The sequence below is a fragment of the Apodemus sylvaticus genome, chromosome 5 (assembly GCF_947179515.1).
Source record: "Apodemus sylvaticus chromosome 5, mApoSyl1.1, whole genome shotgun sequence".
Taxonomy (NCBI): domain Eukaryota; kingdom Metazoa; phylum Chordata; class Mammalia; order Rodentia; family Muridae; genus Apodemus; species Apodemus sylvaticus.
The window spans coordinates 54,982,759-55,050,929 of record NC_067476.1 but is presented as its reverse complement, the minus strand read 5'-3'; the positions used below and the strand labels follow the sequence as shown (position 1 = coordinate 55,050,929).

At 49.7% G+C, this 68,171-nt stretch overlaps 7 protein-coding genes across 8 annotated transcripts; 1 reads left to right on the top strand and 6 right to left on the bottom strand.

The window, feature by feature from the left end:
- Positions 1–13,274: 13,274 nt before the first annotated feature.
- Hoxd8 (homeobox D8) lies at positions 13,275–16,296 on the bottom strand. 2 transcript variants are annotated; one of them, XM_052182737.1, is made up of 2 exons: positions 15,077–16,296; positions 13,275–14,691 (listed from the first exon to the last, which is right to left on the bottom strand). In XM_052182737.1, the coding sequence occupies exons 1-2, from the start codon at positions 15,657–15,659 to the stop codon at positions 14,396–14,398; spliced, it is 879 nt and encodes a 292-aa protein (XP_052038697.1). In that variant the 5' UTR covers positions 15,660–16,296; the 3' UTR covers positions 13,275–14,395. The 2 variants fall into 2 exon arrangements, with proteins under 2 accessions (XP_052038697.1, XP_052038698.1); XM_052182738.1 differs by having other exon boundaries at positions 13,275–14,688.
- Positions 16,297–21,501: 5,205 nt separating this feature from the next.
- Positions 21,502–23,449, bottom strand: Hoxd9 (homeobox D9). The gene is made up of 2 exons (XM_052182731.1): positions 22,223–23,449; positions 21,502–21,878 (listed from the first exon to the last, which is right to left on the bottom strand). Exons 1-2 carry the CDS (start codon positions 23,010–23,012, stop codon positions 21,637–21,639), a joined length of 1,032 nt encoding a protein of 343 aa, XP_052038691.1. The 5' UTR covers positions 23,013–23,449; the 3' UTR covers positions 21,502–21,636.
- A 3,048-nt stretch (positions 23,450–26,497) lies between these two features.
- Positions 26,498–29,124, bottom strand: Hoxd10 (homeobox D10). The gene is made up of 2 exons (XM_052182733.1): positions 28,348–29,124; positions 26,498–26,966 (listed from the first exon to the last, which is right to left on the bottom strand). Exons 1-2 carry the CDS (start codon positions 29,090–29,092, stop codon positions 26,689–26,691), a joined length of 1,023 nt encoding a protein of 340 aa, XP_052038693.1. The 5' UTR covers positions 29,093–29,124; the 3' UTR covers positions 26,498–26,688.
- A 7,883-nt stretch (positions 29,125–37,007) lies between these two features.
- Positions 37,008–38,781, bottom strand: Hoxd11 (homeobox D11). The gene is made up of 2 exons (XM_052182735.1): positions 38,007–38,781; positions 37,008–37,243 (listed from the first exon to the last, which is right to left on the bottom strand). The coding sequence occupies exons 1-2, from the start codon at positions 38,779–38,781 to the stop codon at positions 37,008–37,010; spliced, it is 1,011 nt and encodes a 336-aa protein (XP_052038695.1).
- A 6,269-nt stretch (positions 38,782–45,050) lies between these two features.
- On the bottom strand, positions 45,051–46,016 carry Hoxd12 (homeobox D12). The gene is made up of 2 exons (XM_052182743.1): positions 45,449–46,016; positions 45,051–45,289 (listed from the first exon to the last, which is right to left on the bottom strand). Exons 1-2 carry the CDS (start codon positions 46,014–46,016, stop codon positions 45,051–45,053), a joined length of 807 nt encoding a protein of 268 aa, XP_052038703.1.
- A 5,097-nt stretch (positions 46,017–51,113) lies between these two features.
- Positions 51,114–52,993, bottom strand: Hoxd13 (homeobox D13). Its single transcript, XM_052182732.1, has 2 exons — positions 52,219–52,993; positions 51,114–51,364 (listed from the first exon to the last, which is right to left on the bottom strand). Exons 1-2 carry the CDS (start codon positions 52,991–52,993, stop codon positions 51,114–51,116), a joined length of 1,026 nt encoding a protein of 341 aa, XP_052038692.1.
- Positions 52,994–61,928: 8,935 nt separating this feature from the next.
- Evx2 (even-skipped homeobox 2) lies at positions 61,929–65,655 on the top strand. Its single transcript, XM_052182724.1, is given in 4 exon segments — positions 61,929–62,309; positions 62,311–62,356; positions 63,256–63,533; positions 64,933–65,655. Coding segments are annotated over 4 exon segments (1,428 nt in total).
- Positions 65,656–68,171: the final 2,516 nt, after the last annotated feature.

Genomic DNA, 68,171 nt, shown 5'->3' with positions numbered 1-68,171 from the left:
GGCTTGCATCTGAGTGGGCTCTTCAGTAATTCCCCCCCCCCATTGCAACCCCCCCATCACAGGGAGAGACTAAGACAGACAGAAGTGTAGGACTATCTCTGTCTATCCTGCAGAGCAATCCAGGAAAAGGGCTGGACACTCCACACCGAGAATGTAGCTGCCTCTGCTTGTGGGAGATATGAGAGACAGGAGTGCGGGATGGTAGAAGTTCCCCCACCGCCCAAGGAGAGGCACAAACAAGAAGGGAATAAGAGAACTGGCCCCCATCACCCTTCAGTGGCCCTACAGAGGTGCCACAAACCTTATGAAAATGTGTGATCTTTTTTTTTTTTTACTACTCTGATAAAATAATGGATGTGCTGCACAGATTTGTAACACACACACACACACACACACACACACACACACTGATTTATAAATCAAATGTACTTACAACCATTCCTATCAGAAAACCCCACAAGCCCAGAAGATTCTTTGTATAAAGATCTCTTTGCATGCTAATTTCCAGCCATTTGCAAACCCACTTGCTGATTTGACTCTCATTAGCCAGAAAAAAGGGGGCTTGTTAGTTCAGACACTAGGACTGCCATTTATCCCCTCTGACCCTTAAAAAAAAAAGTCCCATCAGCCACGTAGAAAGACTTTTGTCGGGTTTTCTTTTGTTTTGACAATCGGTGGCATATTTTTAAAGTGAGGGTAGAGATAATCCTTCAATTTTTGAGCAATTTTGAAATGAAACATTGCTAATCACCTGAAGGAGATAATGAACAACGGGGCATGGAGAAACGTTTTCATTTTTAGGATAAGATGAATCAAAGGGTAGCTGGTTTTCCAAGCCTCTGTGATGAGCCCTTTGTAAGAAGGCCTTGAGACCTGGTGGATGGACAGGGGTGCCTGGTATCTGGGTGGGGGTCAGTAGTTACTTTTCATGGAAGAGAGGTGATGTCTGAGACATGCTTGCAAACTTGACTATAGGGGCCACAGGAAGATGCAGCCTCCTCTGGGTGCTTATGGGAGGGAGGGACAGGAAATGAGATCAGGTGTGAGAAAGTGGGGGGAAGGGAGAAACACATTGAGGCAGACATCTTTGTTTTCTGATCTTAGAGCTCAAAGGCAAAGGATTACGAAGCAAGTATGTGTCTTCTTCCATCCCTTGTTATTGGGTCACACCTCCAGAGGCCTAGGTTTTGTGAATGAAAGAGAGAGAGTAGGGGTGTGGCAGAGAGGATTTGAGCATAGGTGGGAAAGTCTTCTGTACTAATGAGCTTTAGGTGCCCCAGAGTTTCTCCACCCAACCCCTGTAGTTAAAATTCCTTCTAGGAACTTGGGAATGCTAGACAAGTGATCAAACTCTGCGCCTCAGCCAACATTCTGTCTCCCAAGGACTTTAAATGTTGGTAGTTGTTCCGGTCAACAAGGAAGGAAGAAAAGAGGGTGGCCCTCCTGTAAAATCTGTAAGAAAGCTGGGCAGTGGTGGTGCAGGCCTTTAATCCCAGCAAGTGGGGAGGCAGAGGCAGGTGAATCTCATGTGAGTTCAAGGGCAGCCTGATGATTTCCAGGACAGTTAGGGCTACAAAGAGAAGCCCTGTCTGGGGGGGAAGGCAGGGTGGGATGGGGAGTAACAAGCAAACAAGAAACAAAAAACAACATCCAGCACCTAAAAAGAAAAAAAGAAAAGGAAAAAAGAAAAGAAAAGAAAAAAGAGAAACCTGTAAGAAATTAGTTTCCCAGTAAACTAGGACCTGGGTACTCTGGGTACTGTCTCTTCTCATTTAGCTAGAGCCGATCCTGAGAATTTCTTCCCTATGGCCTTCAGTGATATAAGGTCCCCTGTAAGACTTCCCCAACCCAGATGCTCCCAGGAAAGTGGGAGGGATGGAGTTCCAGAAGACATTATCAGATATTTCAGGCTCAATACAGGTCAACCTTCAATACACCCTAAAGAGACTCATGCTAATGTTGGCTCAGTAAGAGGCCTGTTGCCTAGAGAGGGTATTGAGCTCTCAAGCTAAATGTTTGCACAACAAATCAGGACAGGTAGGGTGAAGCCTTGGTTGAACAAGGAGTCTACCCAGGCCTAAGGACACAGGCTAAGGTTAGAGCCAGAGAAGAACTGAACAGGGATTCCCAAGCAATGGAGAAATGTGGTTCTGTCCTCCTGGCACTACACGGCTGAAGTTCCTCTCAATGGAGCTACAGACTAGTTTCAAGTCCTCTATAAGGAAAGGAAGATCCTAAAGGACAAAGCTCTCGGTAGGATATAAGAACCTTTCATGGTAGAAAAGGGCCTGGAGGCAGGATGTCTGACTTGGGGTCAGAGGCTAGAATAGACTTCAGTGGTTCTAAGAAGAGTATTTAAGTGCTAGGGAGGACTGGGCTAGATGGCATGGGAACTGGATGGCCTGTAGTGTTGCTCCCTTAGGCTAGAGATAGGACTTTACAAGGCACAAACTGCAAGGAGAAGAAATTCTGTATGTTTTCAGGATAATCTGACTCAAGACACTTGGTGTAGTCAAGAGAAGTAGCTTAGAAAATGGTGGTGGAAGCCAGAGCTAAAGAGGTGGGAACCTGGTCTCTGGGAGTGTACACACACATGTACATACACACACATGTACACACAGTGCACACACATGTACACACGTGTACATACATGTGTGGATTAGAACCTGAAGCGGTGTTCATGAAATTCTTCATGAATGAGAAGAATCTCAACCAAGTACAGAGGCACACACCTACACCCAAGCCTCACACCTACACCCAAGCCTCACACCTACACCCAAGCCTCACACCTACACCCAAGCCTCACATTTGGGAGGCCATGGCAGGATGGTTGTCAGTTTCTGACAAGTTTGAGCTTCCCAACAGAATCCAGTCTCCAAATTTTTGTTTGTTTCTTTCAAGAAAATGGAGAGCCTTTGAAAACTTGAAGGATAAAAGTGTTTTTTCTGAAAGCACACTTTGTTGTTAACTTGCCTGAGCTAGGTCTTGAGTTTAGCCACAGCTGTGATGCCTGAATCACAGGGTGGCGCAGGTAGATGAAACCAGGGAGAGGGACCTGGCTTTTTGCTTTCTTACCCCATCCCACTCACATTCCAGGAGACTGGGATGCCCTGGAACCTCGGGTGGGTGTGGCTAACAGGACAACAGGATGATACTGGAAGGGACAGGAGGACCTGACAGTGGGCTTAGGAGAGACTGCAAGCCCTCAAAAATACAACTATTGGAGGGTAAGGCCACCTGTTAAGGAGCCAAGAACACTTTCCTCCTGGGCGGAACACTGATGTGTGTGGGTACCAGACACCGAGATCTGAGAGGCCATGGCTGATGGGACCTGACCAAGATTTATTTTATTTATTTTATTTATTTTATTGTTTTGTTTCATTGAGACAGGGACTTGCTAAGTAGTCTAGGTGGCATCTCAGCTCCATTTAAAGGCCAGGCTGGCCTCAGAGTCAAATGTTGACCCCTCTGCTGCAGCTTCCTTAGTGCTGGGACTATCAACATGAACCATCATGTCCAGTTCAGGTCTCTTTTATCCTCTATAGAGCTCAAGGATTTAGTGAGAAAACCAGCTAGTCTCTTTTGCCTGTAAAAGCCAAGATCTTACTCATGAGAAAGCAGGGCCAATGCTCTTAAGGGTTAAGCATTAAAATTGTAAGTGCCAATGCACTTTCTTAAGTACTTAGCCAAAAAAGTATGCTCAGCACCTTTAGAATTGTGCTCAGTACAAAAGTAACATGGAAGTAAAAAATCAAGACATGCGTGGTGGGCTTTCTCCCCATGGAGACCTGGGAATTGGAGGGGAAGGATTGCTGTAAGTCCAAGGCCGGTCTGGTAACAATGACATTCTGTCTTAAAAAAAAAATAATGTAAGATCCTCATAAGGACTCTTTTTTGTTTGCTTGCTTGTTTTTCAAGACAGGGTTTCTATGTAGCCCTGGCTGTCCTGGAACTCACTCTGTAGTCCAGGCTGGCCTCAAACTCAGAAATCTGCCTGCCTCTGCCTCCCAAGTGCTGGGATTACAGGCGTGTGACACCATGCCTGGCTCTTCTTAAGAACTCTTGATGATACTCTTTATTATTCCTACTTTCAAAGGAGGAAACAAGCTCAAAGAAGCTGCCCTGCTCACCTAAGGTCAAGCATTAATTGTAGGGTTTGAATTTGAACTTAATTAAGCCTGAACTTAGCTTAGAACCTGACCTTTGAGCTCTCAAAACCCAAAGTGAGGAATGCATAGACCCTGTAATTTCATGCATAAAATGGAAGAAATTACTCACCTATATTGTGTGGTAACTTACAAACATACACACACAAACCCCAGACAGTCATGGTTGTAGGCTCTGGGTACATCCAGTGTAGACAAAGAAGGAACTCAGGATCAGGAGAATAAAGAGCTAAGCAGGAGACACCCTTAACCCCTAGCTCTGCAACCTAAGTACATATCCTCACTGCCTTGGGGAGAGTGTTTTCAGGATGCCCAGACACTGCTTCTTGACATAGGAATTCAGGGTGTTTGGCATGGAACCTAGAAAACCTCGTTTATCCAGACATTTGGGCTCACCCAGACTTTTCCTGAGAAGCATTGCCCTAAATTAATGTAGAGGGAGACATTGCTAGGGGACAACAGAGGGATCAATAAGGCCGGGTGAGTTGAGGTCATGTCACCTTTGAATCGAGATCAATCAGCAAAACACACAGTAGGCCTGCAATGAGCAAGTGGTGCGGCAATGGCTTGGGGACAGAAGTCCACACATCTCCCTGTGGAGCGAGCGCAGTGTGGGATTTCCTCAGACTTTCAGACAGGCAGAAACGTCGTAGGGCCCAGGCCCTGTTCTAAATAAGCATGATTCCATGCTGCGCTTTCCCAAGCTGCCTGTTCTGGGTACTAGGAACTTGTGACACGTGAAATGCAGGAACTGAAGCTGTTCATGGGGTGTTGCTTCTTACTGGGGTCCTGTGGTTTAGGAACAGCCTGCTCTACCACAAAATCTGGTTGCCTGCTCCCTAGAGAACAGAATGAGGAAATAACGCCCCCTCTGGGTCGGCAAGGGAAACAAGGGGGCCTTTCACCCCAGAATCAGTCTTCAGAATCCAAGACCTCAGAGATGCCTCTGTTGAGGGCGCTAGCGGATAAGTGACCACACCTTCCACCCTTCCCCTTCCCTGATTCCACCCACGTTGAGCGAGCTGAGATGGAAGGCGGGGCAGAGGAAGGGGTGGCTCTTGTGTCCTCCCGTTCCCTCCCACCCAGGGCATCTGCGGCATCGGCGAAGCCAGCGAGACGCTTGTCCTACAGCGCCTCCTCCTGGACAAAACTCCAGACAACCGAAAAAGGGACGCCACCAGCCCTAGAAAACCAAAGACCAGGCACTTCCTTCCTGGGACATCAGAAGTTGGTCCTGCCACGTCCACTGGAGAAGCAAAAGGGAGTCCTAAAGTCCTTGAGGCTACCTCTCAGCGCCCCACCCCCAGCTCAGACAAGCTTGTGACCCAGAAGCGAGCTTCTCTTATTGATTAGGAGAGGCAGGAGGGAAATCCCTCCAGTTTGTTAATTTATTTACATTTTTATTTACTTGATTGCTCTCTGCTGAGTCTGAGCTTTAGGATGTAATGCGCTGCACTGCGCTGTGCTGGTGTAACAAGATCCGAGAACGGTTGTCCCCAACTTTGTCAGTTTGAACTGGCACCAGGAAAAAAGGCCTTTTCCCAGAGCAGGCAGTGCCAGTCTGAAAAAAAAAATGTATTTCTGAGGGTCATGTGAGTGTATGTGTGTACGCGCGCGCGTGCGTGCGTGCGTGTGTGTGTGTGTGTGTGTGTGTGTGCGCGCGCGCGCGTGCATGTGTACTGTGCGTGTGCATGTGTATGTGTGTACAACTGAAAAGAAAAAAATCTACTTGCTACTAGCTCATATCTGCAACCTATTTCTAAGGTACACACACATTAGGGTGGGGTGGTTTAAGTCTAAGACTGAAAGTAATTGTAGTCAAGGGTAAAGTAGTGGCTATCTTTAGATGAAAGGCTGAATGAACAGCAAATTCTGAGAAAGGGGTAATGGATCTGGTTATCTTCTCCTATCGCTCCCTCCCCCCAAGCTGTGCAGTGCTGGGTCAATCCCTGGGCTTGGCTATTTCACTGCACATGCGCTGGGCGTGCACAGCCCCGCACTGCAGAGGCTCTAAGCAAACCCCGCCTCAAGCACTGTGCCCCGGGCTCCACAGCGCACTACTCCAGCTCCTGGCTGTGGAGGGACTCGAAAATCCTATCTAAAAGAAGCAGAAAACATGGTTTTCGTTTGCAGGAAAATCTGAATTAGTACCTAGATCAATCTTTGTAGTTTGCTAGTCTGGTTCCCTCAAATCAACAAAATCTCCATGTTGCTCATGGACACTCTCTGCATTGTCTGTGGATCAGAATGTTCACATATGGGGCACAGCTTCCCCGTCATCTGTTAATGTGGAGGGGGAACACCACCCTAGGATTAGGGAGCATAATTTCTCTTTTAGTTTTGCAAAGCTATCAAATCTAGAAGATACTTTCCTTTGAAACAATGGTATCTATTTTTATCATTTCCGAAAAAGAGCCCCTAAATTGGATTTAAATCGGAATTCCGAGTTCTTGGTTGCGTTTCCACAGCTTCCTGTGCTCCCGCATACCCTCACTGGCCGCTGCCGCCGCACTGCGACAAGGCCTAAACACCTCTAACAGCTGCCTGCCAGCCCAGGGTGAAATACTGTCTTTGTTCCGGTTTCCCCTGCCTCTTGGGCTCAGAGAACAGAATTCTGGCAAAATATGCATATTAGTAGAAAGATATGATAGGAAAAAGACGGTTGGTTTTCAGCCAGTTTTCTTGCCTACCTTTGTAATAGCGAACTTTGCCTTTTTTTCCCCCTAGCCTTTCCAGAGACTGCACTCCCAAGAAACCAAGGCCAGGACATTGGCTCCCCAGTCTATAAATAGAGGTTTGGACCCAGGACTCTGGGAGTTTAGCTCACAAGCCTCTAAGCTCTTAGGCTCTGAATAATCTTTAAATTTCGTTTCTTTTTTCTCTCCACTTTCTTTCTTTGTTTGTTTGTTTGTTTTTTATTGTTGTTAGCTTCACAGAGACAATGAAGGCAGTTGTGGCGGTCTCTTAGCCTTTCCCTGTAGAGAAAATGTGCGATTTCCCAAACACTTATTTCTCAAGTTGCAACCATTTCTTTCTAGTAAGCTTTTACTATGACCATGAGGCTGACGAAGATGCCCTCGATCCTCCATGTTTGCCCGTGGCATCACCTTCGGTGTCATCAGAACCATGTTAGTCACTGAAACAGGCTGGGCCACCAAACCCAGGAAAAAGCAGCTGAAACCCCAAATCTACAGCTTAGCCAGAAGAGCACCAAGCCCACCATGCCCACCCAGCCTCAGAACTCCAAGTCCACCCCCAGCCCCACCCAACCTCAGACCATCAAGTCCTTCAGCCCCACCCAACTTCAATGGACCTAGCTAGCTGCAGGGCCTATGGACCCAGACAAGGAGCTTGTTTTTCAAAAGGGAATGCTCATCTCAGAGGATGATCTCAGTGTTATCACAGTATAATAGAGAACTGCTTACTAGGTACAGACACTCCGAATAAAAATAAAATAAAAAACAAAAACCCATTCCAAGGACAGTGAGTTACTGACCCAGGACAATCCTGCAGACATCAACTGGTCCTCCATTTTGAAATGAGAGTGATTCCATCCTTAATGACTAAAACCGCCTTTCTACGTGTAAACCACCTATTGTTCACAAATATTTGTACAGCCAACTCTGTTGTTTGGGCAAACAATAAGGATGTGTCCATAGGCACGTTGTTGGGGACGATAGCTCACCACCACGTGCAGTCTCATGCGCAATGCGGCAGATTGTCTAAGGTTTCAATGTTTCCCTATGTGTTCATGAAGGAACAGGAAATAGGGGTTTCAAAATGCATCGTCAAATACCATTCAGAATTTTTGGGGGGTAAAAACAACATTATGTTCTACAAAGATTTTCTTTTTCTTTTTTTCCTGTGTGTTTTGGTTCAGTAGTTTCGAAGTAGGGAAAATATTGCAGTATGGTGTTTATTGGAAAATGAAAAAAAATACCACAACGCATTTGGAAAGCAAAAAGATCTACTCTTTCATTACTCTGGCAAATGAGAAACACGCGATGTTTGACCATCCAAATGCCTCGAATTTCTCAAACATCTATTGGGTTTATTCTAAAACCTGTACCAGATTTTCTGATAGTACTTCCCACTGCAAGCATCCATTTTGTAACATAAAATAGTCCAAATTCACCTGACACATTATCGAATGCGGGAGGAACCTAGCTTGGATTATTACTATTTTCCCCTTAAGAATTAGAGAAACGTTTTAAAATAACTAAAGCATCTTTATACACAAGGCCCAATAAACTACAGATCCTAAAAATTGGCCTCACCCATGAAAGACATCCTGAATACACCGAAGCCGCCCCACCCCCACCCACAACCCAACCCTTGAAAAACACCTGTTAACCTAGGGTAGCTCTGACCACCATCAAACCTCGGAAACACAGTATTCTATACCATTCGAAACCTTTACTGACCCCACCCCCACCCCCAGCTAAACTGAGGAGTCCAGAAGCCATTTGCACTTTCTTGTTCCCAGGGCGGATTGGGGGAGGGGGTTCGGGATCTGCGGGTTTCCCAGTCAAGGGAACTCTGTGGGGTGGGGGTGACGAGTTCCCTATGCACTTTTGAGCCTAGCGGGGCCCTACCTCGAGCCCCAAGGGACAAACGTTAGGGACAGGGACGCAGAGAGCTATCCCCAGGTTCTTGGATAAGGCTGGGGAAGTGGCACCCATTGCCCGATGCGGTGGCGCGGGCAGCTCCAGCGCCAGCAGGGTGGCTCTTACCCGGAGGGTGCCGAGCTGTGGGCGGGCGGCCCGGGCGGCGGCTGGAATCCATCGAGCTGCGCTCACCCTCGGCGGCAGGTTAGGGTTCATGTTGCTGGAGGGATCGGGTGGGAAGCAGGCGGCTGGGGTCGCCCTGGCGAAGCAGGCGGTCGGCTTCCCGCAGGACTGTGAGCGGCGGCGGGTGGCTCGGTGCCCGGGGTTCCTTCCGGGCTCCCCGCCGGCTCCGGAGGCGGCGGCGATCTCGACCCGGGGCGAGCAGCAGTGGAGTCGCGGCGGGAGCCCAGGCCGCTGCGGACCACGCGATCCCGCAGCCGGCGACTAGAGCCCACCTCTGCAGAGACAAAGGTTAGAAAAAGAGGGGGTGAGGCTCTGGGAAAGCAGAATGCGGGGGCAAATTCGCCTGGGAAATCAGGAAAAAGGCCGTGAAGGCAAGCGGCGCCTGCACATGACCAGCCGCAGCCAATGACGACCGCAAATAGGTCATAAAAAGGTCTATTACCAAGTTGTAAATTTTCTTCAAACAAAAAGGAATTTACTGCAATTCCTTGCGGATTTTGCACATACAGCTCGCGAGCGCCATGTTTTTCCCCTTCTCTTTCTCTCTTCTCTCCTTACTCCCCTCCTCTTTTTATCTTTCTTCTTTCCTTTTCCTTTCTCTTGGAATCCCTTTTCTCTCTCTGTTCTCATTCTGTCTTCTCTCTCTCTCTCTCTCTCTCTCTCTCTCTCTCTCTCTCTCTCTCTCTGTGAGTTCTCTCTCCCTGTCTTTCTGTGTCTGACTGTGTCCCCCCCCCCCACACACACACCAAATACACACACCTTTTCTAGGAATTACTAGGCATTTTGGTTTTTGTTTGGCACAAAATGTCTGTGCAATTGGGCGCCATGTGGGAGGAAAATGAGAGGAAGGAGTGGTCAAGCCCAGGGCTGTCATCCCACAGCGCCTCCCCCAGTCTCACGTCTCCCCCCACGTTGGTTGGTCACTTGGCTACTCTCTTCCTCTTCCTCACAAAAAAACACTTGTCCAGAAGGCAAGCCAGGCTCTCAGGTTTTACCCGCCCATTTCAGGAAAGCCACATCCCAGTACTTTGTCCAGAAAATGGGGCTGCATAGGCCAAGACAGCGCATTCATTTCTCCCTTGGCTTCAACCTAACTTAGGACCCCTCCCACCTCCTGCAGGTTTCTGTGGCAGCGCGGGGGGGGGGGGGGGAAGGAGCAGGGGTGGGGAGGGTGCGAGCCACCACCCATCCCAAAGGTTGTGAATGGTTTTGGATACTTGTCTACCTCTCTGAAATACCATTTTGAACACCCATGATTGGGCATTTAATCTATCGCCACAGAAATGAATGGCCCCAAAATCCCTCTTTAGGTCCTAAGATCAATTCTTGGTTATTGGGGAAGCTAATACTTAGTCCTCTGTGCTCTTCCTCCAGCCATTTCAGCCCCTCGCCCCCATGTTTGGCCAATTGCTCAATGCAGCTCTGGGAGGGAAAGGAGTTTTATCTGTTCTTGAAAAGAACAATCTAGGAAAATAAGTGTTCCTCAAAGGTTGGAGTCCATATCACCTTTGTATTATTGTCAGTGGGAAGCCCTCTGTGGAGCTCCACCTGAAAGTCAGTGCTATTGCAGGTTCCTGCCTGACAGGGGCCACACCGCTCTGCTCAGTCTCTTCAGAACAGTCTAGCAAGATGTTTGTAAATATCTGCATGAGATGCTGAAGCTCTCTGCCAGAACCATCTTTAGACCCTGTGCGTTACTAGTGGAATTGAACGGAAGTCAGAAATGCATAGCACCCTCTTGTGCAGGCCATTTGTATCCCAGGAGAAAGCTCTGGTGACCTTGGATAATTTTAATTAAAGGGTTTCTGCCACCATCTGTCAGCAAAATTCTTAATTCTTGAAAAGGCCAGTGAACCCTAATTTTGCTAGTCCATTAAAATGTTTTTTTTTCTCTCTCCCCCTTTCCACCTCTAGACACCCAAGGATTCAGTAAACACCAAAAATATGGAGGACAGACTTCTTGAGGCGGATGTGAATTCTTATGCAGTGAATTAAACAATATGTTACTACACACATAAATGGGCAACCCGGTGTTTATTCCCTGGTTTATACACATGGAAGTGGGTAAAGAGATTGTTCAATTCTAAAACATTCTAAAACCTAATCTCAACTTGCCTCCATATCATCTGCCTTCTATTCAAATAAAAGCAGACCTTACTGCTCACCTTTTCAGGGGGAGGGGGATGAGGGATGGGAAGAGACTGCCCAGAGAGGCAGCCATGTTGGGCTGTTTGTCTGCTGTGCAGAGGCAAGTTATACCACGCAGAAAATGGTATCCTGGAATCCTCACACTGACTTCTCTCTAAAGAGGAGTAACCACCACGCCCTCGTTTTGTCTTTCTGGCTCTTTCGTTGCACGATCACTCAGAAGGCTTTTCTCTTAGCCAGTGTTCACATTGAGGGGCTCTCGTTTTTTTTTTTTCTGGAATTACAGACTTCTCTAGGTTTCCTTTCAGGATAGAAAAGCTCCACCTGGTTTTACAAAGTCTCTGAAGTTTTATGTAAATTTATGCAGCAAAAAAAAAGTTCATTTCTTGATGCAGTGCTTAATGTTTACAGATCTGAACCAATCAGAAAAGCATCTTGCCTACTCCTGAGAGCTAGTCCCTCTCTACTAAGACACCATCAAGGGGCTGGGGGGTGGTGTGGTATCCAACTTTGCTGAGGGGAAGAGAGGAATGGGGGAGGGTAATTACTCAAAGTCTTTATTTGGAGACCTATGCTCTTTGGTAACTGCAAAAAGAAATATTCATTTCTACATTTATTATCAACATTTTCTGTTATGTGTGACTCTATGGTTTAGAGGCCAGTATGGCCCAAAACAAAGGTGCATTTTCAGAGCTGTATAGTCTGTCAGAATGGCAAAGATGTGGCATTTTTACTTTATTTTCTGTCTTTGACTTCTATTCCCAGCCATTCACTTAATAGGTCATTTCCCTAAGGACCTTGCCAAGCTTGCCAAGTTTTATAGTTTGAAGAGTGACATTTGGGGGAGCATTCTTGAGTTGGAGACACCAATTTTTACATTTATTGATTTTTATTCTATGAGTAGAAATGTTTTGGCAGCATGCATGTAAGTGCACCACATTACATTTCCTGGAACTGGAATTATGCATGGTTGTGAGTCACCACATGGATGCTAAGAACTGGAACCTTGGTCTTCTGCAAGAGCAACAAGTGCTCTTAACTGCTGAGCCATCTTTCCAACCCCAGAGATAGCAAAGTTTAAAGAGTTCCTTAAATCAAAAGCAGTTGGAGTTCAGCCAGTGCTGGTCTTCAGGTAGTTTACCCGAGGCTGTTTTCCAGCTGGGCTCCCAGCCTGAGGCGACCTTGCTTGCTCTCGGTTCCAGCTAACTTAAAGAGCGATTGGTTCAGGCAATACACAGGAGCAAAACATCCCCCAAATCCAGCACTGGCCTTTGCAGCTGTCTGCTCTGTGCAAATGTTTAAGCCTTGGCCACTCCTGACTTAAATCGTCTTTCCGGACTTAGGTTGACAAATGTCACAGCCATGGCCTCTTCCCTGGGTGGAGAGCCAGGTGGTGACTTGCCAGCCAGTACCAATCCTACTGCTATCCACAAGATAGCAGACAAACTACCCACTACCACCTGGCAGTGAACCTGGTCTAAAGCTAAAGAGCCTTCTTTTCTTACTGAGGTAGTAGAAACTAGCCTGGAAATTAACAATAAAACAAAAACCACACCCATAAAAGGAAATGTGGCTAGAAAAAGCAGCCAGATCTCAGTGTCTACTTTAAGGTATTTCCATTTCTTTTCCATGAGAAATAGATTTATCTGAATTTCTCCTTTCCTTCCCTTCTTGTCTCCCTCCCTTATCCCCCATATAAAAAGGCAGCTGCATGAACAGCCCCAAATGGAAAATGGATATCCTGTTAATAATAGATGCCAAGCCCCAGCCTCAACTAGGAGTCTTAGGAATTAAGCTCTGCTGTAACCTGGACTCTGGGTCATCAGGCCTACAACTTGACTTGAATCCTTTTGAAGTTCAAAGCTGTCACAGTATCATGCCAGAATTATTTAATAAAGAAGTGTGGATAGTTAGCCCACTCTAGGAGGCCCCTGTATAGCCAGCCGCCACCACCACTGCTACCTCCACCTCTACTGCCGCTGCCACCACCACCACCACCATTATCATCAAATAGCTTTGGAAGTATATATATATATATATATAACCCACACCTGTTTATCAGATAGAAGGCTAACTAAGTCCCTGCCTTCATGTGAGCCCTGGGCATTGTTTGTGACTGGCCAGGACAGTTTTCTTGGCGCAAAGATAGGAGCACTGTTCTTCATGGAGGTACATCTCTTTATTAAGGAGCTATGCTCTGGAGCAGTTGTTTACACTCAGGGCTCATTTCAAATAGGTGAGGCCATGGTTTTCCTGAAGAACAGCAGAGGACGTACCAACCGACATCTGAGATGAACACAGCAAGCTGGCTTAAAACAGCACAGGAGCAGTGCAAGGCGAATACAATAAATATGGCACCTAGTTGAAAAAAGCAGAAACACAGAGCATAGAGACCTAGAAATCCCAGGCGATTACAAGGGGAGGGGGAGCGCGGGTTCAAAATGAAAGCAAGGCCACTTGCCAGAATGAATAGTTAGTGAAAATGTTGCAATGTTGCAATTAGTTTTCAAGTATTGATTCTCTAGATTATTCAGTGGCCACAATCTGTCTGGCCCACAGAAGCCCACTGAAATGTGGCTTCTGACATTACCCCTAGCCTCTCCCTGGCACACCCTCTCCAAGTGTGAGGAAGCCGCAGCCCGGACAATGCATTGCACTCTTCAATTAATGTGCTTCTCCAATATTTGGCCCAGACTCTTCCCTGACAAACATTTACAAAATGCTCAAAGAAACCTTCTGGAAGCAAGCCAGAAGACACCTGAACCATCGTTACAAAAGCAGAAAGAAAAATATAAATAATACATTTAATCAAATAATAAAGTAAATATTCTGCAGGCATAATTTTAAAAACATTATTAATAAACTTCTTTTAATTTACTCACCATAAAGATTTAAAATGTTCAAGTGCACTTGTTTGATTAATAAAGCATTTTATATTCAATCATCTAGTGCTGATCATTAGGAAGTTTATGTTGTTGAGGCAAACCACCAGCTCAGACGTTAAAAATTACCATTATAAAAATATAGCTACAAGGTCGGTATCAAATTACCCTTCTATAGGACAGCTCAAGGACTGCTTCTAGGCAATACTACAAACTATTTTCTTTAAAAACACCCAAATCCCTTTCAAAGCGCAGAAACCTCAAGAGCAGTGACATTAAGGTAGCTTGAAACACAGGTAAAGTCCTTCCCAAAAAACAAGAGGGGAGAAACGGTTGTGTTCACCAGTATACACGTTGTTATACTGATCACTAGTCTTAATAGTCTGTGGTAAAAATGTAAAGGCAGAGTTTAATTTGCGGGGCCTTCAGCTCGGTCTTCCTCCAGCCCCGAGGCTTCCTTCTTGGCGGCTCCATCCTTCGCCTCCGGCCGGGATGCAGGAAACTTGTCTTTGTTGTTCTCCTTTTTCCATTTCATTCTCCTGTTCTGGAACCAGATTTTTACCTGTCTCTCCGTGAGGGCCAGAGTATGGGAGACCTCGATTCTTCTCTTCCTGGTCAGATAAGGGTTAAAAAGGAATTCCTTTTCCAACTCTAGGGTTTGGAAGCGACTGTAGGTTTGTCTTCCTCTCCGTCTACCAGGAGCTGCTGATTAAAAAAAAACAACAACAACAAAAGGGGAGGAAAATCAACGTTTTTGTTTTTGTTTTTAAACGGTTGATTCTCTGAATGCTGCAGGAGTTTTCTGGACCGGGTATAAGAGCTGAAATACACAGTGGTCTTTAATTCTGATACAGCTATAGGGTGTGCAGGCAAGAGAGGCAGAGACAAGGTCTTCACAATTATTCTGTCCCTATCTTTACACACTTTGTAAAAGTCTGTATTAGTTTATGTACAAGAGCCACATTGGCTACACCAGAAGGAAAAGGAGGGGGAGAGGGAAAGGACAGGGGAGTTTTAAAGCTAGAACGTGAGATGAAAGCAGATTTCTCCCTTTCTCCCCTCCTTAAAAAAAAAAAAAGCGCATCCCAACCTTGTGGTCTCATCCAGGGAAACATTTGAGAAGGAGACGAGCTCTGATTTAAGTGGTCTGGGTCCTCGCCAATATTACCACTGGACGATTTACAGTCAGGATATTGTACCAGCTCGGCCTCTTGCTGGGTCGTAAAAATCGGCTGTCTCTGTAAGTTATCGTATCCGTAAAACTTCGCGGGCTCCCCGTGACAGGCAATCCCGCCGCAGGGGGGAGGCGGCGGCGGAGGCGGAGGGTGCGGAGGAGGAGGTGGGGCGGCCTGGTAGGCAGCGGCCGGGCTGCCCGCGCCGGCGTGGAAGTAGTCCTGGCCGGGCCCCGGGCCGCCCCCTCCGCCGCACCCGGGCGGCGGCGACGGGTGCGGGTGCGCGTGCGCCTGCGGGGGCGCGTGCGGGAAGCCGGCGGCACTGTTGCCATAGAGTTGCAGGGCGGCGGCGTGGCGGCCGCTGACCTCGGGCGCGAAGTGACAGTCGTAGTAAGTGGGATTGATGGCCTCGCCCGCCGCGGCCGCCGCAGCCGCCGCCGCCGCCGCCGCGGCCGCCGCCTTGTACTTGGAGTACAGCGGGTTCACGAAGTACGAGCTCATCGGGGCGGCGGCCGCGGGCGGGCCGGCGGCGCGGAGCCCACCGGTGAGGGGCGCGCCTCGACTGGGCCGCGCTGCCGCGGGGGCCTCTGGGGCGGCTCGCTCGAGCCGCGGGGGCCGCCGGGCCTCGTCGCCCGGCGAGCGCTTCCCCGTCAGGCCGGACCGTCCGGCCGCCGGCCGCTCATGCCCAGCTCCCGCGCCTCCGTCTGGGCCGCGCGGCCTCGCCCGCCCCGGCGCGCCGCCGCCACCGCCGCCCTGCGGGCCTCTCCAGGCGCGCGCCTGCTGGGCCGCAGTAGAACCGCCGACGCCCGGGCGACCTGCCCTGCGGCCTCCAGTTTCCTCTCAGGCACCAAGCGGCCCGAGCGCACCGGGACGAGGAAAAGAGTGCGCGCGGCCCACGGGGGAGACAGACGCTTAGGCTCGGGTTGCCGAGCCCCCGCTCTGCGGGGAGACGAAAAGAAAACACACCCTCTGCCCGGTGCCACCTCTCACCTCAGCCCTCCCCCCGCCGCCCCCTCCCAGCGCTGCCGCCGCCGCCGCCGAGGCTGCCGCCCCGGTGCGCGCCGGCGAGGCATTTTCGCACCCCGCCACTGCGAGGAGAGGGAGCGAGATGGGGGCGAGATAACCGCGCGGAGGGATCCCGGCGGCGGCGAAGCGGCCCCTGCGCCGGACGGGACGCCGCACGCCGGCCCCGGGATGCCTCCGCCAGCCTTAAAGGGGGCCCATAAAGCCGCACTGCCAAGGGCTCGCGGGGGCCCCTGGGTCCGCAGAGAGGGGGCGCGGCCGAGCCTTAGCCTTGGGGCAGGCGGGGAGGTCACTCCCAGGAGGCCGCAGAGCAGACGGTCTCTCCGCTCCTGGAACTGCCCAGCAGAGACTGGCCGAGGCTTTTTTTTTTTTTCTTCTTCATTTCTGACCATGGACGAACGTGCATTTTTTTACTTGGGCCTAGCTAAGTGGTTTTGATTAAAAAGCCACCATCCAGGCTCCCGAATCCTGACCTTATCAAAGCGAATCAAAGTCCTGCTTTTTCCAGCCGAGCAGGCCCTGTGGAAATGAGATGTACATTTACCCTTGACGCACTGCATGCCTGGTTGAGGCTCCCAGGTTAATTGATATTTAATGGAAATCATGTCCATGAATATAGTTTCCATCATTTCACCCTTGATAGACGTCAGCGTTGGCCACAGGGAGGGGGGAGGCGAGAGATGTGGGAAGGGGACATTAGCGTCCCTGAGAGAGCGAAGAGTGGCAGAAACGTTCCCAGTGAGCAGAACGACTCAGGCCGGGGTGGGTGGCATATCCTAGGGCAGGGCGCAGGGCTCCGGGGTCCCAATCCTGGCTCCCAGACTTGGGCGGGCTGTGGCCCCGGGTGGAGCGCGGAGGGGGGCGGGAGGGGCGATGGGGCAGGAGAAATCGAGTTCCCCAGTCGGCTTTCGGACCCGTCCGGTTCCAGGCAGCTGCAGGCAGACCTTCCCTGTCCTGTGCTTAACGACTTTAGCTCACACACCAATCTGAAATAACTGCCAGAGACTGGATGCGGGCCTTAGCATAAACTTGATTTTCCGGAGAGAAATAAAGAGAAGGCTCAGAAATCAAGAGAACACCTGGTTTGTGGGCGTTAAGGAAAAGACGCAGTGTCATCTGCCCAAGTCCAGGATTTGCATTTCGGGAATAGGCAGTGCCCTTATTGTGACACCTGTACAAAGCTGCGTGGCTTTACCCCCAACAACCTCTTCCCCACACACTTTCGTCTCCCCCCTCTCGTTTGAATGTCCAATAAATATATTTATATTCCTCTTCTCCCTCCCCCTCTCATTTGTCTAACCCTTTTCCTCTCCCTCCCTCCTCCTTTAGGTGCTGAACCCTTTACCCTTCGGGCTAATCCCGTGTCTGGAGGACACCAGGTTCTCTGATCTTGAGAACAGACCTAGAAGACACACCCCAGCTCACCAAAGACTCCAGCTTACACTAAATCACACCGTGCTGACTTCCCACGGCCAAATACAAAATGCCTAAAAACCCAGATGGACTCAAAGACGCAGCATTCCTTACGGGGTTGTTCAGCCCATGTGGACAGAATCTCGAGGTCAATCCTAGTGGGCTGAATCTCCTTTTTATAAATAAGGTCATCATAGAAAGGCATTTTCGTTAGGAATGTCTGACTCAATTGTTTCAACAAGGAATGGTTGAAAGTGATGAAGGTAAATTATTGACGAACCTGTACTTGTGTTATTAAAATTTATATTAGAGAGTATGGGGACTTACTGGTGGTGGTCAAGGGCAAGGGTGTTTTATTAGGTTTTGTTTTTCTTCCAAGTATCCTTCAAATGTGAAGTTTAACAACTGCTTCTGACTATTTAGGATTTGAACTTCAGTCCTGAAAATGTGCAATGAAATGATTTTCTTTTCAATAAAGCCTTGGAGCTTGGTAATTGTGCCCTTTTTATTCCGCTGTTCATGGGAACGTGAGTGTATTTGGACATTGACAGAATGAACAGGTTTGGGAATGGAATGGGGGGAAATTCTGAGAACCCAGATGTCAGTGACACACGGCACTTTATAAAACTCCATATATATGGGGGTTGCCTATGGACATGGCTGTCATTTTTACACATTCAGGCCTAATTTTTAAAACACAACAACGTGTTTCCTCTGATGACAAAATAATGTGAGTTTTTCAATGTTATTTAAGCATTCCGCCTGTTGTCCTAAAAGAAGAAAAGCTGGTTAACTTCGTAAATATCTCTGCTTTTTTACACATTTCTGTTTTGATGGAATGCATTAAGTTAACGTTTTTGTAATTTCTGCACAATGGTCCCGATTTTGTGAAATGCTGACTGAGCCAAAATTTTATGCCTGACTAGCACGGCTTGAGAATTTAATAGTTCACGTTGTTTATTTTTGTTAAATTTATCCTAATTTAAGATTAAAAGTAAGATTGTAAATATTTTTAATCAAAACCTTCCTGCACAGCAACGCTAGCTTTACGAGATCAGAAAGTGGAGCAACAGCGCTCTCTAGTGGTCAAATGCGGTCGCGAACCAACCGAGCTTGATTTTCCTTTCATTTGCCTCAAACCAATTCTAATCTTAATTCTTTAGTTTGACTGGGGCTTGGACCGCTGACACTAATAATGCTTCATCTCCTTGACTGTCAACAAGTCAAGTGCAGCAACCCGGGGCTCCTGAATGCAGAGGAAATTCTCATTTGTGCTCCCAAGAACTTGCAAGTAGCGTGTTGCCAAAAGCTTCCAGCGGGTCCTTTGCCAGACACCACAAGTCCCCCATTCTGCAATCTCCCAGCTGTGCTTATTAGGCACAATGACAGGACCGGCAAGGTTTGACAAAAATCAAAACCTTAAAAATATTAATCGATGAGACTTTTTTTTTTCAAAGAAAGCAGGCATTTTGGCAGCAAAAAAATTTTTTGGAAGTCAAATATTATTGTTTTTCCCTTAAAAGCTGTTACAACATTAAATCATCAGTATTTGCTAATTCAACTTTTTAATTGTAATGTTTTGGGCCCATTAAACTGCATAATTTGGGGGTGGATTGAAGTCAAATTAGAAGCTTTCGCCGCATCTCGAGAGCGCCTGTCCGGAAAGCCCCTCTTGGGCTTATGTTTATTCAAATTTCTCCAGACAATAAATGAGAATTTTTTAAAAGTTGTATAAGTGACAGGCTGAACCGAATTGGATAAGCAGTCTATTTGTCTTTAAAAAACAAACAAACATTACTAAATCAGTGTGTTTCTTGCTGAATTTCTGTCTCTCATTTTCAGAAATGTTTTTGCCAATTTATCTTAAATGACTGTATCTGTAATAAGTGAACAAACTTCTATATTTTTGCCTGAAATTTGATGTGTAGGACCCGTGAAGAGGGGTGTAACTCCACCTTCTCCCCCCACACAAGACATAATTCTAAGAGATGCTTGCTTGAGTAAATGGCCCAAGATCGCTCCTGGCCATCTCGAGTAAGAGCAGAATGTCACTATTGTCTTATTTTTATTATTAAACGATCTAGACAGATCATGGCCACAGTCAAAATACTAAAGAGCCACCGGCCATAGACTACCTCTAACGTTCGCCCCATTTTAAAAATCAGAAATATATCACCTCTCATTTTTATTTTCTGGATGCTCGCACCTCACTGGGGGGCTTCCAAGCCCTTTCCTTCTTGGTCTAGGTCTTGTGTATATTTTATTGTCCAGATTATTTAAGACCCAGTTTTGTCTGCATTTTTCCTTTCCTCCCACAAACATCAAAATGAGATGGTTTCAAAGCGAAGCGCCTGGGCTGTCGTAAACTCATTACCTCCAGACGTCTCGCCGGCCCGATGGCTTTATGACACCTTGGCTCTTCCTGTTTTCAAAGAGCTATAGGTATCCGCCAGGCCTAAGGGGCGGAGGATGCAGCACCTTCGGCCGGATCTGGGCCTTGGCGTTCCCTCCCAGCCCCCATCTGCTTTTTCTTGGAGACCCCCTCTTTCATCAGGATCCCCAAGATCTCTACCATTACCCCCCCACCCCACCCCCGCCTTCCGCCCAACCCAGGCTGCCCGGCGCCGCGGCCTCCTTTAGGGCCTACAACGCCAGTGATTCGCCTGAACCCTCACAATGACCTTCATTTTAGCCTCTCAAAGCGGCCTCAGAGGACCAAGCTGGGGGCTAAACATACACTGAAGCTGGTTGGAGGGAATGGGCGGCAGGATAAGGGTATGGGGAGGAGAGCCTTGACCATTTTGATCCGCTAAGGTCACTTTGGGGCTTTGGTGGAGAGGGGTGGAAGCTCACTGCCCAACCGGCTAGGACCTCCTGGAGCCAGCCGTCCTCGCAGGCCTGGGGGAGTTTCTCTGGGGTGCCCTTTCCCTTGTTTGGAGATGGGGGTTGGCGGCTTGGGTCTCCAGGACAGAAGTCGGCCAGAGATGCGGTGTGTCAAAGTCTTAGCACAGGGATCCCCAGTTCCTGGCGCCAGTGGCTCTGCAGAGCGGCTCGCCCAGGGCCTAAGGCAGGGAGTTCATTGTGGCCCTGGCTGCAGGATAGTGAAAATGCCAAGACACCATCGAAAAGTGTGCTCCTCAGTCAGGTGTGCTTACACAATGGGAAGCTTCAAGGCGTCTCAGAGACCCCCCAACCCCCCAGGTGCTAGGGCCTCCAACCTTTAGCAATGTGTCCCTTTTCAGGTATAGGACAGTCTGATGATTTAGTTATTTTGCAAAGACAAGAGAGCAGTCACACAACGTGCAGGGCCAGCGGCTGGGCTCCATTTGTTCAGATCAGCATTTATTTGTTGGAAGCGGTAACATTTACAACTGGTCCTCAGGCAGGAATATGGAGGGCCACCCAAGGGAGCTCAGCCCTCCCGGGGAGAAAGTAGCTCCCCGGTGCTCTGAGGACTAAGCCTCTCCCCACCCCTATCCCAACCTCGAGCCCCAGGGCCCAGGGCCCAGGGCCCAGGACTTCTCGGTAGGCCTCTCTGGAAGTCAGTCCGAGGGCTCCCCTAGGACAGGGGTTTTCCTGCCTTTGGGTTGGGAGAGCAGGGGTGGGGGTGTCCACAGTCTCTCTCTTCAGATTCTCGGAATTAGTTGGCCCTGTTTGGGAGGCTGGATAGGGTGAGACTAAACTACAGCACTTTTCAGAAACATGAGGGATTTACACAGGATAGGGCTCCATCAAGCCTGCGTGCACTCACAAAATATAGCATTTCCTAAAGAATCAAGGGAGTGGGCAAGGGAGGGAGTGGGACGGGACAAGACTCCAAAGCCACTTGGTTTCTCCAATACATATGCGAGCAAATACAGTGTCCCCCAAATAACTCACAGAGACCAACCACACAGTCACTTCTACCTTAAAAAAAAAAAAAAAGAAGAAGAAGAAAGTCCGAGTCGCTGCAGAGTTTCTGAATCAAGCACCCACAAAGAAAACAACAACAAAAAACCCAAAACCCGCTGCCTTTTGAGCTCGGCAGGCCGGCCGCCCTGGGTCAGTCTCCTTTGGGGCATTTCTCCTTGCTCATCTTTTTCATTTTCATCCTACGGTTCTGGAACCAGATTTTGACTTGTCTCTCTGTAAGGTTCAGAATCCTGGCCACCTCGTAGCGCCGGTCCCGGGTGAGGTACATGTTGAAGAGGAATTCTTTCTCCAGCTCTAGCGTCTGGTATTTGGTGTAGGGACAACGCTTTTTCCGGGTGGAGCGAGCGTGGATCCAGTTCGCTGCAGGGTTGTCTAGGAAGAGGGGGGTTTGCAGACAAGGGAACGAGGGGCGGAGGGGAGGCAGGGAGAGACAGGGTGGGGAAGAGAGGTCGTTAAATTAATTTCACCAAGGATGGACGCTTTTCACAACTTGGGGGAATTATCATAAAAAGCCTTAATGCCCGCGCTCTGTTTACCGTACAAACCGCGCGCCCAAGGTAGGTGGTTATGGGAAGCTTTTTTATGGATACGTGTTGCTCGCCTAGGCTTGGGTAGGCGTCTAGACGTTTTTATAGGTTAGTAAAACTATCAGTTTTGCACATTCGAGCCTTACAGGTTTCAGCAATAAATCAGGGGGCAATTTCTTTTGCACTTACTTGGGTCAAGTTGCTGCTGCGGCGGCTGCGGCGGCTGCTTCTCCTCCTCCTTCAGCGGGCAGCCCGGGCTCGGGTGATCGCTGCAAGCTGAGGGCTCGGACGAGCCTCCCGCCCCAGGCCCGGTCCCGATTCCCACCCCGGGCCCGTTCCCTGCTGCTGCCGCCGCCGCCGCCGCTGCCTTGTCCCGCAGGAACGAGTTGCACGGGAATTCTGGGCCGCCGCTCCCCTGGGACTCGCGGGCCGCAGAGCACTCAGTCCTTTTGGAGGAGGAGGACGAGGAGGTGGAGGAGGAGGAGGTGGAGGCTGCAGCGGGGGCCGGGGCCGCTCCGGTTTCAGGCTTAATCCCGTAGTGGCGCCCGTTGGCTGGGCCGCCGGGGCTGGAAACGGGACCGGGGCCTCCGCCACCACCACCGCCGCCACCACTGCCACCGCCACCGCCCGCGCCGCCGGGGAAGCCGGGCAGCGGCTCCATCCAGGAGCGTACGTAGCGGCCCGGCTCGGCGGCGGCCAGGGGCGGCGGGGACACGTACGGGTGGTACAGGCCGCTCATCGTCGCCGCCGCCGGGGGCTGGGCGGCCACCGCGGACCACGAGGCGGAGAACACGGACGATTTGGGGGCAAAACTACACGAGGCGAACTCGGCGGCGGCGGCCGGGCCATCGGCCACACCTGCGGGCCGGCCCTGTGTCCCCGGCCCCGGTGGCCCAAAGCGCGCGGCGAACACCTCGTCGCCCTCATGGCCTATGAGCGAGTCCACGTAGTAGTTGCTGAGGGTGCCACTGGACGACATGTTGAGGCGCCACGCGCTCCCACCCAAGGTTACACTGCCCACCGCCGAGCGGCTCCTCGCCGGCGCCCGAGCCGCCGACTAGTTCGCAGGCTGCAGCCACCACCATTGGTCGCGCGGCCCACGTGATCATATTTACCAATACCCGGAGTAAATCAGTCCGCTAAACTGGGGGCTGCTGTGATTTAAAAAAAAAAATCATCATCAACAGGAGCGTTGCAATTAGAGCTGCCGGGCCCAGGTCCACGCGCCAGCCCGGCCTGGCCCGGCTCAGCCCGCCCTGGTGGTGGCGGCGACCATGGGCCTAACTGCGGCCCGCAGGAGGCGCTGGGGACTATTTGTTCATCTCTTCTTGCCTCTATGGGTCCTGCGATCTCCACCCGGACTCTGGCTCTCCGACTCATGGGCTCTGAACCGTGGGCCGGGCTTCTCAGTCACACCTAGGCGATTATCCAAAGCCCGGAGCAGTTGGAGGCTCCCAGGCCGGTGCTGCCCCAGGCAGGCGAGCCTTTAAGGGCGGCCCCCTGTCGCCCAAGGGGAGTCGTTCTTCCCTTGCCTCTTTTCTTACCTAAACCCACCCCTCCCTATACATACCCACACACGCTCTCCCACAGCTTGGCGTGTTGTTTAAAACAGGTGGAAGACCTCTGTAATGATATTATGCCTTTCAATAAAAATTTTATGAGGTGTATTTGATTATAGATTAATGTGTCCCTAATAAAACGGACGGATGGAGCAGCTCAGAGGGCCCCCTCCCTCTACCACACTCACACAATCCCCGGGCAGCCATATGAACACCCTGGACATGAGGCTAGGCACACGCCCCAAGGCCCAAGGCCCAAGGGGGTGAGCTGGGTCAACTGGACTCCCGGGCCTGGTCCAGCTCAGCATGGCTTCCAAGGGGCGGCCTTCAAGGGGTGTCTCTCTGCCCTCGGATGGGTGGTGAGCACTGTAGTCCCAAGGAGCCGACAGTGATGGCCATAGCGCCTCATCTTTTTCCAGCCTTCTGGAATGGTCCTGCAAGAAAACATGCCACAGAGGGGAAAACCCAAAGGCCAATAAGGCCGGTTCTCTTTAGCCCAGCCTCAGTGAGGCCTGCAGGAACCGCATCTCCGAGGGTAGGTCGCTGCGTGCCTTTCACACTGAGAGGCCTGCGAACGGATTCTGAAGATGTCTTCAAAATCCAGACGAAAGGACAGGTCCTTGATCCACCCCTTTCCAGTTTTCCCCACTTGCCTTGAAAGGTAAGGCCGGGCAGCCTTGAATCTGAGAGAAATGTCCATTGTCACTCCCAAATCCATGGCGCAAAGCCTGGCTGGGAGCCGAGACAAAAGCCGCACGCCAGCGGCGGCCGAGAGGGCACATCCCTCGCTCTACAAGTTGCCCAGAGCACCCTTGGAGGGCTCACAGCCCACCTCTAGCCTCGGAAAGAAAGGGGGTAAATGGCTACTTAGGGTCTGATTGATTGCCTTTGCGAATGGCTTTCTGATTTTGTTTCAGGAGGTCTGCCCTTTTCCTGTAGCACAGGTTTCCCCCTATCAGCAACTAATGGCGCTCCCCACATCGCTGGGAGAACCGCAGAGGTTAAATTTATTCTACTTCTTTTGCCCAACCAAGGTAAGTCAGGGACAAATTTATTCCAGTCCCCCCAAGTTAGAATTGAGTCATCTCTCTCTCTCTCTCTCTCTCTCTCTCTCTCTCTCTCTCTCTCTCTCTCTGCTAGCCTCAGAAAAAAAAAACGCCCCTAAAGAGACCTGTCTTGGACCTTGGGAGGATTTGGGGTTTGAGAGAGGACGTTTAAAAGAATAAATACTGAGCACCCCAAAGACTGGATGGGGGCTCTCAAGCACGAAGAGACTAAATGGAATGGGAAGAAAGGGGCCTGTGTTTAAAAGAGAAAAAAAGCATCCTGTTTTGTGAAATTCTTTGAAGATGTGTTAAAAACCACAGGCCGGACCTGGGGCAATGAGTTCAGTCACCTCTTCCCACAAGAACCTCTTCCCTTTTCCCTGGCAGCACTAGATGACTGTGGACTCAGTGACAGGGATTCTACAGGAGCTGGTTTGAAATTTCCAATCCGTGTGTGTAAAAGACCCATTGGACAGACTTGTTGGGAAGTCATGGTCACTTGCAAATGCTTTCAGTCACCTAACAGCTCAAACACAGTGGTTGCAATGAGCATTTTTGTCATTAAATAGTGAGAGATTTGTCTGGGGAGAATATTTCCATTTTTTTCTTCAAATAGATAATGCGGGCCACTCAAAGGCAATAGCTGGATATTAATCTTTTTTTCAGAAAGGAACCAAGATAAAATAAAATGAGAAAACTCACCCAACCTTGGCTTCCCTGGGTCTGGCTGCCTTGAGCTTGGGGCAGGTGGGAAAGAGAAGGGGGTGGGGGCACAATTGGACCCAGTGCCATGCTTAGCGACTTGTTCCTGCAATGGTGCCAGGCGTGATCCAGGTGGGCAATATTAGTTTCAACCTAGCCCCTGAAGATGGATTCCCCAGCCAGAAGTCACCAAAAGCTCACTGAAAGCATTAAAAAATAGCATAACCAAAACCAAAGAGAAGAAAACACACAAATGGGGAAGTGAAGGCAAAAGCAGGCACAGAACATAGGCTTCCTTACCAGGCTGGGGGATGGGGTAGAGGGCAGCTCGTCCCATTGAGAATGCAATTCTATTAATAAGGGGGTGGGAGAGGAGAGAACAGTCTTCCCAGTTCTGAGGAGCGAACTCCCAGGCTGATGATGAGAAGACTCTTCTCATCCCCATCAAGGGCATATTCTAACCTAGGTCTTCTCCAGTTTTTCTTCCCCCATCTCCTTTCTCCTGCCCCCTCCCAATCCCTTACTCAACTGCCCCCCCCCAAGAGCACTTTGCTCAGTAGAGACCTCCCCAAAGGCTTTCCTCTCCACCCAAACATATTTCCATTTCAGAAAGCAAAGGGAACAAACTCATTTCCAGAGTTTATTGCATTACACATGCGACCAGAACATGCACAGAAAAGCACAGGCTGCGCTTGTACTTCTACCAAACCACAGATGCACCACGAGGAAAGGCTACAAGGCATAAGTCATCAACACTCCATTTCACCAAGGACAATTGCTAAGTTCATTTGTGAAAAGATACATTGTAATGTGCTTTTTAAAGTCCCCCTCCCCCCCAAAGCTTGTGGGTTTTCTTAATCTTTTGAAATATATATAGATATAGGTTTTTGTTTTTTAAATACTGGATGTTTTCAAAATGCCATGAGTTCATGGGCTAACCACACACAGAGAACTTTTATGTTAGGAAAAACATGGAAAAGTCACATTGCTGGCCGGATAGATGGGTGGATAGGTGGATGCGGTTAGATGGATGTTCTACAGTTCCATTAAGTTAAGACCCAAATGAAAATGCGCAGTAATAGTTACCCTGCATTACGATGAAAAAATAAATTACACGTGCTAAGTTTTTTTAATATATATATGTATACTCATAGGGATTACAGATCACTTGCAGCACGAACAGAATGACCCCGAAGTCACATTCTAGCAGGAAAACAGAACAGACCAAAACAAAACAAAAAAAACCAAAGAGCAATGAGGGTTTTGTTTCCGCCTTCCCAGTCCTCCAGCACTCAGGCCTGGAACTCGGTGCCCCTTCTTGGATCCGGGCTTCACATGGGCCTCAGACCTAAGAAAAGGTGAGGTTGGCGGTCAGTTCTCGAATTCGATTCTCTCGGCTCATCTTCTTGAGTTTCATTCGGCGGTTTTGAAACCAAATCTTGACCTGCCTGTCGGTGAGGTTAACGCTCTTACTGATCTCTAGGCGGCGCTCGCGGGTGAGGTACATATTGAACAAGAACTCTTTTTCTAATTCCAGCGTTTGGTGCTTAGTGTAAGGACACCTCTTCTTTCTGCCACTCTTTGCAGTGAGCCAATTGCTGGTTGGAGTATCAGACTTGATTTCCTCTAACAAAATTAAAGGGAGAAGAAAAAAATCAAGAATTTTTTTTTCTCTTAGTCCATTCAAATATAACCTTGGCCATGACCCTGCTGCCAGACAGGCTGATTTTGACAATGCTGGTATTAAACATTACTTACACAGGTGGGCATGAAGGGGACTGTAAATTGGTACCCATTTGGACTAAATACTTAACACAATGAATGAGAGGATATTCTGTGCTAGGGACTGCCTCCTCTTATCTCTCTCTCTCTCTCTCTCTCTCTCTCTCTCTCTCTCTCTCTCTCTCTCTGCTACACAACTTTCAGGCTTTCACAAAATGTGACTATAATAGTGAACTTTACAGGATCCCCCCCCCCCAAAAAACATTCTAAGTGGTCAGCCCACCAGAAAGAACCTTAGCTTGCTTCATCTACCAATCTCACTACTGCTTCCGGGCCCCACGTCGCCCCGGCCCGGCCGCTTCTTACCCACCCTTCCCAGGCAGACAAGGAGATCTACAACCAGGTTTATAGGGACCCAGGCTGTTTCAAGAGATAACGAGGAAGCAAGGATACCTTCTCCACCCTTACTGGGCATTGTTACAGTCCCCCTCTCCCCCAGAATTTCCTCAATTTTTCTTTGCTCTCACACAAAAGCCTTCCTCCAGAAATGTGACTGTGGCTGGCCGGTAGACGCTGAGGGACAGACTGCAGAAATGAGGGTGGAGGCTCAAGATTCCTTCTTAGAAACCCATATCCCTAGTTCTTTGCATTACCCCAGCCCTAGGTGGGCAATGCAGCTCCGTTCTCCCCCTCCTCCGCCTTTGCCCTCTTTGTAGAAGATTGCAAAGCCTGCGGCTCTTTCCCCAGACAAAGCCAAGGTTACCTAGCTCAGTAAAGGCAAGAAGTCCTCTGCTTCCCCACCCAAGCACCAACAGGCCAAACAATTCCCTTCCCCTCTTAGATCGCAGGATGCGGGGTGCAAACCCTTGAACACAAACACCGTGTCTTAGGCTGCCTTAAAATGATCCCTGGGTTCAAGGCACAACTAGGGCTGCAAATCTGAGCCAAAGAAAAGCGGGCACTGGAGCCCTGTTTACAAGCGACTGGTCTCCTTTTAGCTCTTTTGTTGTATTTCAGATCTGGCTCAAGACTGATAAAGCCGGCAAGCCTCTCCTCTGCCCAGGCGCCGTCAGCTTGGGGCCAGGTCTGGCCGGAGCAGCGGGAGAGAAGCCGGGACCCTTTCAAGGCTGGGGTCTCCCTTCTAAAAGCCGGGTAGAGCAGCACCTGCGGAGTTGGGCTCTGGGCTCCGGCTGCCCGGCCTCCACTCTGGGCACCCGAGCGCTCCCTTTTCGAGATTTTACCGGGCTGCACGCCCCGCTGGGGTGGCAACTCTGTTCATACCGACCTTTGCTTTCCTTCTCCTGCACTTCGGGACTGGACACGGAGACCTCAGCCAGGCAGCTCCTCTCTTCTGGAAGGCCGCCTTTGGCCTCGGGGCTCTCCACCTGGGAGACTTTAGTGGGCTCCTGGCCGCTCGCGGTTTCGTTCATCTTCTTTTCCATCTGCAGTTGGGCAGCCGAGAGCTGCGGCTTGGCCGCGCCGCGAGGGTTGAGCTGGAGCATGACAGTGGAGCTGCCTTCGGGGCTGTTATTGTACTCTTGGGTTTTCCCGGTGGCGTAGGTCTGACTCAGTCTAAAATATCCAGGGACAGGAACCTCGGGGTTCTCAACAGGACAAGACTCGGGGACCAGCCTCTGGTACGAAGGGACCTCGGCAGAAATGAGTTTGTTGCGCTTATCAGAATACATGCAGCAATTGGATTCTTCTTTAATGTTGGCGGTGAATGAGCAAGTGGGGACTTGCTGTGTAACAGGTTGCTCTATTCGGCAAGATCTGTTCGGGTCTGTCCAACTGTCTACTTGAGGTATATAAGGATGTACATTCATACCCATATTTTGGTGGTTCACTTCTCTTTTGGCCAGAGACGGGAGCAGTCCACAGGTTTGCATTCCATAGGTTCCCATGTCTGCGCTAGGTGGTGGCATGTACATGCTGGCGCTGCTGGAATAAAAACTGTCACTCCTGCAAGCACTGATCAAGGAATCTACTAAAAAAGTATTAGCAGCAGGAGAGCTGTTGGGAAAGGACATTTTGGGGAGGAATTTGAAGAAGAGAGATTGTGTCCTTTGTAGGCTGACATCGCTAGGAAAACATTCCCGGTGTAATTGTGGATGCCTCTGCCGACCACATGACAACCAAGCCAATGAGATTTGAAAATGGCCTTGAGCCGCAGCCTCCTTGCAGGTCACGTGTTCCACAGCCCGGCCAGCCGGCCGCGTAAGCACGGACAACAGCGACATCTACTAAGCGCCTGTGATAGTGCGCGCTGGAGACAACCAGCCCAGAGCTCTGCTGCCGGCCAGCCTGTCTCCCGGGGCTTGTTTGGCCGGCCGGCCTGCCCCACTCGAGTCCCCCACCCGGCCACCGGGCCCCGCCAGCGGAAGGAAAGGCTTGATTCCAGGGGCCTCCGGGAGGACACGCGCACTGAGGGAAGTCAGAGCGCTGTGTCGCCCGCTCACAGAAGCGCTTTCCCTGCACATACCCAGGCAGAACGCGCCCAAGAGGGCCCGTTCCAAGGAAGGGATAGGGGCGCGGGCTGGTTAATTTAGTACTGGGCAGCCAGGAAGGTGAGTCCGATTCGTTGAGTTCGGAAACATTCCTCCCTAAGGTTCCAAAGGGGGCTGGAAATCTCCAGTGCAAAAATTGGACCAAGGTGTCGGGGAAGCACTGGCGAATAGGGCCGCGAGGGTCGAGAGGCCACCCCGCAGCTGGGCAAACCAGAAGCTCGGATGAAGATTCCAGCCCGTAGTTATCCTCTCTTTAGATCTTTCTTCCAGAACTGGGGGTAGGGAGGTGGGGAGGGGGATCCGGCACCCACAGCTCCGGGAGCCTTGACTCTGAGAGTAACCACACCCTGACCTTTGAGGGCTGGCCGCTGGGAGCTTCCTAGCTTGGAGATAATCCTTCGCCAGCCATTCCCTATCCGCGAAAGCGTCTCCGGCTGCCAGAGACAGCTAAAGCCAGAGTTCCTTCCCCTGATAACGCAGGGCAGAGAGAAAAGAAGAAAAAAAGAAAAGATTTTTTCAAAAGAAAAGGGAAAACTCTGACCCCCGGACTCCACAAGTTTTAGAAAATCGGGGCCAGAAAAGAAAGAAAGGAAGGAAGGAAGGAAGGAAGGAAGGAAGGAAGGAAGGAAGGAAGGAAGGAAGAAAAAAGAGGAAAAAAAGGAGAGAGCAAAGAAAACGTGTCATTTAGATCTTCTGCAAAGAAAAATATGTTTTCCTTTTATGGATTTTGTAAAAGCATTGGTTTTTGACAAGTGCAAGGTACAAAGGGTTGTGGAATTTATTAATACATATTAAGAAGAATCAGGGCGATCAATAAAATTCTCATCTACATTCTTGGGCTACTTGGTAATTTTCTTGCTTCTGAAGGTTTTTAAAGAGTTATACCCGCTGTTGCCACAAACGGGAAGATATTTTATTAACAAATCAATCGAGACTTTGTAAAGGATAAGATTAATAGTTAAGATTTAGCATAATGGCGTTCGCTTTATGAATTATTGAAAATTATACTATTGATTTTTCCCCTTCGCCACTAACCAAGAAGGTCAATTTTTGTTTTAACACAATCGTCAAATATTAAAAGCTATACTTTTGTCAGAAGTTAAATTTTATAGTTTTGGACAATCCCTAAAATTCTTTGACAAGGTTTTGTTTGGACAAGAGGGGGAGTAAGACGGGAGAGTCTTAGTCTTCCGTTTCCTCTGGTGAGGGAAAGTTTTATAAAGAGGATATGGTCTGGGGTTGTGGTCCAGCTCATTAAAGAACAACCACCGCCACAACCACCGTGGAAACTCAGAGTTTTATGAGAAACTTGAACAACTTCCTCCCTTCTCCTCTGGTTGCAGCGGCGAGCCGCCTTGCGGAAGCCCGGGGCCTTAGGACAGCAGCAGGGAGCTTTAACCTTGATTTCCAAAGACTTGCCCTGGACTAGAGGCCCTGCCAGTGTGGGGGAACCGTCCTTCGGCCTTCCGGGTCCCTTTCCCGGCAGTCCAGAAAGAAAAACGGACCCGGAAACTGTGACCGTGAACCAGTTCCCAGTCGGAGAAGACATTTGTTTTCCCTTCTACCACATTCGCCCAGGAATGGGCTGGCCTTGGATTTCAGGCCCAGAGACTGAACTTGTGGATAAATCTGTTTTCCGCCTCAACAGAACACTTCTGTGGGGTTCGATGCTCTTTAAGGAGCCCCTCAGCATTCTTGGGGATCTAGTTGCTCCTTCACAAAAACATTTCACACACACCCCAGCAAGGTCCTTTGTCCCCCTCCCTCCCCTAAAGGAATTTCTCCGGGCCTGATGAAAACAGGCTTGGAGGTTATTTTCGGCCTTGGGACCGATTGGCTAGTCCCCTCTCAGTGCCCTCGCCCAAACAATAACCCCTTTTAAAAAACTCCACGGTGGCAATGAGACAGACCTTTTAAACCTTTCCGCAGCTGTTCAAATACAACATCATTGTCAGGTTAAAGCCTGGAGCCTCTCACTGCTCTGGGCTGTTGCACCCCGGTGGTGGAGCCCGAGATTTAAACATCACCTTTCTACAGGGGTGGCTATTTTTAAGCTGGGGAGGGGGGTGTGGGTGTGGGGTGTTAAGTAAGGTATGGGGGAAAATAACTTTTGTCCATAAGTTGCTAAGATCCTGAGCAAACCTAACAGCCACTGATTAGCACCTCAAAATTATCCTTTTGACGTTGTGGCGATCAAATTCTGAGCCACAGCTAAATATGTCCAGAGCTGGACAAAGTGCCCGCTGCGCTGCTCTCGGCAGCCGTCCTGACGCCAGCTTGGGGCTTTAGCGTTGTGTTGCCTTGCATCTCGGCCAGGAGAGCTGCCCAGGTTCCCACTGCCAAATTTTCCTAATCCTAAGCAATGCAGAGCTGTTCAATCTAATCAGGAATTTTATGCCCATCAAATACCCTTTCATAATCTTTATTTATACACGAAGAAAATACCCACACTCAAAACAAGCAATTCCTTACTGAGCTGGTAAGTCTTCATTCAGGGAAGGAGGAGAGGCAAGCGTTGCCTTCTCTGTGTGGGGGTCTGTTTCCGTGTCCTATGGCTTCAAGCTCAAAGTCACCTCCTATTAGATTGGGGTTTAAATAGACCTTCACTCAAAGGCAGGGGGAAAAATGTGTATGCCACTTTAAAAATGAAATCTATTCTCGCAAAATTCTATTTTTTTCTCTTTTGAATTTCTGCTTTCAGACTCATTCCTCGGGGCCAAAACTGTCAATATGTTAGATTTCTAGGATTTAAAACGTGAGCAAAATGAAAATACTGTAAGGGAGGACAGAAAATGTGCCTTAAGATCTTAGAGCTGACACAAAGCAAACGGAAGGGAAAGTCAGTAGCTTTAAAGGCCAACTTTTATTTTGTCTCGAGTGTTTAATGTAGTGGCTAGTGTTTTTTTAAAGTAATCTTTAGATCTTTTAGAGCAGTTATTAATATTAATAATAAGTCAATATTGCACCATAAAATAGATGGAAACCCATATTTGTACCAAGACGCTTGTCTCCCTGGCAGGTTTTTTTTTTTTTTTTTCCTGGAGGGGAAAAAAATTAAAAGGTCACCTTAGCAAGAAATTACCATTTGTAGTAGTAATAGTAATAGTAATAGTAATAATAATAATAATAATAATAATAATAATAATAATAAAGTGGCTTGCATCTTCACTCTCTTGTCTTCCTCGGAAGGGTCCGGTGGAGCCTCTGGGCCTAAGAGGACCTATGGGCTCCTAGAATCTCCCTGAATTAGATCTGTGAGCTGCCTCTGGATTCTGTCACTGTTTGGACATTGAGTGGTTAGGGACAAATTAAAAGCTGCCTCCCCAGGGCGCCCGTCTGGGTTGCACTGTGCCCTATGGCAGCATTTGGAAAAGAAAGGGCAAATGAGAGACTACTACGGACTCGGTAAGAGATCTACAGAGATAAGCAAAAGAGATGGAGAAGGGCCTAGCCTCTCTCTACACAGACACAAAAGACTCCTTCCTACTTGGCGCATTTTCTCTCTACTTCAGAATCTGAGAACTTAGCGCCTCAGAATCGGTGGCCGTCGTCAAGGAGCCCCATGCACTCTAGCCGGCCCCAAGAAGGGGAGATTTTCAGCCCCTGAAGTCCCTGATCGCACCCCCTGGCCTGTATCAGGGCCACATTGGGCGAGCGCGGCCGGGAGGAATGACATCGTGGACCGCGCAGCAGCGGTGGTCCGCCAGGCGGCTGCCAGCCAAGGCCAAGGGGTCCCGCACAGCCAGATGCGCGGTCGATGGAGGCGCCTACAAAGGAACACAACGACATTTGGGGAGGGGGGTTCTCACCCCTTTGGACTGAATCCGAGGTTAGGCCCTGAGAAAGGTCGCTTTACAGGAGCAAAGCCGACCGGCAGCAAGACAGGCAGAGCCGGGCATCCGCGCGGGGAACACCCACGCCTCTTTCTGGCGCCTAGCCGGGGAGTCATGGCGCCCCAGCCTTCCGCAAGCCAAAGCCAGCTCCGGGAAACCGGGAGAACTAGCGGACAAGAAAGCCCTAGAGCCTGAGGTCCAGCGAAAGCAGGGAGGGAGACAGAGGTCAGTGCAAATTTCAGGGGCTGCAGACTCTTAACAAGGAACTTAGGGGTGAAAGGGAGAGGGACCCGCCATCCTCCCTTTGAGCCGCCCACCTCCGGGAGCCCTTTCTTCACACTTGTGGACAGCGGGCAAGGATGCAAGCGAAGGGGACATAGACTCTCCCTGATATCCAGGAATTTGCAGGAGCAGTGAATCACAGGAGCAATTTTAACTGTTTGTAAGAGCCAAAGCAAACTGCGCACCTCAAGGTCAGCAGACAGCTAGGAAAGGTGGCCCGGACTCTGTCAAGTACAGTGGCCTGTTACTTCAAATGCATTTCCATTCACGACACTTTGAAATACAAACGTCCTCACAAAGAGTCTACTATCTCCAGTAGCCGCATCGGTCCAGTCTGGCACCCGCACCCCAATTTCTAGCCTTCTCTGCCCCTGGGGTAGCCAGGGGTAGCACCAAGCCATGCGTAGACTGAAATCCTCCGTCCCAAACGACGCCCATGGCCCTCATGGTGTTTCATTTTGTTCCAAGTACACGCTCAGCTAAGTCGCCAACGCCCTAATCTGTTTTAAACAAAAGCCGTTTAATCATCTCAGCCATCTGAAAGCTCACAAGACGCGTGCGGTTTGGGGAAAATGGGAAGGGGTCTTAACGTTTGTCGTCGCTCTCCACACTCAAACCAACATGAAAATAGATTTTCCTAATTTAATTAGCTCTCGGTGGCTATGACGTACTTCAAACCACAACGATTTGTCTTTTAAAAATATCTTCTTGACACCATCAGGTTATATACCAAGGTATTTTTCACAGCGACATTGTAAGGAGACAACGATTAGGGGGAATTTCCTGTTTCAGAAGACTGGTTGCCTCTTTTCCTCTGTCTCTCTACAACTTTTCAAACCCATGGCTGGTTGGAACAGCAAATAGCAAACACCTTAACTACTGCCTGTTTCTAACGGGCGGGCCAAGATTCCTTATTAGAATCTAGGATTGGGGAAGAAAAAAAAAAAAAAAAGGTACCACAGCCCTCTTGGCAAATAAGGTTTCTAGAACGTGAGCGCGCCCTCGTGTGGCTGTAGAAGTTCTTGCAAACAGAAACAGTATTTTTTTCTCGTTTGCCTGGAGTATGGTGGCTGGCACACAGCTTGTACATTTAGACGCAGTTAAAAGAAGAAGAAGAAGAAAGAACGATAAAGGAAAAGAAGCAAACCAGTTTTATGGTTTGTTGCAAACAAATAGTATGATCCCAGAAAGATCATATTATTAGGGCATTTACAGGTAAACCAGTGCCCAGAATTCTAAACAAAACAATCGCTTTCTGAAAGAAATAATTTGATTGTCTGCCTTGTTTCTATTTTATCCTTTACCAAAGATTTAAAAATGCGTTTATGAAACAATATAAATACATTTTATTTTGTTCTATATTTTATAAAGTGCCAGAGTTTATTTAGCAGGGTAGCAAATTGTTTTCAAATGCTAGGGATGATGTAAGCCTAACCAGAATTGACTCTCTCAAATGTCTTTTTAAAAACTGCAGTTATTCGTTACAGCAAAGAGAAACTCTTTCTAAGATCTTCCCAAATTCTCAGCACACCTTAGCTCTAGTAATAGTTAATAGGCATTTTGATCTAACAAGTGTTTTTATTTTTTTTCCCTAAGAAGTCAGTTGCTATTAAATTACTCAAATGTTTGGAAGGAAATTATGGTTATTGATCCTGAAATTAGGAAATTTCTTAGATTTATGGTAAACCCCCCAGTATGATCCTGTATGGTCATAAATATGTGTGGGGGTCTAGATGTATGAGCCTGTATTATGAGACTGGGTGGTGGTTGGAAATCACAGAAGAACTTTAAGGCGCCTAATTATTCAGAGAGGTTAAAGGTGATGACCTTGACATTTTGGAAGTTCAAAGGCATACACTTATGCACTTATGTTTTTCTTTACCCCTCAAAAGCTTTGGCAATTTAAAAAAAATAATATTTTTTAAAAAAGCATACTTCCTCAGAAGAGGCATGAGGTGCTGCGCATCTTATGGATTTATTTTTAGACTTTGGGCTTCTGAGAGGTTAAGAGTCATAAGATCCACTTCACTCTTGTCAGATCAAGAGGAGGTTTTCTCACGTCTCCAGTTTATTGCACATTGCGGAAATCTCTTTTGGGCCCACCAGAAGGTGTATAATATAACCCAATTAAGCTGTTTAGAACTTTGGGTTTTATGGTGTTGTCTAGACAGTTCAAGGTTTTGTAAACAGCCTGGCTTGGTCCTGTGACTAAAGGGCACTGCAGCCCTTACCACATTCTTTAACTTAAAGCGATAAATGTGGTGAGAAGCGAGCAGTTTTGCAGTCCCTGGCCTCAGTCCAGTGAGGGGGGCTCGCAGTCCCTGCTCCATGCTCACTACGACACCAGAAAGACCCCAGGTCCCCTGTACCTATCAACTTCCTCTTAACAAACTCCCCCTGCCTTGCCTGGAGGATTATTTGCCCCTCTTCTTAAGGAACTCCGGCTCCTTGTCACCATGTTAAGAGATCATTTGGATCTTCTAATTAATTTTAAAATTTGTTTTGTCTTTCCAAAAATTCCAAGTTCATTAGACTAGGGGTGGGGGTGGAATTTGCTCTTTGCGTTTAGACTTCCACTGCTTCAATCTCATTGCTTGGGGGAGGGGAGGAAGACAACCAGCATGGCTGGATCCCATCATCAATTCCGAAATGCAACACTAATGTGATGTTTTAGAGCCAGTGTAGCCTACAGGGGGTGCGAAGGACTAACTCCTATTATGGTGAGATTAAAAGGTGTCCCAGCGGGCTTGCAGTTGCACGGGGAATGGGATTCTGGTCACTAAGACAGCCTGATTAGCCACTAAACTTCTTCAAACAGTCAAATCCATGCAGTGTATTGAAGCTGTAACCTCCATTTTGCTAGAAACCATTTATTCACACACAAAAAGACAGTGACTCATGCCCAAAGGTACATTTCCCAGAGTTTAAATAATCTTTGTTCACTGAAGGAGAAGAAAGGGATTTTTTTAAACTCAAAACAAAACACCGGCTCCTTCTAGCCCCATGGCCTAACTCCCTACAGATCTCGCCGCGTCCGCGAGGACTCGGAGAGGAGGAACAACAGCACATTGGCGGTAAAATTGTAAAGGGATGTTTGCATTTACCATGTTCCCCTCATTAGGATCCGCTCAGCCAAGTTCCGGGCCTCTTCCTCAGGCTGTAGTGGTCGCTGGGAGGTCCCGAGTTGAACGCGAGAAGCAATCGTGAAGTTCCACAGAGAAGAGGCGTCATTGAACCCAAGGACATTGGGCCTGCGGAGGGCAGGCTGGTGGGGAGGAGGGTGGGTGAGTGGGGCTCTGGGGAGGGGGTACATCCTGGAGCTCTCAAAATAAGGGGTTTCCAGTGAAATACTGCAGACGGTCCCTGTTCAGTTTCTTTTCTTTCATCCTGCGATTCTGGAACCAGATTTTGACTTGCCGGTCAGTGAGGTTGAGCATCCGAGACAGTTGGAGTCTTTTCTCTTTGTTTATGTATACATTAAAGAAAAACTCGCGTTCCAGTTCGCGGATCTGGTACTTGGTGTAGGGACAGCGCTTTTTCCGAGACCTCTGGGGGGCCACTGCAAGAAAAAAAAAAACCAACAACCAAGGATGAGAGAGGCTACTGCTTGTCCCCACTCGCTCTGGCCACTGAGCTAGGGCCAGGCCTTGGCCCAGTTAGGGACGTCCCTTGCCGCCGTTGAAAGGCTCTGCCTGCGTCGTGGGGGATGATATATGGGCGGGCACAGGAGAGTGCGGGCGTGGACATGTGTTCACGCCCGGACACACCACACCACACTACACCACACACACACACACACACACACACACACACACACACACGCATGCACACCAGGCTGGCACAAAGATAGGGAAAAGGATGGCAAGGCAGGCTCTGAGCTGGAACGTGAGGGGAGAGAGACAGGAGCGCGCCCACAGGGGTATCTGCTCACCTCCGAGCGCCAGCCAGAGGTTTGGGTTAAGTCCAGTGCGGAAGATCACCTACCCCATCCCTGAAAGGCAGGAGGCTCTCCTGTTCCCACTCACCAACTGGCTCCAAATGTCCTGCCCTCCTCTAAGGTCCTTAACTCACCCACCCCCCACCCAAATAGAGAGAAAGCTCACTACAGCGATTAATGTCCTCTTCGAAGTCTACCTTAAGCCCACCTAAATTGGTTTCCTATCATAAACACGCTTTACAACGACCCGGGAAATCTTATAGGATGTATAAACCCCCTCGAATGCTTATAAAGTAGCACATAAAACGGCGCAAGCAGAGGGAGGTCCCCGCCGCCCCCCCTCCACCGCCCCGGGCCAGCCCCTCGGCCCGCGCCCTGCGCCTACCTGTGCCTCCGCTCTTTTCGGCCCCCGCCTCCCCCGGGGGGCCCTCGCCTTCACCGCCGCCGCCTTCCGCCGCCCCCTTGGGCTCCGGGCCCGGAGTCGCCTTGGCGCAGGGACTGCCCCCGCCGCCACCAGCCCCAGACTTGGGGTCGCCCTTATCAGCGGCTCCCTCTGGCTGCGGCGGCGCGGGAGCGGGCTGGGGCTGCGGGCCGGCGAAGGGGGGTCCCGGTGCCGCCTCGTAGAACTGATCAAAGCCCTGGGGCAGGATGCCGTTGCGACCCACGGTGCTGTAGAAGTTAGAGGCGGCGGCCGCGGGACCGTGCGGCGGCCCCGGAGCGCCGCACACCGGCTCAGGAGCCTTGAAGAGCACGTCTGGCCGGCGGCCGGCGGGCGGGAGCAGATCTCGCTGCATGGCCGCCTCCTCGGCCGCCGCCGCCGCCGCCGCTGCCGCCGCCGCCGCGGCGTAGTAGGGAGCATAGCCCCCGGAGCCGCCGCCACCCCCGCCGGGGCCGCCACCGCCGCCGCCCCCCGCGCCACCGCCGCCGCCGCCGCGGTACGGCCACTTGGCGCGCTCCAGGCCGTAGTCGCGAAAGGCCACCTCCCGCACGGGCTGGACGTGCGGAGCCAGGTTGGACGAGTAGGGGAAAGTCATCTGGCACGAGGACGGCTGCGAGAGGAACGACGGCTTGCTGGCGAAGTCCGACGGGGCCACGTAGTAAGCGCAGCCCGGCAGGTACATGCTGGCTGCGCTGGGGCCGCACTCGTCAAAGTCGTTCATGGCTGCGCGGCGTGCACGCCGGCAAGCCTCGGGCCGCTCCCCGCGCCTCCAACCTGAGCCATCGATTGCACAAGAGGCTTGGGCCAGGATCAACTAAGCAAAAATCCCCACCGGGCGCTGACGTGCAATTCATCTTGATTGATTCTGGTGGTAATTATGTCACGTGACGCCATGGAGAGAAATGTCCTTATATCTATATCAGCGCTCGCCAACACGCCCCGGGACGGCTCCTGGCGCCGAGACGCGCGCACGCTGGGGGCGGATCGGCCTCCAGCTCCCGCCAGCTCTCCCAGGGCACTCCCTGACCAGGCTGCGCTGCAGGCCGGTCACCTGCGCGCCGCCGGCGGCTGCCACCGCTGGGCGCATCTGCCGCCACCGGACTGGGCCGCCCGCCCGCCTTAGCCCGCCCGCGCTGCTTTAAGTACCCGGACCTAGGCCGGAGGGGAGGAGGAGGGAGGGAGAAGGAGGGGGAGGAAGGGGGAAGGGAGAGCAGCCGAGAGCGGTGGGGGGAGCCCCGGCCCTGGCACAGAGGACTAGGTGTGAGAGCGTAAGGTTCCCACCCCCACCTTTCCTGCAGCCGCTCCCTCCCCCGCGACACAGCCACCCTCTGTAGCTCACCGGCTGGGAGCTTGTTGCTTCTTGTTCAAGGGGCGTAATTGCGACACTCTCTAGGGCGCAGGGAGCCCTGATTTACATATTTCTCTGCGGAGTGCGTTCCGGCTGGTAGGGATTTGGCTCTCTTGGGTTCTGACACCAGGGATAAGAGTGCAGACCCTGGAAAAAACGACTCCCAAGAGCTAGGCTTGGCGTGGGCCTCGGTGCCCATTCGGCATTTTCTCTTCCAGCCTTTTCGGCTGTTCCTGTCCCTCCTTTCTTTGCTTACGCCTCACTCCTCTCCTTTCTCTCTCCTGTCTCCCTCTCTTCTTTTCCTTGCCTCCGTCCCGTTTTCTCTCCTTTCTCCATTCTTTCTCAGGACCTCCATCATCCTTTCCCTTTATTCTCTCTCTCTCTCTCTCTCTCTCTCTCTCTCTCCTCTCTCAATACACAGCCACCGAGGAAATCCGAAGGTCCCGGTCCTCGGCTTTTCTCAAAGCTCGAGGGTCTGAAGTACAAAAGGAAGATAAAGTCCCACTCTCACAGAATAAGGGCCCTATTTACCGCCCACAGACAAACCCCTCGTGCTCTGGCCTTCCTCACCGGCTTCTGCGCTCAAGTTCCTTAGAGCTTTTCCTATGTTGGGAGCCCCACTAAGGCCTGAGCGATATCCCCAAGACTCCTCTGGAGCCCTTGAATTTGATGACCATAGAATCTCCCAGGGAGATCGGTTGGTTCTCCAGGGGCCCTCAATGGCGTCTGCCTGCCCGCTGGAGTCTATCTGCACCACCTGACTCTGAGGTAGACTTTCCAGGCCCCCAGCCACTTGCTCCAAAACCTCACTCTCTTCTGGCTGCGCCAATCCTCTTAGGACTGGAATCCAAAAGAGGCCTGGGCTCCCACCTCCAGCTTGCCAGGCCTCAGTCTCTCCCCAAATCCAAATCCCAGAACCAAGGGCTCTGCCTCCTTCCTCAGTATTCCTCTGCCCAGGAAAATCAGCCCAGAGGCCCCGGGTTCAGCGCTATGGCCGGTTAGGTGGCTCTGTTTATGCGCTGGTTTCCTCCCTCTCCTCAGGCCGCAGCACTTCGGGTGCTCTCTGCGCACACAGTCGACTTAAGAGAAAAGGCGGGTGGTCTGAATTAATATCTATTTTCTAGCCGTCGCCCCTTCCTCTTCTCCTCCCTCCTTTCTCCATTCCTGTCTTTCCTCCGCCCTCACCCGTGTCTGCTTCCCTCCCCCCCCCAAAAAAACCCTGCGCAAACAGATCTGTGGCAGTCCCGACTAGAGCTCCCCAACCTCTCTACCACCTTGCTGTCCATCCTCTGTGACCCCTCCCTGCAACTTCCACCCCCACCCAGATTCCTGTTGGCCCCATCCTTCTAGCCCACTCTCCGACACACACTGTATTTTTATCTGCCTCCCTATCTCCATCCCAGTCCCAAGCCTCTCCCTTTCTGAACCCTGGTCGACGCCCCTGGATCTGTCTCCTAAAATGGCTCCCCAGACACAGCACAGTGTTTCTGGGGTCGTTCAGGACGGAAGGTAGCGGCACCACCCCCAATCTTTGTATGTCTTGGGATGCAAAACAATTTCCCCACCTTCTCTCTGCTCACCCCATAGACCATCGTCCCTAAAGTGAAGTCTGCTCGCTGCTGAAAAGGGAAATGGAAAGGAGGAACCATTCAAGTTCAACGACATGGCGACCGCAGCTCCGGCGGGAGCCGCGCTTTGGCAGGGGAGGGTGCGCCATCTGCAGAGGCGCGCTAGCATATAGGGGAAGGGGCGATGCCCCCCCTCCACGCCTTAGCGAGCAAGTCGCCCCCACATTCCACCCACAGCAGTCATCCTTGGCCCAACCCGCTTTGCTCTTTAGCCCCAGCTCTCTGCTTTGGTCATCACCCCGAAAAACCACGAAAATCCACAGCCCCTGCACCCGCGCGTTCCGCTAGAGAACCTACCGTGAAGACCCGGGCGTTGTGTCCTCGTCCTTGCTTTATGTCGTCCTACTTGATACACAGGGAGCACTCACGGCCTTCGGGGCTCGGCCAGCAGCTCCGAGAACGATAGCTTTCTGCGCAGCGCGTAGAGGCGATGCGGTAATTTTGAGCCACCCAAGATAAGACACTAACTTGACCTTAACTTTGTCAGGGCGCCCCTGGTATCTGGAGAACGTGAACAGACACTGTCTGGCAGCTCTCGTAAAAGCTGACTGGGGAAGGGATTCTGAGTCATTTCATTTATTACCACTACAGTTCTGCAAGAAAGCTTTTCCTCCCTGCCAAACTTTAATTATTTATGCTCTTTTAGGAAACGAAAGAAGAGAAAAGCAGAGGAGGTGGGGGAAACACCCAGAGGCAGTCTATTCCCTGCAGAGCCTACCGAAAAGACTTAAGTGGAGACTGAACAACAGCAACAACAACAACAACAACAACAACAACAAATGTGGGAAGATCACCTTTGTCCAAGGACTGTTGGTCAGGCGGCTGTGCCCCCCACTACCACTGAGGGGAGTGGATGCAGCTGGGAGAGGCCAGCGATGGGGCACACCTCCCTCCCCCACCACCAGACATGAATATTTACAACAATTCTGGATTTCTCCTCCACTAGCTCGCATCCAGGAAGCCTCCCTAGCCTGCCTCCCAAGGGGAGAACCCTCGGCCCTTAAAAGCTTCCCCCTTTCGGCCTCCAGAGCTACCAACGGAGGGAACAGCAGGGTAAACCATTCTTTTTTCATTTTAAAACCTCTTTCTTAGCCAAGAGGCCTCGTGGACTGCAGCGTTTCAGAAGCATTTCTCTTTCTATGAGGGAATGTGGAGCAATCAGATTTTAATATCGTTTCTCTTTGGCATTTGTTTCATACCCTGGTTCCAAATTTCTGCCAGAACTTCGGTTAGGGAAGGAGACATCGTGGTCTTTGATTTTCTGTGGATCAGTAAAGGGGGTGCATTTGGAAAACACCACTGGATCCACAGATAAGATTTTATACTTAGGCTAATTTTCTTCTGGGACTGGCCTCTAGGAATATCTCCCCACAACTCATCCCAGAAACATAATGGCTTAGTATCCTATCTATCTAGGAAACTGACTTGCATGTTTTGTTTTAGGGTCTGGGTCTGAGGAAGTCTGGTTTCTGCTTCCTTTCTCGGTTCTCTGGACCCAAGGTCTCTCACTATGGCTCCTGCCTTTGTTCAGTTGTTTTCGAGGAGAAAACCTCTCAATACAGACTCAGACTCCAGAAACCTGGCTCAGTACAACTCCCTTCCTGAAGAGTCAGATGGGGAAGCAATCCAACCATAGGGCCTTCACAATCCCTTCTTTCTTACCTTCCAGTTGTTGTGGGCAAATTTTTAATTGTAAAAAGCAAAAAGCAAAACAAAACAAAAACAAAAAACAAAAAAACGCTGTATGTATAAATCGAATTTGTTGCCCAGGAAGGGAATTGGAACTTGAATATTCAGCATTAGAGATGCAGTGGCCTTGCTTATTCTTTCTCTAGTGAGAAGCTACTTTCTATCTTTATGAGTTAAGAGTCAGGATTTTCAAAGGGGTTAATTTTAAGCAGGCCCTGGCTTTATTTGACTGAACTCTGGGCTCCAAAGGCATAAGACAGGATTCCCAAGGGAGTCTGCTGAGGTCCTGAAGCAGTTGCCTAAGGAGACATAGGTTGGTCCTTAGTACTCTGACCAAAACTTGGCAGAGAGATGTTTTGTTTTGAAATCTGAGGAGTCTCAAATCTTGACTCTCCCCTTCCCCACCAATAATACCAAATACTTTAAAGTTTGAGAATTTAGGCAAAGTTGAAAATCCTTAGTCTACACCCCCCCCCCGTTTGCTTTGTGTTTGAGATACAACCACATCTACCCAAGGACCTCCCCCTTTGAATATTTCACACATATTATTTCTATAGTTCTTTTTAAAACTATATAACTGTTTTCTGACTGTCTGGGAAGCCATTTTCTCATTTAATGAACAGCAAAGGCTAGAGTTGAAACCCCAAGTGGAGAAAAACAAAAACGAATTTGAGAGCCTGAAAAAGATTACAAAAGAATTTAAAGCATATTTTTAAAATGAATATCAGCCCCCTAACAACTTGGCTGGGACCCAATATTTATTTTCACTATGCGGCTAATATATACAGGGAAATGTTATCTTACAAAATCAAAACAAAACATGAATAGCAACTGTTAGGACAGAAAATCATATTTAAAACACCAACCGAGGTCAGTTGGAGCGAGGCTCAAAGGTCCTTGTGAGATAGCCTTCGAGGTCCAGTTCCTGGAGACCTTCGCTAAAGGAAAGCCATTGGATTTGAGGAGGAATCCTGAGCCTTTGGGATGTTGCACCTCTTGCTAAAGGTTGGGGGTGGGGCTTAAAGCTCAAAAGAAGAGGCAAAGATTGTAGGGGAAGGCGGGGTTGAATTCACTGAGAATAAGGCTGGACAGATTCTGTTCCAGGCATAGAACAACTTCATTCACAATTCAGAAAGCCTAGGCTTCTCAAGGTAAACCTGGCAGGGCTCGGGGGCCTTAAAAGCTTTACAAGAGCTGGCCACAAGTCTCTGAGAAAAGGCACCCTGGCTACGTTTCGATGGAATTGGTGGGTGGTGGGGAGGGTGGGGGGGAGCTCTGGTTCTTTCTGTCCCTCAAGAGCAGCAACCACAGGGTGAGAATCTGAGAGGTCTCTTCTCCCACCCTTCAGACTCCTCAAGGAGGGATTGTTTTGTCTCTTCTTGTGGTGATCTATTAAGGAAATTCAAGAAAGACAGACATATGGACACCTTCATCCATTCAAGAGGAGAGTCGTGGTGGCAGATCCTCCCTCACTCTTCTTTTTTCCATGTGCAGCCAAGCCTCCAAACAGGCCAGCAGCTCCCCTCACCGGAGCTCAGTTCTAGGGATCTAGTTACAGAGTGCACAGCCTTGGCTCGGGATAGGTGTGGCTGGAGCAGGGGAATTCTGCTAGTCTAGGGACCGTACTCTGTTTTGGAGTCCCAGTTTCTCTATCTCCGAGGAGATCTTCCAGCATATTTTACCCAGCAGGAGAGCTTTTGTAAAGATTCCAAGGTGTCCCTTCCTTTCCCCCCACAAGTCTGAAGGTCTAGGGTAGCTTTTGTCCTCCCCAATCATTCAGGGCAGATGAGGGTTGTGGTGGAAATCGGGCCCTTTCCTTCCTGCAGAGCAGACAGCCTAGCTTTGTCACAAAAGGCTTGTGCTGCGAAGGAGCTGGGGTTATCCTCAGCGCCTTTCTCACACACTTCTACTTGGAACTCTAGCTAGGCTCCTGTTTAATGAAGAAAGAGCTGGATAGAGAAAGAAAAAAAAAAGCAAGTTGAAAACGGGAAAAAAACACACACATAGAGTCTTTCAATAGTGAGCCCGGGATGTAAACTTCACAGACAAGGACAGGTGACCCCAGACACCATGCTGAATGCTTAAAGCCAGTGTTAGATTGCAATTCCCAAACACCTCTCAGGAGGGTCTCAAAAAGAGCTGAAAGCGAAGGGGGCTCCACTGGCCTCGTCTCCAAATCTCCCCCTGGTTCCTGGGCTGCAGCCTGAGCCAGGAGGGCTCCCAGGACCAGAGGAGTGGGAGGGAAATCTCCAGCCCCAACACCTCCTCCACAGCCAGGCCTCGGTCCAAAAGGGCAGGCTCGGCAAGGCCTCGGCCCCTGGGCAGCTAGTAGAGCGCCAGTGCTTGCTCGCGCTGCACTACACGTTTCTTCTTCATACGCCGGTTCTGGAACCAGATTTTGACCTGCTGGTCGCTGAGGTTCAGCCTGTTGGACAATTCCTTACGCTTCTGCCGGTTGATGAATTCATTGACCAGGAATTCATTTTCCAGCTCTGCGATCTGCTGCTTTGTGTACGGTTTCCTCTTCTTGCGGGCCCTCCCCGGGGCCGCCCCCCACGGCAGGCCTGAAACAGAGCCCCGACCCATGTCAGCTAGCTCAGATCAACTGCCCGCCCCACAGAGGTTCACCACTGCTGCCGGGGTCTCCTCCCTGTACAACTGTCCCTGACACCCCACCTCCCGTCCCTGCCTAAACTGGCCTGGGGAGCATGGGCACCGTTTACCGTCGGGCAGCGAAGATCGCAGGCAAGAGGCCACCCCAGCTACTTGCACTGCCATGTTCAAGTTGAGCGGGCCTTTGGTGTCTTCCTTGAAGCTGGAGGCGCAGGGGGACCCCTGGAGCAGGGTCGCAGAGCCTGGAGCGGCCCGGCCCACACCCGCGTAGTCGTACTTGGTGCCTTTGAGAGCCGAGTGAACCAGACTAGACTCGGGGGCGAAGGGCGGCCTAGTCCGGCTGCGTTCTTCAGACGCGGTGGCCGCATCAGGCGTATAGAACTTGACCTGATCTTCCGGTCCGTCCTTGGCGCCCGGAGACTGCAGGCCAATAGGCCCAGAGCCGGTCAAGTAAGGCTGAGGAAAGCCTCCAAAGGCAGAGGCGGTGGCAGGCTGCGCAGGGGTGCATGAGGTCGGCGTAGCGGCCCAGGGCAGAGCGCTGCGAGGGTATGAGATAGGGGGTAGCGCGGCCAACTGGCTGCCATTGGGTCGCAGGTTGGAAAAGTAGAAAGAGTCCGGTGACTGTAAATTCAGAAGCGAGCCCACATAGCCAGCTCTGTAGAGACTGCGCTCACACATCTCCAACAAAGGGCCTCGACTGTGCTCGCAACAGTATTTAGTTACAACCCGGAATAAGGGGACCGGCTCAGAGGATTGGATGAAACTTTGCCTGCAGGTTCTTCAAAGCCGGTCATTTCAGCACCGCCTACATCCCCCGACCCGTCCCCACCCCCACCTCCTTTCAGGGTATTATGATAACACCCGCAATGTTCGACGGGCGCAGGACGAAGCTGCTAGCAGAGCCAAAGCCTGTGGAGGGAAGGCGAAGCCCTTGAAAGTTTCCAGACCTGTTTCAGGAGCTGGTGACACTGGGATGAGGGTGCCTTTGCCCAAGTGTCTCTTGGGAGTTTTCCTGGTCTGGATTGGTCTTCCCAGCCCTTATTTCGCTGGCTACCTAGGGGCAGGCTTGCTTCTGTCAGACATTTTCCAATAAAGGCATCTCTGGGCTTGACTGGAGAAGGCCTGGCAGTGCCACAGACTGCTCCCGGATCTGAGCAATGCTGCTCCGAGACCTTTTTTTTTTTTTCCAAATTATAGAAAGGGCCTCCAAAATGGCCTCTGCCAAAGGCATTTGGCAGCAAGAACTCATTCATTCACTTGATCCTGTAGTCCCAGGTCACAGACAATACAAGAGCTTGATCAAGCAATGGTGAAAGGCGTTCCAAACTGTTCAAGTCTGGCACCTAAGGAATCTTCACACTCTTCCCGACGTCTGTCCCCAGGTACTAGGCTCATACCGGGCCCCTCAGGTAATTCCGCAGTCTGAGGAGTCAATCTTGTGAAAAACTACATTTCTTTTCTCTCCTGGAGTCATCTTGGTGACTATTCCCTATTCAGTTGCTGTCCAACTGAGCTTGAGAGGCAGGAAAGTCCGAGCCACCTGGCTGAGGAGGAGCAGTCGCACAGGAACAATCAGCTAGCTGCGTTCCTTGTGTCGGGGCCTCCAGGCATGCGGGTGGCTGCGGGTTCACTGTCTGGGCAAACAGGGAAGCAGAAAAAGTAGCTTCTCCTTGTGCGCAGTAGTATGCTTAGCTCCTGCGGCAGGGCCTTCTGGATAGTCCAGAGGGAATAGGGCTTTTCTCCTCCAGAGACTGTGTTATGGGAGCCCGCGCTAGCCTATAGCAGGATCCAGGGTCCCTGAGCCAAGCTGGAACTGGTTAGGCCCCCAGCTCTGGCAAGGAGACCACACAGGCGCCGCCGGAGGGCAAGGCTGACCACCTCGCTGGGACTTTATTGTGTGAGTTATGGCGACCAATTGGGCGGCTCTCAGGACGCAATCGGCCTCTTCCTCCAGTTCTGGGGCGGGAGGCGAGTGGGGGTGGGGGAAGTCTGGGGCTCCTGGGGCATTACAAGAGTTTCCTCCTTCTCAGGCATTGGGACAAGACTCCATACTCCATCCTTTTCTGGTAGGTGGGATGGAGGTGGAAGTTTGAAGTCTGTTTTTAGAAGCCCAAGGGAACCCAAGCCTTAGGTGTTCGATAGCTTTCATTTTGAAGAATTCTCTCATTTCTACTGGAGCATCCTTTAACCTGAATTTTTCAGTTCTAATAGCCCCAGCACTCTCAGAGGCCCTACGTCCTCCTGCACAGCGATTCCTAGGTAGTTATGGGCCTAAAGGTGCATCCTTAGACTGTGGCTGCCTTACAATTATGTTTGCCCGTCAGGACTAAATTCATAACTGTGAATCAGGAAAGAAAGGAACAGCTAGATTTTTTTTTCAGTTTTTTCCCCCCTTAATTGGCCCGCTTCATTCCCCCAAGTCTAGAACTTTCAAGGTCTGGAAGGCAAAGTTCTTTTCGAGGAAGCTGGTGGCTGAAGTTGAAGGCTGGAGACCGTGAGGGACGGTGGGAGGAGGAAAGGAGCCTTGTGTGGGATGGGGGGTTGATGGGGGTGGGGGCTGAGGAGCCGAACGGAATGCTCTGCCAATGTCGCTAAACGCCCAGGAGATGGCGAGCGTGCTCCACGCCTGGCGAGGCGCCGCCGCACGGTCAAGATCAACAGTGAAGGGCGGTGGGGCGGGCTTGGGGTCGCCAGTGCTCGCGGTCGGTCATGGCCCGCTGCCAAGGCGCTACGGACAGTCTCGGAAAGCCGGAGACTGTAGCAACTGACCCAGACAGCGGAGCCGAGGGACCTGATGCAAGGAAGCCTGTGGCCGCGGTTTTTGTTTGACCTTTCACCTCTCTCCTAACGCCCCTTTCACCTCTTGACTCACCAGTCGATCTGCAGATCTTGGTCCTTAACCCAATCGCTAATAACGTGCTAAATTTCTGAGCGGCTCTCAGCCTCTAACTGAAGGCAAAGCCTTTCTCCAAACTCCCTCGGCCTTCCGGGCTCCCCGCGGGCCTCACTTCCAGGGCCTCAGCCACTTACCCCTGGCCCTCCTCCTCCTCCCGCAATCCTGAATATAAAAGGCACACATATAAATAACAAAGCCTTCATCTGTTCCTCATTTAGCCATCAATCCAAATACCACCAGAGAGCATTTGAGCGCAGTTTTAATCTTCAGCAAACCCCATTTCTCTTAGGCGCAGCGAAACTGACGTGCGACCTGCAGATGAAAGGAAAACCTCGAGGCAATTCCCTCTATTCGATATAGGAAACCTGAGAAACGGACCTGTGAGGCGAAGCCTTGGAGACTAGAACAGAGAGAGAGAGAGAGAGAGAGAGAGAGAGAGAGAGAGAGAGAGAGAGACAGAGAGACAGAGAGACAGAGACAGAAACAGATACAAGGAGAGAGACAGAGAGAGACAGAGAGGCAGAGACAGACAGAGACAGACGGACAGAGAAAGAGAGACAGAGACTGAGAAGAAGGAGGAGGAGGAAGAGGAAGAAAAGGAAGAGAAGAGAGGAGAGGGGAGGAGAGGAGAAGAGAAGAGAGAAAAAGAAAAGAGGGGACCAGGAGAATGGTGGTTGGAAAAAAAACTAAGACCCTTTTCTGGTTGGTTGTCCCCTGCACTCCCAAACGCGTCTTGTGAACAAAATAGCGAAGGTATTAAGAAAGAGGTCTTTCTCTAAGTGACTGACTTAGGACGATGTGGCTTCAAGGGTTTATCCTCTATAGATTGAACCGCGTTCTGCGTCTGTGTTTCTCTATTTCTGCTCGTACCCTCCCACCCTCCCCCTCTATAAACGAAGTTGGCCTCAGTAGTTGGCAGTAAGATGTGAAACAAGGCAAGCTGGACCAGAGAAAACGAAAGTAATTCCCAACTTGAAGGCCCAGTGTCTCCCCACAACCCTCAGAGAACCCTCCTCTCAGGAGATTACATGTTGTGTAAGCTTTTAGAAATCTGTTGAACTAACTTGCACATCAAAAAGTTAGCTTGAGCTGCTAGATTGTAGCAGTGGCGACAGACAAGGAGCCCCACTTTCTCTACTGCTGTTTCCCTGAGTGGCAAAGTGGACTGAATCAGGAAAAAAAGTTCCTAAAACTTGTGTCTAGTTGCTAGAGTATATAATAGTAGTTTCAGTTGTCAATTACTGCATGCAACATGAGATATTTGAAGTGTTTCTTTATTGATTGCCAAATATGGATATGACTTTCTCTAATTTCAAGACCTTCCTAGAGAAGATATTTATAATGGCCCCTCTGTAGGCCCCAACTGTTCCAATGAGTTTTCCTCCACCCAGGCGCCCATATTCACATTGATTAATACATAAATAAAATTGTCAAATAAATTGATAATATTGAAAGAAGTAAAATTTATTGATTTTTAATGAGTTGGTCTGGTTTAAAAATGATCATTTTAGACATCACAGATGATATCCTCATTTTAAACATCACTATTTGTGTTAGAGGGAGGTGGACAGAAATGGAGAACAGAACACGGAGGTTTCAGAGACCAGAGCTGCTGTTGTTTCCTTCATCTACAGATGTCGAAGAGAGCAGAATTTTATAATAAATAAGAACAGTTTCTAGAGGCAGCACGAGCTTGAAAAACACAAATGTATGAAGACTCTATCTCCCTAGGAGTAAAATGTGATTTTTTAAAAATGCTCAAAGCACTGCTCACACACATTGCATCTACAAAAATAATCTTTCAGTGACATAAATATGCAACATTTTTGAAAGTAGTTCATCATCACTTTCAGAAGCATGTTTTTTCCTCTTGGTCCTTAGAGCTCCATATTTTAAGAATGTGTTAGATATTTTAAAGCTCCGAGAGACCCATTCGTTCAATTAACTTCTTCACTGGGTTTTGGACAGAACTTCCCACCCATGGCCACATTGGCTCCGTCTCTTTCCAAGGACTGAGGAGATGGTCTTAGTTGCATTCCCACAGACCCAGAAAATTTATGCCATCTAGAGTCACTCTGCCAAGTGTACGTGTATTTTAATAGCTGCTTCTAGAGTTGGAGAAATGAAGGCATTCATGAGGAAAACTGTTTTCAGATTAAAAGATCACAGCTACAAGGCATGCTAAAACCACACAAAACAGCAAAGGAGACTGCCAAAGATAAGGAAGATTGTCGTCATTTCAGTATTAATAAGGTAGCTGCTTTTAAAGCCATCACGTGTCTTCAACCTCCAAGTTTCAGACTCTCCCAGCGATCCTAAATCACTGAATGCCTAAGAGCTGTTTTCACTTGCCTTGGGGAACCGTCTGAGAGCTAATGACTCAATTACACAATCACAGGGTATGAATGGCTGAAAACAATTCTGGCCTAATGGATTATAAGCATAATCAGTGTTGGAGACACATATAAAATCCTGTTAAAAAAATAAACCCCTAAATCCAAGGGCACTTCTGAAATTCATTTTGGGGGATTATTGAAAAAAAAAATACTTCAAGTTTTTTTTATATATATACTGGCCTGCCTGGAGGGAGAAACAATGTTTTAAAATTATAAAAACAATCCTAGACAAGAACAAAACCAATAATAGGCAAGTAAGAAACAGAATTACAAAGTCAGATTGGGCAGCAAAAAGTTTTAGAGCCAGATAAAGGTCAAGAGAGAGAAAGAGAGAGAAATAAAAAAAAAAAAAAAACGATTCACAATGCTCGCCATTCTAGGCAGGAAAGGAGGGGGAATTAAATACAGTTTCAAGTCTTTTCAAATGTATTTTTTGGAGAGAACCGAAAGCATTTAAACTGTCTGTGGCCAACCTGGCCCACATCAGGAGACAGTGTCTTTGAGCTTGGAGACGATTTTCTTGTCCTTCACTCTTCGATTCTGAAACCAAATGGTTACTTGTCTCTCAGATAGGTTTGTGGCAGCTGAGATCCGCCGCCGCTTGTCCTTGTTAATGAACTTGCTAATGGCATACTCATTCTCCAGTTCTTTGAGCTGCAGTTTGGTGTAAGGTACCCTTTTCTTCCTTCCCCGTCGGTAGACGCACATGTCCGGCTGGTTTAAAGCCACATCCCCTGGCACAGACAACAGCATGGGAAAAATTAGACTGGATACTTGGAACCCCTAAGCTTTGAGTTGTGTTATGAGGATGCATTTGTGTATTTGTTAGTGCTGAGCAGGAGAGGAGAGGAAATAAAGAAAATCAGATTGTTTATACTTTATTATTATTTACACAGACATATTATTTACACAGTATTAAAGAAAGACTATTTGCACTTCGAGACAAAGGCTAATTTGATGGATCATCATGGTTTTTCAAACCGGCATTTTAACAAGCCTGTGATTTTATGGTCTGGTTATTGGGGGAAGTTCATAAGGACAGTTTCTGCAGTTGCCAGTTGCATACATTCAAACACACACACACACACACACACACACACACACACACACACACACACTTTTCAGACCTTTTACTCAAGTTTTAATTTCTTTTACAGCATTTGGGGGTTTACAGGCTCTAAGAAGCTTCAATGGTCATTGGAACCCCAGTTGAAAAATGGAGACCCGACTCTGACACCTTTCAGAAATCTCTTTAGTCAGGGGAGTGAGAAGGGGGGGGGGGACAAGGTTAGGAAGAGAGGAAAGAGGGAGGGAAGAAGGGAGGAAGAGGAAGGGGGAGAAGCAGCAAAGGTAACTAAAGATCTTGAACTTTAGTGGATAAAAAGCACCTGTGCTTCACGGGAAAGGAAAACATAGAGGCTCTTTTATTTGGGAAAGTTAGAGATTACAGAAACTAAACAAACTTTTCTAGTGGATTACATCTGGTCAGGCCTGGAATATAAGTAACTACTCCCAAATAGGGGCTTTTCTTTTCTCCCCTGTCCCCTCCCCTTCCCGCGTGTTCTTCCCCTTTCTACGCTGCTCCTACCTGGAAAGGATGACTTCCAAAAATGGGACCCCTGTGGCTGGTCCTTGGCACAGTACACCTGGCTGTTCCACCCGTTGGCTAGCGTCCAGGACTGGTAGCCCTCCATGGAGATGTAGGCCTCGTGCCGAGGTTCCCCGGACCCAAAAGTGGACACCATGTCGATATACCCAGGCACGTGCTGATAGGGGCTCGTGTAGCCCTGGTAGAAGGACACTTCCTTGGCTCGCGCCGGCACCTCGTTGGTCGGTACGCTGCTGCTCGCCAGGCCCGACACGTCCATGTACTTCTCCACCGGGAAACCTCCGAGAGAGGCGTGCGGGGACGACTTGAGCGCGTTCTGCTGTAAGCCCACGCCGTGCGACATGCGGCAGCTGTAGTAACCGTTGCCGAAGTGGTAGCCATAGCCCAGCGCGGGAGCGCCCGGCGGTGCTGCCGCGGTCGCGGCGGCCGCAGGCGCGGGACACTCTTTGGCCACTGGAGCCTCGGGGCGAGTGGCGATCACCGCGGAAGACGACGACGAGGATGAGGAGCCTGTGCGCTCCGAGGTCCCTGGGTACGCGAAGCTGGATGCTGCCGCGGCCGCCGCCGCCGCCGCTGCCGCTGCCGCCGCCGCGCGTCCGGAATGTGTCCCCGCGAACACCGGCGCCGACAGGAAGCCGCGACACTGGCCAGGCGCCGCCACAGAGGAGGACGACGAGGAGGAGGCCGGTGCCGCCCCAGCGGCCCCGCCGTCCGCCCGCAGCCCATCCATGTCCCAAGTCCCCGAGCCGCTCATGGCCCGGCCTGGCCCGGCCCGGGCCCGGACCTCGGCCCCGCGCAGGACACCATGGCGCTGCGCCTCCTCCCTCCTCGCTGTGCTCCGCGCCGCGCTCGCTCCCGCCCTCTCCCTCCCGTCTTCTCTCCCTCCGCGAGCCTCCCGCCTCCTGCCCGCCCGCCCGCCCGCCTTCCAACAGGTTAGCTCATCGCGGGACGTTTATAAAAACGAAGTTCAGGTTGGGAGGGGGCCTGGGACGGTCAGGGGGCCGCCTCCCGCCCCGAGGGCGCCGGCCGGGGACCGTGCCATTGGCTGCTCCAGGACACGTGGGGGTGGGGGCGCGGGAGAGCCTGGCTCCTAGCCCAGGTCTGGCTGGACCCACCCACCCGGTCCCCACCCCTCCTCAGCCCTTTGGGAGGCCCACCTCCCATTGCCGCCCTCCCCCAGACCCAGGAGTTTGCTTTGCAGCCACCCCCTCGAGTTGATTGCGCGACGGCCCATCTCGGGCCTGTCTGCAAGGCGGGCGCCGCGGCCTGCGCTTCATCTCCGCAGCCGCTGTTTTTGCCACTGCTCTTTGGCTCCTAGAGCTGCACACCAAAGTGAGGATGAAGGACAGAGATGATGAGAATGACGTAAAAACAGAGCGATTCTATTTTTTTTTTTAATCCTGCTGTTTAATCTTTTCTTAGTCTACCTCGTCGCCCTGAATTCGAGACAGCTCATTTTTCCTACCTTGAACATACCTAACGGGTAAAAGTATTCCACACATAGGAGTTCAGTCGGAGTAGATACAGCACCATCATCGGCCCATAAAAATACTCACGAAACAGTCTTGGGGCAGCAAAAGAGACGTACTCCCATCTCCCAGCCGCAAGCCTGGCGACTAGAAAGTCCACAGATGCTGGGTTCACGTCTCTGCTCTTGGCCAACCGACAGTCACTTCGCCTGGCTGGCCTTCTTAGCTTCACCTTGGCCTCCTCCAGCCCAGCCCCAAAGACTCCGTACCAGCGCGGGAGGAGAAAGCCACTCAATAGAGTACCACGGATCTTCTGCGCCTAGCCCACAGCCTACCGGTCTCTAGCATTTTGCAGCCACCACCCACCCCCGCCCGTTACTCACACCAATTAATTGAAAACTTCACTTTCCCAGGGACCTTTGTTTCGCTTCCTTTTCCAGGCTGCTGCCAACTGCAGAGAATTCAGTGTACCAAATTAAAAGGGTGTTGGTTTCTTTTTTTCTTTTTTCTTTTCTTTTCTTTTCTTTTTTCCTTTCCTTTCCTTTCCGTTCCTTTTCTTTCCTTCCTTCCTTCCTTCTTTCTTTCTTTTTTCCTTCCTTCCTTCTTTCCTTTTTCCTCCCCCCCCCCCAAGTAAAGTCGGGGCTTCGTGACAAGCACAGTCCGGAGCACCTAGGTTCCATTCATAGGGTAGGCTCTAGTTGGGAGTACCGGGGGAGCTAATCCATTGGATTGGGCGGCTCTGATCTCTGTATTTTCTCCCCCTCACACAGAGTCTTAACAACTTATGGGTCGTCCTTGTGAGCCCTGATTTGAATCTAGGTCGGTCTCCTCGGAGCTATATTAGACTTGGTGAGTCCAGGAGTGTTGGGCGGGTGCGAGAGCCTCAAGGTGAGCCAGTTTGGTGCCGCACACCCGCACACCCGCCTTCAGACCAGCTTATCCTTTAAGAAAATCTCTCCCCTAAACCTGTGATACTGAGGCCAGCTTGTCACTCAGCACCACTGTCCTCTGAAAATAGGCTCCTAGAAAGAAGAGTGAGCAAGGTCCTGGGCCTGGTCTGGCATCGCAGGGTGGGCTGATGGCGTGGGAGTGTTGACACACACACACACACACACACACACAACATAGTAACCAGAAAAGGCTCAGATAAAGCGGGGCGGAGGTTATAAGTGGTGCTAGAAAGGGAAAGTAAGAGGATTTGTGTAACTTTAAAAAGTTCTGGACATGTTCATGGTCAAATTCAAACCTGGAGGGGCTCTCCAGGGTTTTGCAGAGTTGTGATGAATAGTAGTTTGTTGATCGCCATAATTTTGATTACTTGAGAGAGGACAAAAGTTAGAACGGAAGCTGGATTGCATTTAAGGGGCCAGGTAGTAGAGTTTCTGGGCTTTTGAAAAAGATTAACAATTTGATGTTTTATTTCCCCCTTGTTTCCTTTTCTGTTACTCAGAAAGAAAGAACAACATGGAAGCTCTTGACACTCGCACCCCACCCCATGGCTTCAAACATTTACTGAAACGGTTTTAAAAACAAAATAAACAGAAATAACCAGAACCAGCACACCCCAGTCTCCTAAAACGCAATAATTTAGTAGTTTTGTGTTATTTGGGCTTCCGTGCCATTTAAAAAAATCTGACTAATACATTTGATAAACATTGTATATTTAAATCAAAGAAAATAAAGTTAAAACAAGAAAAAATTTTGTCATATTCTGAGACTCCAGTTCTCACATCAACCTTGGCTTAAATTATGAAGCAAGAAAATAAGTTGTACTTGACTGGAAGGAACACTGGAGTTAATGCTTAGGTTGAAACCTATCATATGGTCTTCTTCCCTATAAGGCTCCATGGTGCCCTTGTAGAACCTAGGGTTTCTCTGCCAATTTCAAAGGTTATTCGGAAATAAAGAAAGTTTTGAATAGTGAATTTTATCATTTTCTATCATCAACTTTTCTGTGACTTCAACAAAGTTAAGTCTAGGTGTGCAGAAGTAGGTTACAACTAGAAAAAAAGTCTCTGAGAGGACCCACAGGTAGAACTCCAAATCTCAGGATCCCAGGGAAGTCACTGCTATTGAGCCACAGTGCTGAGGCTGACTATGAGGTAAAATTAGGATTGCTCTGTGTATGAACTGTTAAGGTTCATGGTTTACAGGGTGGGTAGGCAGGTATGGAGAGGATTCTATGGTTAAATAAGAATAAAGAATTTTATTTACCTTGTATATCTTATGTCCAAATTGTATTCAAGCTGAAATTCAATTGTAATCCGTGTTTTTTCCTTTATTTATTTATTTATTTATTCATTCATTCATTCATTCATTCATTTATTTATTTATTTTAGACATAGACCCACCGCCAAGGCTGGCCACAAACTTTCAAAAGGGTGGGATTACAGGCATAATCCACTATGCCAGGCTTATAATATACAGGCTTTTTCCCCCCAGACATCTAAGAGCACAGGGTGAGCCGTATATTTGTGTGGGGGTGTATCATCATAAAATGTTGACAAAAGGATACGTAAAAGAGTTTAGCAATGACAATCATCTCCAAATACTTACCTATTGTACTGTGAAAAAAAATTCCTGATTTTGGTGAGAAGGTCATGATGTCCTTTGCCGCCCGAGTGCCCCTTCACTCCTCCCCATTTGCTGCTCTTTCTTCTTTTCCTTTCTAGAGCGTCGTCCTGTGAGTATTGAATCTGTCCTGGAGACATAGCCTCTGTTCTTTGCCGCACTTCTCACAATTTGCACATCTGTTTGGGGATGGGAAATTAATGGATACAGGCTAGGAATTAGACTTACTGAAGTGTCCTGTTTCCCAAGATAGCAATGAGCTCAACTGACTACAGGATTGCTGACTATTACAAAGAGGATGGCAGGATCCTGTCAGAAAGGGTTTGTGGGAGATTCCTTTGAAAGTATTTACCTTCATGATCACAACCAGGAAATACAGGACACCCTTTTAATTAACTTTTGAGAAATCAATGATTTGTAGAAAAAGTCTCAATTTAGAAGCAGATTCTAAAGTTGAGAAGAACTGGCTGGTTACTAATCCTAGCCATGTCTGCCTGCCAGCTCTGGAGTTAATTTCCCATCTCCAGTTAATAATCAACTTTACTCAGGCTAAGAAAAAAAAAAGAGCAAACAAAATATGAAGCAAACCAGAACAGAATCACAACATTTTGTGAATAAGGCAGGTTCTAGCAACAGCCAGATGTCCTGTGTTTGGGGCATTTTTCTAAATCTGAAAGGTGGAATCCTTTTGGGTTTAGCAACAAAATTAGCCTCTATTTAATAACAATCTCAGGCAACAACAAAGCCCCCTCCCTCCAAATACCACGTGATTAAAAAAAAATTGGCGAGTTTGCTTTCCACTGGGCAGCAGGCCCCTATTTGAGATGAAGAGAACTCTTAACTGTGGGCTGTAGAAAACAGGGATGCTTTCTGAAGAAATGCTGAGCTTTTTCTAGAGAGGAGGCTCTAGAAGGTAAGCTTGAGGACTGAAAGACTTCTTCCTTTCTTTCTAAATAGAAGCAAAGCTTGCAATTTGCTGTTTTGCCTGACATTTTGTAACTCTGAGTTTCTAGCAACAACTTTTCTAACTTGCTAAATGCTTACTCTATGAGCCAAATTGAAGCCTATGACCATTTCAAATAATTCACATTCTCCATTGGCAATCCAAATTATGGATATAGGCAAAGCCAAGCTGGTGATGGATAGGAAAACGCCTAGAAATGTAGGAGAAGATGAGAAACTGGCAAAGGATTCCAATGGTGGGGCTCCGGATCCCTGAAAGGCGCCCGCAATTCCTCGCGCCTGGCGCTAGATGTCCCTGCAAGTTCTTGGGTCTGATCTGAGGGCACGTTAAACTCCTGGCAGTTGGCAAATCTGAGTAGCCTCGGGGTCCAGGAAGAAAGTAGCCACCAATTCCCTCACTTACAACCATTCTAGGAGTTGAAGGTGGAGGGGAGAAGGAAAACTAAAACAAGTGGGCCGACCCAGGTGAGGCAGAAAGCTAGAGGCTTGCCTGAGGAGAGCTGGGAGCTTGAAGCCTAGCGAAGGCAGGCTGGGTTACTCCAACCCTCACCCTCCTATAAATGGAAACCTGTTTACTGCCCGTTCACAGTTCACACCGTCTGCACTCCCAGTTCTCCAGCGAGCTTGAGACTTACTTCGGGTTGAGGTGTCTGGCATCTTGCAGCGGGAAGCCCGGGGGAGCAGGGTGAGAGCACCGCATCGCGCGGCCCTTTACTGATCAGGCTTTACTCTGCAAATCTAGGACAAGTTTTTACCTGAAGTCACAGGTCACATGTTCACCACTTTACCTAGAGGACCCACTGCCTACAGGAAACACTTAGTCTGGCAGTCTAACCCCACCCCAGGAGAAAGGAAGAAAGAAAAAGAAAGAAAGAAAGAAAGAAAGAAAGAAAGAAAGAAAGAAAGAAAGAAAGAAAGAAAGAAAGAAAGAAAGAAAGAAAGAAAGAAAGAAAGAAAGAAAGAAAGAAAGAACATATGAAAGGAAGAAAGAAGGAAAGAAAGAAATGAAGAAAAAGAAAAAGGGGGGGGGAGAAAAAAAAGGGCCTTGCTTCGTTTATGTCATTTTTGCCAGCAAAACTGTTCTTTTTGGATAATACAAAGAACGTTTTTCCTGTATGTCACCTCACTCCCAAATCTTAAAAATTTGGCATGCCCTTTGCATAGGTGGAAGATGCCCTTTGAAGGCATGGGGCATAGGTTAGATTTTTGTCTAATTGTGTGATCCTGCTCTTTGGTGGTGGCACTCTGAAGATATCAGAGGCTGAAAAACTGGGTCAGTTTCTAGTTTTAGCCTCTTCTTTCTGGAAAGGGTACAAAGTGACTGTATTTTTACAACAAATTTAATAGCATTGCTCTCTCTCTCTCTCTCTCTCTCTCTCTCTCTCTCTCTCTCTCTCTCTCTCTCTCTCTCTCTCTCTCTGCCCTCTCCACTGGTGTAATGTTTTTGAGGTAGGCCTGCCTTTAAATAAAACAGGTAACATGAAAAAAAGGTTATGCATAACTTTCAAACCTCCATGACTTTTGCATTATTGGAGGTAAGTATAAATTATGAACAATTACCAAAGCTCTCTGTGTAGGAGGTTTCTCCTTCCTAAAAGGGGGGGGGACTAATTACCCAGGGGTTCTCTGGTCTTCAGAAGGTGTAATCTATGTAAAAAGATTGTAATTGCATAGTCAATGAGTTATAGAAATTAGCCAGCATTGTTACTAGTAATAGGTATGGAATCTAAAGGAACATTATCTATTAAAATGGAATAGTCACTGTGAAATGATACCATCTACTAAGTGCAGTGAAAAGTTATGGATGTTTTTCACCGCTATAGTTTTCCTGACAAGATCACGAGTGCAGCAATAAACATCCTAGAAATGCAATATTAGTGTTACTTAAAAGGTGCAAGCTAGTTTCAGAACCATTAATGAATGAAGGTGTCACGGAGAAATGATTTTTTTTTCATTTTCAGTAGACTGGAGTCTTATTTGGCCAGCTTTTGGAACCAGAGGCAGTGGGTCCTAGAAGAGGTAAGAAATCTTCTAGGCCGCTGAGGTTTCTGCGTCAGAAAAGCAGCTCACAGCCGCCGAAATCGCGAGGAAAACAGAGGGGGGCGCCAAATGACAGCAATGAAGGCACCGGCGGATTTCCGCCCAGGCTAAGCCACCAACTTGCTGCCAGGGTCTTGCCCCCCCCCCCCCCCCCCATGGAGCCCAGCCTAGACCAAAGAGTCTGTTATAGTCCCTTGGGTAGGGAAGGATTAGGTAGCAGGATCTAGGTAGCAGGATCCTCCCAAAGACACCTGGGCCGCGACAGTCTGGACCGGTGGAGCTGGGCGTCCTGGCTGAGAAGCAGTTGGGGGCGCCCGCCCGTATAGCTGGGCTATTATTCGTGTGAAAAGCGAAGAGAGGTAGCCAAAAACCTGCCTGAGGACAAGGCAAGTGCCAGGAGCTGAATGACCACTACGGTAGAATAGCCACTGGGACAGGGGCAAAGGTGGATGCCGGGTCAAGTTCTCAAACGGAGGTCATCGCCCACCAGACAATTCCCCTGAGCCTGCGGGCCTACCCAGCTTTCCACTTCTAACTTTAAAGAGGTGGGATTGATTTTTTTTCCAGCAAGCTTGTCTGTAGAAATAAGTTGGCGCTAAGGGAAAGAGGAGAAAAACTTTTGGCATTGACTATATATGTGTACACATGTGTATAAATATACTTCACACCTCACCTCCCCTTACATTCCTGACGCGCCCCCAACGGGTCCAAGGTTAAAAAGAAAGCGCCAACAGACAGATGGGCAATTAGATCAGAGGTTTGCCCCCTAACACACCCCAATATGCTGGGTGTGTCTCAAAGTGGGAAGGAGGGGGGCCCGGGTTAGGGTCTGAGTTAGTGTTGTGACAGGGGTGCAAAACCCGAGACCAGCGTTCAGTCTGCCAGGCTCTCCAAGCTGCTTTGGAAGCTCACACGCTAGACCACTGTGTCCTCTCCCTGCCCTCCGAGGACCTCGCCAGTGTGGGGCGGGTGAAGCTCTACCTCTGGGACAGCAGGCGGGCAAACTGGCACGACGCATTTGAGTCGGGCAGGGTGGGGCGCAAGCGCGGGAGGAGATGAGCGCATTTGAGTGAAGATTGATCTTCCTTAAAATGGTTGCCACCGGCGTCATTATGACTATCAAAGTTATCGCCAAGAGGCTCAGCCTCCAACCTCAGGCGGGAAGGAGAAGAGGCAAGGCTGGTCGGAGACTCTCTGTGCCCCCAGTCAGCCCCAGGAACACCGGGGGCCACAGGTAAGGGGCTAGGGTGGAGGAGGGGGAGGATGGCGAGGCGGAAGAACAGAGTGGGAAAGGAAGGGAGGCAGCTGGAGATTCCATTCCCTCCACATTGACCCTGAAACCCAGTTACTTCACCACGAATTCCTCTATGTGAGAAGGGTGGGGAAAGCCGGCAATTTAAAAAAGTGGATTCGGCGCGGGCCGCTATAGTGCGGTAAATCACGATTGTGTTTAAAGTTAGCTGTAGAATTCTACTATCAGACCCTCCAGTCTAGTTTATCTCCCCTAAGGGAGAATGCGCGGGTGAGAAGCTTGTCCATCAGCCAGATTAAAAAACTAAAAATCTAGTGTCTTTGAGTTCGGAAATCAGTCTGCAAAAACAGTGGTAGAAAATCAGAGAAGATGTAATGATTTCCGTTTGGAGGCACGGGCCTTATGTAGCTCCCCAGCCTCGTAGCAAGAAAGCATTTTCAAAAGTCTACAAGATATATCCCCGTCTCTGCCTATCTCTGTCTGTCTCTGTCTCTCTGCCTCTCTCTCTCTTTCTCTGTTGGAGGGGAGCACCCAGACTGAGAGGAGGGAGAGAAAGAACTCAGGATCCTATCTGTTAAATAAAATACTTATTATTACTATTTGGTTCTTAAAACAGAATGATAAGTAATCCTGACAGGAGTGGGCGCAAGGTCTTCTTACGCAACTCTTCCTGTATCCTCCCCCTTACCCGCCCCCTTATGCCCCCCCAGCTAGTAAATGTTAAAACAAAACAAAACAAAACAAAACAAAAACTTCTCAAGAAGCTACCCTGGAAAATCAAAGCATTATCTATTATTTAACACGTATCTGTGTTCGTGGAGAAATGAGGAAGGCACTGCATGATTAGGACCTAAGGGGCAACCCAGCAAACTGAGAGCGTAATGATACCCCTAAATGAAGGGGGAAATGTGCCGCGGCGTGCTCTATTAATCAGACTGTCAATTTCACCCCCGAGGCCAAACCCCCGGGCAAGCAGAACTGGTTGGGAGCGGGCAAAGGACCGGAGCCTTCTTCCTCACTTCTCGTGTCTTCTCGTCTCCTACCTGGATCTATTTGTCTGCTCTGAAGTCGCCTTCATTACCCACTGACAGGAGCGTGTATTTATTTGCTTATAAACCTGTTACAATAAATGATTATTCGAACGGCGTCATTCGTACCTTAATGACGAGCGGGCGCTACTTTTTGATGAATGACATCTCCGACTCGGAAGGATGTATGGGTCATTTTGACCAGTCATTCCCTCTCTCTGGCATCCCACAATTTTTCCGCCTCCCTCCAAAAGAGATAATAATATTTAGAGCCTCTTGCTGGGGCTGAATGAGAATCAGCCCTGGGCTCAGCCCATCATTAAGACCGGACAGCCAGACCACTGTGACATTTTTTAGAAAGCTGTGATGATGGAAAGAATAAGAAAAGAGATGATTCTGATGGAGAGAGGGCTCCACAGCCCTACTGCTGGCAAGAGGTTCTCCAATTTGTCCGATTCGGCTGGCAGTGCTGTGCTCGAGGCCCTGGAAAATTCGCAGCACCCGGCTCGCCTCAGTCCTCGCCTGCCGTCCGCCCCGCTGCACGGTTCTCTGGGAGATCTCCCCGCCAAGGGCAAATTCGAAATAGACACTTTGTTCAACCTGCAGCACCCGAGCAACGAAAGCACCGTCTCCTCCGAAATCGCCTCCGCCACCGAGAGCCGCAAGAAGCCTAGTCATTATTCAGAGGCGGCCGCCGAGGCCGACATGAGCAGCGACGTGGAGGTGGGCTGCTCCGCCCTGCGCTCCCCCCGGCGGCCTGGGCGCCGCGCAGCTCAAGGAAAACAATGCCAAAGGTAACCGGGTACCCGCAGACTGCAGCCCCATCATCCGGGCTCCCTCGAGGGCCTCTCCAGCCCCTTTCCGTGCCTTAGCCGGTCTCTGAGTCTTTACTAAAGTGCTGCGCAGAGCTGGCAGGGGCAGGGGAGGGACGCATGCTAGGAACCGGTCGCTCTGGTTCTGCTCTCGAGCTTCCCAGCACAGCCAGGGCCTGTGGAGCCTAAGGAGCCAGGCCCGCGCGCCCAGGCTCCTGCCTGAGTCGGAGTAAATGTTTCGCTTGCGAATCTAAGCGCTGGGGCGAGGCGACGCAGCGCTAGCCCGCGTGGCTTAGTTACTTTTGGGGAAGGGTGCTCTGGACAGGAGTTCCGAACTGCTTCTGGGGCCGCCCAGGGCCGGGTGGAGGGAGCACTTGTCTAGATAAGTCTGAGACACAGTCTGGCCTCGCACCTCTGCTCAACCGCTTAAGTCAGCGGGCAGAAAAGAGTTAGAAAAGTGAACACCCCTCCCCTTTACTAGCTCGGGTTTGAGCTGCTGATGCTTTGAAAAATCTTAAGATATTTCTTTCTGTCAAAGAAAGGCTGGAGGCCCTATAAAGAGCTACCCTGTGGTTCCCAGACTATGTCAAGCCCACAGCTTCTTAAACTGGTTCCCCAGCAAATTTTCCTACCGAGCGGAAATTTTCTAATTATTGAAAAAAGAACAACCTTTTCGAATTCCGTTTCTATTATTTAGTTAGGAAGGGTTCCCTAAACTTCATTGATTTCATTAACGGCAGCAATTTGTAAGCCTGACAGATCCCATCAATTTTGACAGCGACTTTCCTGCCCGAAGCCTCTTTTGCCACCAGCTAGCAAGCCCAACTCAGGGTCCTCGGTCCCTACAACCACTCATGCGCTGTGGACTGTTTGCTTGCTAGGGTACGCGGAGAGCGGCTCCGTCGCGGGCACCACGACGTCGGCCTCCGGCTCCGGCCTCGGAAGTCTGCATGGAGGCGGCAGCGGTAATAGCGGAGGTGCGGCTTTGGGCGGCTCTGGCTCCGGTTCCGGCGCCGATCAGGTGCGGCGATACCGTACGGCCTTCACCCGCGAACAGATCGCGCGCCTGGAGAAGGAGTTCTACAGGGAGAACTACGTGTCTCGGCCCCGCCGGTGTGAGCTGGCCGCCGCACTCAACCTGCCCGAAACCACCATCAAGGTATCGATTCCGGCGCATGCCTGCTCAAACCTCCCTCGGGGCACCTGGGTTGATTTGGGTTTTTTTCCTCCCTCTTTTCTCCCTTTCTGGGTGGTGAGAATTCTGTGTGGAAACCCACCGGCTTTTGCCAACGAAGGAGTAGGTTTATTTCTTTCTCCTGTGCCGAATTGTAGTCGGTTGACAGGCCTGGTTGACAGGCCTGGCTAACCAAGAAGGAGCCCTGAACCCGGAGGCCCACGCTTCAGACCGGCCCCTCGCCTTGCTCAGTTCTCTTCAAAGGTTGTCCAGGTGCCTGCCCCCTTACTTGTGCCCAAGGTCCTACTTTGCCCTAAGCGGCAAAGCGGGATTTTGTTTCTCTGGCACAAACCCGAGGTGCAACTTTTCATTCGTTCCTGATTTTGGAGATTTATTTCTCACATAAAACGTTGCTACCTGAAGAAAAGGTTATAGTATTTTTTTAAAAATCGATTGGATTGAGAACGTGGTTTCCTAAAGATTTTTTTTTTCTCTTGGGCAACGTGAAAGAACGAAATTGTTCTTGTTTACATACATATATTTATGTATATATGTGTATATATACACATTTATGCATATATGTATATATTTAGGTTATTAATTTTTATTACACATCCAGAACAGATGGATAGACATTAGGTAGACTTGGTGAACATTTCACAGAGCATTCGACTCTCCAGCAAAAGAGAACACCCCATGGGATAAGAGACTAGGGTGGAAGTCTTCCTCCAGTTTGATCGGGCTTTCTTTCATTTAGAGTTGTGACGAATGATGTCTTTATTAGATACTGTTAGAAGGAGCTGGAAAAGTTCCCTTTCCAGGTTCTGGGCACACGGCTTTTGCCACTCATTTAAAGCAAATGATTCCAACAAAATCATCCTTTCAATACTCGAATCGGACCCATGCCCCTAGGGAACTGTCCTTGCAGCTCTGAGGGCTCAAGACCTGGAGCTGCTTCCTCTCAGAAAAACTACTCAACAGCCTGTCTTCAAAGGCTGCCCAGAATCCCCGTGCAAATCCTGGGATTGACAGACCGGTGTTCAGTGAGGCTGGGCGCGGGTGGGTGGTTAGACAGAGGGAGATAAAAGCTTGGTTTGGGATGAAAACAAAACAAAACAAAACAAAAGCAGCAAGTGTAGAGCCAGAACCTGAGAAGTCCCGCTAAACTCAGGAGCAGGGGACTCTTTTGGCTGAGGAGGGTGTGCCCTAGACGATCGTCGAGTTAATGGGCACCCTGTCCCGTATGGGAGAAAAGAGGGATTGAGCTCAGAGCCAGGGAAGCAGGCCAGGCCATTCTGGGACCCGGGAAGGGTTTGGAGACCCCGGACAGGGACTGGGAATACCCAGCGCTCCCTAACCCGGGCTGGTGCGGCTGTCCCCGCAGGTGTGGTTCCAGAACCGACGCATGAAGGACAAACGGCAGCGCCTGGCCATGTCGTGGCCGCATCCGGCCGACCCCAGCTTCTACACCTACATGATGACCCACGCGGCGGCCACCGGAAGCCTACCCTACCCTTTTCACTCGCACGTGCCGCTGCACTACTACCCGCACGTGGGCGTCACCGCGGCTGCAGCAGCCGCGGCAGCCTCGGGAGCGGCGGCGGCGGCATCCTCGCCCTTCGCCACTTCCATCCGTCCTCTGGACACCTTCCGTGCGCTTTCCCATCCTTATTCGCGGCCGGAACTGCTCTGCAGCTTCCGCCACCCCGGGCTCTACCAGGCGCCAGCTGCCGCCGCGGGCTTGAACAGCGCGGCTTCGGCTGCGGCTGCCGCGGCGGCTGCAGCGGCGGCGGCCTCCTCGGCGGCGGCGGCCGGGGCGCCCCCCAGCGGTAGCTCGGCGCCCTGCTCGTGCCTCAGTTGTCACAGCAGCCAGTCTGCAGCTGCGGCCGCCGCCGCCGCCGCGGCAGCGCTGGGTTCCCGGGGCGGCGGTGGCAGCGGCGGCGGCGGCGGCGGCGGGGGAGCCGGGACGGCGGGTGGCTCGGACTTTGGTTGCAGCGCCGCGGCGCCGCGCTCCGAGAGCGGCTTCTTGCCCTATTCGGCCGCGGTGCTTAGCAAGACCGCCGTCAGCCCGCCGGACCAGAGGGACGAGGCGCCGCTCACCAGATAACTACGCCGCCGCCAGGGGCCGCGCCAGCCTCTCGGCGAGCTCCCCGTCGGGGGGCCCCCCCGTTTGGCCCTCCGCTACTGCTGCCTATAGGGGGCGCCCCGGGGCACGGGAGGGCGAAAGAAACCTGCCCGAGTGGGTGGGGGGAGGGGAAGGGGCCGACGTGAAGGCCTGGCGGGGTCCCCCCAAATGATCTCTATTTTTGTATCTCCAACCTAGCTCCCCCCCCCATGCCCACTCCCAACCTTACGCCTTCTAGATGTGGTTCCCGCTGTCCACCTGTCTGGAGTCCCCGGTCTCCAGAAGACAACTCCCCACGGGCCAGTCAGACTGATCCAGGTGTTCAGTCGCGGCTAATCAGCCCCGGGGCCGAGTTACCCTGGGGGGGGGGTGGCTAGAAGCAATGGGGGTGCTGTGACAAAGCGAGAGAACTGTGGGCGTTAGTACTTGGGCAAGGGAACACCATCCCTCCCCAACCCTCTTCCTCTCCAGATTCATATTGCTGCTCTTTTTCTTGTCTTTGAACGAGGGGGAGAAGGAAAAGGCAGATTTTTCTCAGTTTCAGCTAGCTAGGGGCCTTTGTCCAAGGGGAGCGGGAGGCTGGAACTCTGAGAAGCCACAAGGCAGACAGGGAATGCGTGGTAGACATCTTTGACAGCGCGCAGGCTGCTGCGGTCTGTTCGGAAGGACAAAGCCGAGGTGGGAAAGGGAGGCGATCGCGCTTCCTTCTCTCCGGTTCACTACAGTTAGTTCTCCTTTAGTCTTTGGTTTCCGTGCTTAGGAAATGGAAGGTTTTATTTTTTTTTTCCTTGCATATTTTGTGTAAAACGTAATGGGTATAGCGGTTGCCATAGCCAGGACTGACGGAAAGGGAAAAAGAGAGAAGGTGAGGGTCAAAGTGACATTGAGGTTTGTGGAGAGAAATTTTATCTCAGGTTTCCAAACGTTCCACTCGATCTGGGGAATACTTGAATCTCTAGGTATATGATATCCTAAAAATTTCCTTAGACACTTTTATGAGTTGGAGCTCTGGATTCCTCTGGACCCTTTCTTTTCTTGGTTTCCTTTTCCTCGGGTAAAATGGATCTTGGTGTATTTCTCACGCATGTATCTTGCCTTCTCTGCAAAGCCACCGCTGGGTTGCTGAGACCTGCTCTGCCAACCCTGGCTACAGGGGGGGTTTCCTTGAACTTGAAGAAAGGTACATCAAAACCCACCAGTGTTAACTGCCACGTCAATTTTGATGCTAATAATGTGCAGATTATGACGAAAATTGCCAATCATGCTCTCTGATGGACCTCCTTTGAATGTGGAATTGGAGAAAAGTTCCCCGCACGGAGACCTGCTGTCAAGTACTAACAACCCGCTAAGGGAAGTCATTAGGAGAGACGGATAAGAGACTCGGTACATAAAACATTGTTCTTGGTGCATAGAATGTATGTTATTTAATGTTATCTCTGTTACCTGAAGTGATTTCGCAGAAAAAAAGCCACGTTCTTATCATCTCAATGGCCAATTTTCATTTTGGTAACTTGGACGCCCTGGGTAGACTTTTCTCTGTTAAGTTGATATTCCAGCAATGTGAACAGCCTCATTAAATCAAGCCCAGATATTTCCATAATGCTCCCCGCAGAGCCACTTCGCTCCTCACATAATGAGATTTTCTGAAGAGTTGAAACCCTAAAATAACTTGCATGCTTAGACCCAGCAAAGTGGGTATATGTCTGTATGCAACCTGCGTGTGTATGTGTATATATATGTATATGTATGTATATGCATATATATATTCGTGCTCTTAAATACATATATAAGAGATACACACATCCATATATACACATTGGCACATTTTCTGTGATTTATTTCAAATTCATTTCCTAGCAATTTTTTATGTTATTTTAAAGACACTGGATTTTAAAATTTCACTTCCTGAAGATAGATTTTTAATTATATGTTGACATAATTAATTTTTCCAGGAAAATTATTTTTATCAGGTGGAAAAGATCTCAATGGGAAGCAGTAATTCAAAAAACTCTTGTGATCTATTATGATATTCCCATAAAATATTAAAGAACTTCCCAAGGAAATAACAATGATCTAAAACTCAACTTTTTTTCTAAAGAGATGAGACTACTTATGTAAAAAATGATTATACCAGCTCATATTCACTAAGTTTACATTAAAAAATATTAATATATAATTTAAGACTAAATAAGATAAACCAAAATATGGTATCCTTTTACCAGCTTTACCTTTCTAGATTGTTAAAGCTCTTTGTTCTGATCAGCTATCAGATGTATATAAGGTACTTTAGGCAATAATGTTTACATGCCCCCTCCCAAATATATATGATTGATGAGAACGCTGGCTGGTGAAATGAACATAAATTCATCTTATGTTAGGTCCATTGGATCTGGCTAGTATAATAAAATAAAACTGTAAATAAAGTCTTTGTGCTTTAAATATTGCTGGCTGTATGAACTCAATGTAAGATATTTTACAAATGTGCAATAATTATAAAG

What these genes read in the sequence shown, in the direction of transcription:
- Hoxd8 (XM_052182737.1), bottom strand. Translation starts at nt 15,659, where the DNA reads ATGAGCTCGTACTTCGTGAACCCGCTGTACTCCAAGTACAAGGCGGCG. An exon ending in TCCCTGGATGAGACCACAAG is followed by an intron (nt 14,692 to 15,076) that starts GTTGGGATGCGC and finishes TTTTTTAATCAG; the next exon opens with CAGCTCCTGGTAGACGGAGA.
- Hoxd12 (XM_052182743.1), bottom strand. Translation starts at nt 46,016, where the DNA reads ATGTGTGAGCGCAGTCTCTACAGAGCTGGCTATGTGGGCTCGCTTCTG. An exon ending in GCGATCTTCGCTGCCCGACG is followed by an intron (nt 45,290 to 45,448) that starts GTAAACGGTGCC and finishes GCTCTGTTTCAG; the next exon opens with GCCTGCCGTGGGGGGCGGCC.
- Hoxd11 (XM_052182735.1), bottom strand. Translation starts at nt 38,781, where the DNA reads ATGAACGACTTTGACGAGTGCGGCCCCAGCGCAGCCAGCATGTACCTG. An exon ending in CGAAAAGAGCGGAGGCACAG is followed by an intron (nt 37,244 to 38,006) that starts GTAGGCGCAGGG and finishes TTTTTCTTGCAG; the next exon opens with TGGCCCCCCAGAGGTCTCGG.
- Hoxd13 (XM_052182732.1), bottom strand. Translation starts at nt 52,993, where the DNA reads ATGAGCGGCTCGGGGACTTGGGACATGGATGGGCTGCGGGCGGACGGC. An exon ending in TTGGAAGTCATCCTTTCCAG is followed by an intron (nt 51,365 to 52,218) that starts GTAGGAGCAGCG and finishes TGTCTGTGCCAG; the next exon opens with GGGATGTGGCTTTAAACCAG.
- Hoxd9 (XM_052182731.1), bottom strand. Translation starts at nt 23,012, where the DNA reads ATGTCGTCCAGTGGCACCCTCAGCAACTACTACGTGGACTCGCTCATA. An exon ending in GCAGCAGCAACTTGACCCAA is followed by an intron (nt 21,879 to 22,222) that starts GTAAGTGCAAAA and finishes CCCTCTTCCTAG; the next exon opens with ACAACCCTGCAGCGAACTGG.
- Hoxd10 (XM_052182733.1), bottom strand. Translation starts at nt 29,092, where the DNA reads ATGTCCTTTCCCAACAGCTCTCCTGCTGCTAATACTTTTTTAGTAGAT. An exon ending in GCAGGAGAAGGAAAGCAAAG is followed by an intron (nt 26,967 to 28,347) that starts GTCGGTATGAAC and finishes TAATTTTGTTAG; the next exon opens with AGGAAATCAAGTCTGATACT.